The sequence below is a fragment of the Brachycentrus maculatus genome, unplaced genomic scaffold (genome assembly GCF_059751285.1).
Source record: "Brachycentrus maculatus isolate JH-2025_06_01 unplaced genomic scaffold, ASM5975128v1 h1tg000086l, whole genome shotgun sequence".
Classification (NCBI taxonomy): Eukaryota; Metazoa; Arthropoda; class Insecta; order Trichoptera; family Brachycentridae; genus Brachycentrus; species Brachycentrus maculatus.
In genome coordinates, this window is record NW_028280840.1 from 1918720 (window position 1) to 1979667 (window position 60948).

At 34.1% G+C, this 60948-nt stretch overlaps 5 protein-coding genes across 14 annotated transcripts; 3 read left to right on the plus strand and 2 right to left on the minus strand.

The window, feature by feature from the left end:
- The first annotated feature begins 3689 nt into the window (after positions 1 to 3689).
- Positions 3690 to 19073, plus strand: salm (spalt major). Of its 6 annotated transcripts, none has more exons than XM_088257675.1 (9): positions 3690 to 4173; positions 9617 to 11449; positions 12389 to 12679; positions 14020 to 14153; positions 17415 to 17531; positions 17615 to 17750; positions 17879 to 18114; positions 18275 to 18454; positions 18535 to 19073. In XM_088257675.1, exons 1-9 carry the CDS (start codon positions 4098 to 4100, stop codon positions 18862 to 18864), a joined length of 3333 nt encoding a protein of 1110 aa, XP_088113801.1. In that variant the 5' UTR covers positions 3690 to 4097; the 3' UTR covers positions 18865 to 19073. The 6 variants fall into 6 exon arrangements, with proteins under 6 accessions (XP_088113801.1, XP_088113803.1, XP_088113798.1 ...); XM_088257677.1 differs by having other exon boundaries at positions 9617 to 10789; XM_088257672.1 differs by having other exon boundaries at positions 9617 to 12679.
- A 3717-nt stretch (positions 19074 to 22790) lies between these two features.
- Positions 22791 to 28654, minus strand: Rpn7 (regulatory particle non-ATPase 7). Its single transcript, XM_088257682.1, has 6 exons — positions 28290 to 28654; positions 27947 to 28121; positions 26757 to 26916; positions 25019 to 25203; positions 24139 to 24314; positions 22791 to 23073 (listed from the first exon to the last, which is right to left on the minus strand). The coding sequence occupies exons 1-6, from the start codon at positions 28565 to 28567 to the stop codon at positions 22863 to 22865; spliced, it is 1185 nt and encodes a 394-aa protein (XP_088113808.1). The 5' UTR covers positions 28568 to 28654; the 3' UTR covers positions 22791 to 22862.
- Positions 28655 to 30181: 1527 nt separating this feature from the next.
- LOC148310870 (peptidyl-prolyl cis-trans isomerase, rhodopsin-specific isozyme-like) lies at positions 30182 to 32235 on the plus strand. The gene is made up of 5 exons (XM_088257621.1): positions 30182 to 30199; positions 30977 to 31181; positions 31273 to 31392; positions 31479 to 31561; positions 31970 to 32235. The coding sequence occupies exons 1-5, from the start codon at positions 30182 to 30184 to the stop codon at positions 32114 to 32116; spliced, it is 573 nt and encodes a 190-aa protein (XP_088113747.1). The 3' UTR covers positions 32117 to 32235.
- A 200-nt stretch (positions 32236 to 32435) lies between these two features.
- RtGEF (Rho-type guanine nucleotide exchange factor) lies at positions 32436 to 53554 on the plus strand. 4 transcript variants are annotated; one of them, XM_088257680.1, is made up of 10 exons: positions 32462 to 32617; positions 35291 to 35533; positions 36402 to 36564; positions 37191 to 37409; positions 38100 to 38298; positions 39349 to 39564; positions 40291 to 40506; positions 44234 to 44516; positions 45028 to 45225; positions 52258 to 53554. In XM_088257680.1, exons 2-10 carry the CDS (start codon positions 35347 to 35349, stop codon positions 52482 to 52484), a joined length of 1908 nt encoding a protein of 635 aa, XP_088113806.1. In that variant the 5' UTR covers positions 32462 to 32617; positions 35291 to 35346; the 3' UTR covers positions 52485 to 53554. The 4 variants fall into 4 exon arrangements, with proteins under 4 accessions (XP_088113804.1, XP_088113806.1, XP_088113807.1 ...); XM_088257681.1 differs by lacking the exon at positions 52258 to 53554 and adding an exon at positions 49331 to 51129 and having other exon boundaries at positions 32463 to 32617; XM_088257679.1 differs by lacking the exon at positions 52258 to 53554 and adding an exon at positions 49655 to 51129 and having other exon boundaries at positions 32463 to 32617.
- Positions 53555 to 55700: 2146 nt separating this feature from the next.
- Positions 55701 to 60716, minus strand: LOC148310872 (betaine-homocysteine S-methyltransferase-like). 2 transcript variants are annotated; one of them, XM_088257683.1, is made up of 6 exons: positions 60358 to 60716; positions 60119 to 60274; positions 59928 to 60028; positions 57617 to 57778; positions 56116 to 56330; positions 55701 to 55929 (listed from the first exon to the last, which is right to left on the minus strand). In XM_088257683.1, exons 1-6 carry the CDS (start codon positions 60509 to 60511, stop codon positions 55773 to 55775), a joined length of 945 nt encoding a protein of 314 aa, XP_088113809.1. In that variant the 5' UTR covers positions 60512 to 60716; the 3' UTR covers positions 55701 to 55772. The 2 variants fall into 2 exon arrangements, 1 of the variants encoding a protein (XP_088113809.1); XR_015837341.1 differs by having other exon boundaries at positions 55712 to 55929; positions 57613 to 57778.
- Positions 60717 to 60948: the final 232 nt, after the last annotated feature.

Sequence of the window (60948 nt, forward strand, 5' to 3'; positions counted from 1 at the left end):
GTACGTACTTAGGTACCTACCCACATTTATTTAAGAATCTCTCTATGTTTTCTTTATTATTTATACTCAAAAAAATATTAAGTTGATACAATTTTAAAACCATTTATGTATTTTTTGTTTACAACATTTTAAGTATATCCAAATACTTGTTCACAAATCTGGATTTTCTCTGCTAAGAAGTTATTTTTAAATTTTTACATTTTTACATATAAATAATTTAAAAGTCTGCGTATTTACAGGTCTTATGTCCTGCCATAGGCTGGTTAAGCGATCACTTAACACACGTACAACATTCACCATTCTACTCATGATTGACGATTATCAATTTTTTGGAACTCCGAGGTATATTGATCAATTTCACGACACAGTACCTACATATCGCTCACTCCTTTCAAGAACGTCATAAATCAAAATACTTGATTTTTCAGGAGAACGTTTTTAAAGTTTAAAAATATAACACAATGTGTTAAAAATAAATATCAAGCCACTTACTGAACTTTTTACCGTGCAACAGATCTTTTTAGGTAAAACCTGATGGTTTTTTCTCCATTTGAAAAATATATGGTTTATTTAAAAAAATAATTAAGCAATACCTTTTCTTCAAAATGCAAAAACAACACTTTTTGCCCTGGAGTGGGTAAATATTAAGTTAAAAATATGCCTCTTTTGCTGGGATATAGTACATTTTCTGGGCATTCCGAAAACATGCACAACTGAAAATTGACGAATTTTGATTTATGACGTTCTTGAAAGGAGTGAGCGATATGAGTTCACAACAGCCATCTATGTTAGATTAAGGAAAGCTTTTATTTGGCAAAGACCCTTATGTATGCAAGATACGAACGCTAAAAGAAGATATACTTTTATGGAAATTTGTCGCTCCATTGCAGTGCCTTTTGCACCATTTGGTGCAGATAAGCGAAAGAAAAGTGTAGTTAGGTAGGTGGCGTTAGGGAGGCCCTTGACAATGTTACTGAAATAGGCATTTAGTTGAAGAATGGTGCAAGCCGCACCCGCCGCGGGCATTAAAGTAAAAATAGAGGAAATTTGTGTTCTTGTAACATTAAACCCTAAATACACATCAATAAATATGTCAAAATGTTTCTCGGCGTCTATTTGCTGTTGCACGTCGCTTCGCCCGGAAAAATCTTAACAGTCTAAATATTTTGTTTCCTTTCTTAATATTTGGAAACGTGATAATTAGAGAGAAAAATAAAATTAGGTACCTATGCACCTATTTATACAAGAATGGTTACTTTCATTTACTGATTCGGCAGTCACTTTGTGGTGAATATTCATCCATTTTTATCTTACGTTTAACATGGTAAATACCACTATTTCATAAAATCTATTATGACACGTGTCTCGATACATTTCCCATAATTTTCGTATGTTTCGGTGTTTGAAAATGATCCGGAATGCATCGAAACACATGACACTATAGATTTTAAGAAATAGTGGTATTTACCAAGTAAAACTTGAATAAAATAAAATAAATAATGTTTAACCCTAGATTACCTTGAGGATATTTTTTTCTACTTGTAGCCGGAACGCAATACCTTTCCTCCATATAATTAACAATCACTGTGTCAATATGATGCAGTACCCTATGCACTATTGAGTGCGAATGAGGGTTAAAAGACGGTAACCGAGCCAAAATTATTTACTTATTTTGAATATTTGTAGGAATACTTAAGGAAACAATTATGCCTAGATAAGTCAATTGCACCTGTGGCATTTTTTTGTGGTTTTGTCTTTTTGAATGGAAAAGGTATATCGTGATAAAATATCAGAAACTTTTTTAATTTTCTCACATACCTAAGTAGATACCTCCGTACTTTTTTAAAATGAATTTAACGGAAGGGTTATTTCAAGTCTTTCACATCTATCTATGAGAATTATAAAATGAGTACTTGTACTGTTCTAATCACAAAATAACACATTTGCAATTTTTTAAAATACCTGGAACAGGACGGTATGGAAGAAAAGGGCTAATCTATGTATGTTAAGACTGATGGATTTTCTTATGGTTGTATCAACATATTTTATACATAAATTTATCAATCACGAATGTCGTTCAAAAAATATATTTCGGCCGATACCAGTAAGAAAATAGATTATGTAATTAAAACTACTAATCACCGTAAATTTGTTTGAATCTCGCGGTCAAATTCACAAGATTGAACCTAAATTTTCCGGCGCTGTGACAAAAGTGAACCCTTGAAGTGTTTGCCCTCCTTAACAACTCCAAAGTTGGGTTTAGTTGAGTTTTAAGGGTGTCTGGTAATGAAAGCTTTCAATTCGCCACCGCCGCGCGGTCCTATTATCCGTTTAGGTAATGGGAACAGCTAAATGGGCCCGTGGCCCGTGGCCCGTGCTACGAACATGTTACTCCACTACACGAACAATTCCCTTCAAGATAATCTACAATTAAAGCAATTGAGGAAATCAGTGGTTATTTATATATTTTGTGAAAAAAAATTATTTAAATAGATAAAAAAAGTCTTTTAATCGTTTCAGTGCTGAGAGATTTTCTTATATAATATATATGTACGTGCTAAAATTTCTGAAGACTTTTTTTTAAATGGTCCTATTTATTAGCTGTGTTCGAAATCAGTTTTTTTTCTCAAATATTTATTCATTTTAGCATTTCTTTCTCGATTGGTGGAAAACATATCAAAGAACTCAAATATAGTAGATTTTTTTAATAAACATATTTTTATATATTTAGAAATAAACGCAATTTGATAAAAAAAAAATCATTCACAGAATGTGTAAGGTTGTGTGAAACGGACTCGTCCTCGGAGTTTTCACTATGGATTCATATCATCCACGATTAATAAACATTCTTATTTCATCGTCACTATCACTTCTTTGAGTATAACAAAAAAAATTGGTGAAAATAATGGTTTTTACAAAAAAAATATATATTTTTCACCACAACAAAAAAAATAGTTTTTCAGTCAGTTATGTGCTTCAGATTATTGGATATGGAAGTCTTGTGGGATACAGATGACACAAATGAAGAAGATGATGGAGGAGAAAAAATAGCTAGGAAAATAGAGATACTGGTAATGACTAAGGCATTCGAGGTTGCATACCCATACTCGTACCAGCTTATGTGACATAGACACAGGTGATTGTACGAGTACTATGAAGATTTTCGTGTAACGTATACCTATGCTGATTTCTTTATATTACAATTATTGATCAGTCATCTAGCTATGTAAGTAGATGTGTAGGTAGGTTTGTACGAGTGTAACCGAGTAGGCAGGTCGGTAGGTGCCTACCGAACTCGGAACATAATATCAGTCGACAATATTAATTTGATTTGTCACAGACCCATAAATAATCAGCCTGTACCATAAAGCAATCACAGAGTGAAATTTATTACGAGCGATAAATTTGAAATTGGAACCGTCGCGCACGCCGGCGGCGCAGGGTTAATATGAAAGGGGGCGACGCTTATTAATGCCGCGGTTATGAAAATGTAAATATGCTCCGCCCCGAATATGGAAAGGGGCGGGGGTTATGATTGGCGGGCGAGTGGAATGGACAATGTTTGATTTATGATTGGTCGAGGCCCCGCCCGCTGTCATAACCGGCGCGGGGGCGGGTGGGGTGCAGGGCGGCGGGCGGCGGCGCGGCGCGGGGGCGGCTGCGCGGGCCCCTTCAGTCGCGGCGCGGAGACCAACGCGGCCGGCCGCTGTTCCCTGCTCGACGCCGTGCGGACAGGACGTATCCCTATTGTCATACGACACAAACAATTCCTAACGCGAGATAAAAATATACTCTACCTGTACGATATACGACACACGACAGGCGAACAAAACATCAGTTACGAACGAATGTATCTCAATCATTCTATACGACCGCGATTTTAAAAACAATTTTTCACATTTTATTTCGCTCGTTTTGTACCGATGCATTTTTTGGCGAAAAAGTTTAGTGCTTCTTAGAACTTATTCGTATTTTTATTTGTTCGTCTAGTCTCGTCGGCATGGACTTAGTGAGTTTTGAAGTATGCGGAGAGTGGTATTTTAATGTTGATATGTGTTGAACGTTTCCATGTTGTAAATATTGAATTGTAGTTCAAAATGATACAATTCGGGACAATAAAGTATGGAATACAGTTTAGAGCCAGCAGTAAAGATAAACCCAAACATCACAGGGGTAAGTCTACTATAAATTACATCATTCCGACACATTCATTACATTCCAGTGATTTATTTATGTGTTAGACAATAATAATAAAAAATTAAAAACATAAATATATAATTTATAACTACTTATCAGGTATATTCAATTTATAGACAGCGAAAATTTATAAATTATTTCTGCCATTGTAAAAAAGCATTATTAAATTTCTTCTTAATTTTTATCAAGGATTCTCGCACCTACATAAAAAAAATAATCGTCTCTGTAAAAAGTTTATTGTTTTCTCATAGTATTTATTTTACGATGCCACTTTTCTATTTTTAAAAATAAAATACGATTTTAAATTGATTTTTTTTAAATGACTTACGATTTCGTATACAATTAATATCGCAAAACGTTTTTTTTACATTTGAACCAAGGAACTAGATAAAAGTAATTTTATTACATCCTTACCTGTGTAATATGACGATAATTCAACAATTTACTTTTAAAGAATGCAATGTAACATGATTTTTTTAATAATAGAAATATGTACTCGAACTACTAGAAAATAAAATAAAATAAAGGCAATACAACATAGTTAAAATAGTTTTTTTTTATTTTAATTTGATAATAACTGTACCTACTCATAAAAATACACTATAAATAATCCACAAAATAAACACAGATACCAATCACCTGTTTATTTCGAAATTAGATAAATCTATTTTATTTAAATACAATCAAATTCGTTTAAAAATTGATTTTAACAGTTATAAACATCAAAAATAGCTAAACTAAAATTTTATGATCTTTTAGTAGAAATCTAATTTTAAATAAGTGCATCATATATTGTTAAATTTATAAGCGTGATTTCTATGAAAATTGCAGCATTAGAAATTCACTGTAATTCCCGGAAAACGTATTGATAAAAAAATCTAAACGCAACCTTATAATGTGAGATGGATCGTAAAATAAAATAATTTGTATGTCAGTCCAGTAAAACAGATTTTTTATTACATCTTTCGTGCAAACTATAAAGTTTCCTTATTATAAGAACATAAACATTTTATTATTCGCGTGTAAAATAATCGAACTACACTGCTTACAATATATTTTTTAATTGAATTCACGTCGCCAATACTGGGGTATTTTAAACTAATTTAAATGCAATAAATTGCAAATTTATCTTCATCTCAATGTGTATTTAAGAAGACATCTCGTAAAGGACTATGGTGAATTTTGTATTGCTTTAGAGTTGTTTTATAAAAATATGTTTTAATAATCATTGCAAAAAAATCATGTTAAAATAAAGCAGGTGTAAAATAGTATACAAATTTCATGTTTTTTTTCAATCTTGAATTAAACTGATAGATACATATATGATTTTATTATATAAATAAAATATTAACTGCAAATTTTATTGGTTAATTTTTTAATCAGTATAAAAATCTGTAATCCAAAATACCTAACTTCGATTTTATGTTTTTACTGTAATATTTAAAATAATATTATTAAACTTTTGTAATTAAATCATTTACGAAATTGTTAGTGCTTATTAAGTTAATTGATCGCTCATTTGTTTTTAATGTTTTTTTTAACCTGGCGGTTATAATTTATAATTTTTAGTTGGGACAATGTATCAAAGAATAAGTTAAAATAATATTTGATAAATGAGTCATTCTCCATGCCAGCGAAAAATATCTTTAAATTAGATGGCAAGAAATTTATTTTACTCAATTTGCATCAAAATTCATCAAAATTATCGTAAAATTTTTATTGAAAAATACCCATAATTTATTTAAATGGTGTGTGTATGTTTGGACTAAACTGCAGTAACTTTCCGCGAAATATCAATATTATATTAAAATGTTGCATTCGATAATTATCGTAAAATTTGCCCTCATACATGCAAATATTCAAATGCTATTTTTATTTCTGTGCCATATCCATTATCCACACGTTATATTATTTTATCGATCGGCCATAAAGTGAATTTTAGCATCTTCATACGCGACCGTAGTAAATATTATGACTGCGATAGCTATTCTGATTAAAATAAACAATTTTTGTAAACCGGTGCATTTTAATACGTTTTTTAATATTGAATTGAGTGGGTTCATGATAACCCACATACCTATTTGCAATTAAACTTATATTAAATAATTTGTGTAGGTATTATACATACAATATTAAACATACCCACATACCTATTTAATTAATTATTTGATAGAAATGAATCTAATTAAGATAATACATAAATTGTGTAGGTACCCTAGAAGGATTATGTTGGCCGCTGTTACCAGTAGTGTCAAAATAAAGTGCCGAAAAATCTCCAATTCTTTTCTTTATGTTGAAACTGTAAGGTTTTGGGGGATTTTTGTCAAAAAGTTACCATCGCAGTATTTTTGAAGAATACGTTTCACTAGGAGTATCCACCGTTATATGTATTTAATATAAACTAGGTATATTTATTTTCAAATTTAAAATCTACATAGATGTAATTTTCATAACAGGAACTGCAGTATACTAAAGCTCATTTTTCACAAATACTTATATTAAAAAAAAAAGTAATTTTATAAAATGAAATTCCAGTGAAACCTTTAGATATTGAAATATAGTGGATATAATTGGTATTTAATTCATTCAAAAATCTAGAATCAGGTTATAATAATGCTAAATGATTTTTGAAGTAATTTAATAGATGAATACCTATTATGTAATAATAGTTAGATAAGACACATAAATAAAATAACATATGTCCATTTCATTGACTCTTTACCATAGGTAACTTATGAATTACGGATTGATTGGTTTTATTTTTATAATTTCTATTTCTATGTAGATATATTTTTTTGTAAAATCAGTCAGCCATAACAATTTATTATTAATTTGGTTATGCTTACCTACCTATCCACACCTAACAGTTTAAGGTCATTTTTTAAGGTTTTTTATATCTATTTATTTCTATCGCTTCCGTAACGCCGTGTAAAGCGTATTTTATTAGGTACCATTCAAGACATCTCTGATTCGAATCCCGGCTGTAACTTTAGAACTTACTTTAAATAAAACTAGATAATTAATTATTAATAATGTACTCTAAAACCTTTAATGATACCTAAAGCTCCAGATTCGCATACGTTTAGATAGTTTTTTTTTATAAGATAGCAAATCATCACCGTTATTATATAAATGTCGATACGGAAAAGATAATTTGCAAAAAAATGAAAACCTTAATCAGCTACTGATCTAACTTATTTGCCTCCCTCTTTTACCCTTAATATTTAATTTCTTTTATCTGTCGAATTAATGATATTTTTCAATTTTTTAAACTAAAAATAAAATTGTAACATTAGAATAATTAAAAATATATTTTTACCATTTTAATAAAAACAAAAACAATTAAGTAATAAATGGTAAATAATGAAATGCGTGTCAAATTATTATAAATATAAGGAAGATATCTAACCGTATATTATAAAACCTACATCATTTTGTGAACAGAAGAACATGATTTTGTATTATACTAGGTACTTCAAATAGTAAGTACATATATTTTTCATATTATTTTACTTAAATTATTATTTACTTAAAAAAATACAAAATATTAATAGTTATCGAATACCTATCTTATTAAGAACCATTTGGATTCACTGAAATTATTGAGACTTCATTTTGTCTGAATGATATTTTTCCTTTCTCAAACGTAAGATCCTTTATTTTAATTAATTTTCAAATTCAAAATCAGTCACAAAGCTTGCTTTTAAACAATAAAAGAAATATTAATTGATTTCAAACACTTAAAAGAAAATAAATGAACGATTTCTGTGTTTTATTCAATTGAAATATTACGAAAATTTTCTATCAATCAATGTGACACCGAAACCTTTTTTTTCTGTGCATAATTTGAAACTCGCCGTTTCTATCATCTACCGTCTATCATCTAGTAAATTGAATAATTAAATGGTAACTTAATTAATTCACTAAACACTCGTTAGGTACCTAATTACTGTATTATTTTCACAATTTATTAGAATATTGATTGTTATACACTCTTGAAAAAATACAAAACAGGAAAACACGTGCTGTAAACATTTAATTAATTTATCTCCACGAGGAAAATTTTTGACCGTTGAACGATTATTACTATAATCATAATGCTTGCTTCAAAAAATTTGCACAACTGGTTTGAAAATATATATTATTGAATAGGCAGTAATATGATAATGACATTTTGTATTATTTGATAACTACGACTAGTTTTAAACTTTTATTTAAATGTTACGTTCGGCTAAGTTTTGGGTATTATGCGTTTCCGTCTCCTTAGTGAAGCCTAGAATTGTACACTACAGTTATTACCAAAGGGATTGCTATCGTAGAAATATTAAATTTACTATAACTTTTAATATTGCTTTAATATTAAGCTTAATTAATTGTTAATAAATATTTGAATCTACTTATTGTTTTTATATGATCACTTTACGATGCCAATTTTAGCTGATTCAGTTTATTCGTCTGGATTTTTTTTTTTAATTTTAAAACTACGAAACTGAATTACGCAATTTATATCTTAAATTTTCCTCATAATCCTACCATACATAGACTACTTTGCATCTATATATGAATTACTTTACATATGGTATTAAATATTGGGTTCCATCTATTTTATAAATATTTTATATTCATAAATCGCGTTTAAATAAAACGGATTCATATTTTAAAACATCATTTTACCCGAATAAGAGGTTTTACCCGCTTTTAGCGAGAGATCGTACGGAGATTTCGATAATAAGTTCCCGTCGGCAGACGAAAATGACGACTAGCGCCATCTGTGATCGAGTAGCGCAAACTAGCATTTTCGAGAACTTTATTTAGTGCTTCCGATTTTTTTTATCCTTTAAATTCAAGTAAACTATAATTATTACTTTTTTGTATTTGAGTAAATAATTATCTTTAATTTTTTTACTTCACCTTTATAAGGAAAATTATTTTATTGTGAAGAAATATTACTTGAATATTTTTTTTTTATTATTAAATCATTTCCTTTTAAAAATACAGGTTTTTATTTATTTCATACCTACTCAGCTTCGCTCTTATACGTTGAATTAATAACAAAATAGTTTAAATACAAACATGTCCTGGCAAGTATTTTTTTTCATTGGACTTAAGATATTAATGGACAATAGGTACCTACTTAGATAATAATTTATTTATTTACGTATTTATTTTTCGAATTTTATATTTATTATTTTTCTGTTTTTCCACAACGTTGAAAAGAATTTCATCAACAACAGAATTTGGAGATTACTTACTTATCTTAAGAATTACGATTTTCCTGTAAGATATAAATTAAAAACTTAATATACTTAGTATATCTATTTTATTTTTTTTATAAATGTGTTTTTATATTTATTAATAATATTACTCTTGTATTCATGTATGTAGACGTCTTTACTAATTCCGTGTGTTTTTTTTTCAGGTGAAAGCTCCGGATCGGGCTCTGAAGAAGAAAGTATAAGAACTAGTGGAGACCTCCCCGCATACATGCAGCAACAGGTGGGGAGACCCGAGTGCGAGGAGCTCCCCGGGGGAGCGGCGGAGTCCCGCGGCGGGAGTGCGCCCCCCGAGGAGCCGGAGGAGATCATGCCCTCGGACCCCGAGGACATGCTGGTGTCAGGGGACGAGGACATGGAGCCCGAGCCCGACATGGACGAGGAGGAGGGTGACGGGGAAGGAGGGAAGCGCCTGGAGCAGGTCCGCCGCCACCGGCAGGACGCCGAGAACAACAACAGCTTGGAAGACGGCGAGGGCGACGCGCCCAACCCGGCCGTGCCCTTTCCTTTCCCCGCCGCCAGCCACGTGACCCTGGAAGCCCTCCAGAATACTAAAGTAGCTGTGGCCCAATTCGCCGCCACCACCATGGCCAATAATGCGGACAACGAAGCGGCTCTCCAAGAATTGGCGGTTCTTCAAAGTACCTTATTTACCCTGCAACACCAACAAGTGTTCCAATTGCAACTGATTCAGCAATTACAGAATCAGCTCTCACTAACGAGGCCCAAAGACGATAGATCGATCACTCCTCCCCCCAGCGAGGCACTCACCCCCGTTCCAGTGACGGTACCGCGCCCTCCACCTCCCAGATTACCGACCCCTTCGCCTCCGAAGACGCTAATACCGACGCGAGAACCGACTCCCGTCCGAATAGATACGCCAGTTTCCTTTCCGACTTCTCAAGCCGTCCCCCCCTCGCACCCTCAGCCGCCGGTGCTGAAGCAAGAACTGCTCACTATCCCGAAGCCCCCGACGCCCTCGCCGCCAGTAATGTCCGCCCATCCGCCGTACAGTTCGATCTCCGCCTCTTTGGCGTCGACGATAATTACGAATAACGATCCCATTCCTTCGCTAAACGAGCCGAATACTCTCGAGATGCTCCAGAGGCGAGCGCAGGAAGTCTTAGATAACGCTTCTCAAGGACTCCTCGCGAACAATCTCGCGGACGAGCTTGCTTTTCGGAAGTCGGGGAAGATGTCGCCGTACGATGGGAAATCTGGTGGCAGAAACGAGCCGTTCTTCAAACACAGATGCCGCTACTGTGGGAAGGTGTTTGGCAGCGATTCCGCGTTGCAGATCCACATTCGCTCCCACACAGGTGAACGCCCCTTTAAATGTAATGTGTGCGGCTCCCGCTTTACTACCAAGGGCAACCTAAAAGTGCACTTCCAGCGCCACACGGCCAAGTTCCCGCACGTTAAAATGAACCCTAACCCGATCCCGGAACATTTAGATAAATACCATCCCCCGTTACTGGCTCAACTGTCCCCGGGCCCCATGCCCGGGATGCCCCCTCACCCGATGCCCTTCCCGCCCGGTGGGTCTCCGTTTCCGCCAGGCCTGCCGCTGTATCGCCCGCCTCCGCGAGATATAATGCCTCCGCGACCACTCTCCGATAAACCTTCGCCCCTGCACCCGTTGTTCGCCTTGAGGGACGAACAAGAGATCCCCGCTGACCTCAGTAAACCGGCACCTCAAAGTCCCCACGACGTGCTGGATGAAGACCGCTTTAAAATGGAGCCTCAGGATGACGACCAACCGAGAGATCGAAGTTTTGACGAACATGACCGCGTTACACCGAAAAGAGAGCCAGACATCGATCGAGAGTCACCGGAGGCCGATCGGGAACCGGATAGATTTCCATCGCCTTCGCCTTACGACGAGTGCAGTATGGACTCCAAGTACAGCAGCGAGGACATGCAAGGGCGCGACAGTCCCGACGAGAAGCGCGACCCCGACCAACCGGAAAACCTTTCAAGTAAGACATCGTCGATAGCGGGTTCCCTTTCGATACCCATGGGACGACGAATACCCTCGTCTTTTCCTTTCCCTTATAATGCCTCCCCTCCCAGTAGCGCTTCCTCCGGGAGCTTATCCATGTTTCACGCTTCAGGCCTGCCCGGTATGATGATGGACGCCGATCCTACTAAAGATCCTATAGTATATAATTCTCTACTTCCGAGACCCGGGAGTAATGATAATTCTTGGGAAAGCTTAATCGAGGTCACCAAAGCTTCGGAAACGAGCAAACTTCAACAGTTAGTCGATAACATAGAAAACAAAATGACCGATCCGAATCAATGCGTTATTTGCCAACGAGTTTTATCGTGTAAAAGTGCATTACAAATGCATTACAGAACGCATACGGGCGAGAGACCGTTCAGATGCCGAATATGCGGAAGGGCTTTCACTACTAAAGGTAACTTAAAAACTCACATGGGGGTCCACAGGATGAAACCCCCGATGAGAGTTTTACACCAGTGTCCGGTATGTCACAAAAAGTTTAGCAATACACTCGTACTGCAGCAGCACATCAGATTGCATACGGGAGAACCGACAGATCTCACGCCAGAGCAAATACAGGCGGCTGAAATCAAGGAGTTGCCAAATATGGGTGGGTTTCCGGGACCGGGTCATTTTTTCCCCCAGGGTTTCCCTGGCATGCCGGGGAGACCTCTATCGGGGTTTTCCGACCTCCGAGACACTAGCCAAGACTTTAAAGACGAGTACCTGAGTGATGACGGTACAATGGATAGAGACGATTACGACGACGATTCGAGTCAAAGGGGGTCTATAGAGCCGAGAGTACCAGAAACCCCATCATTTTCCGCATCATTAGCCGCCCTTGAAAACCAAGTAAAAACAATAACGACTATGGTGTCTCACCCGTCAGTACCCGAAATGAATTCTCCCACAGAAAGGCATCAGCAAAGTCAGCCGAGGACGTCGACCCCGACCCCCAGCCGCGCGACCACGCCGGACATACAGAGGTCTCCCGCTCCGTCGCCGCAGTTGACCACCCCTTCGCCGCCACCGACCCCGCTTCAGGGCGCCATGGACTTGACCCCGCGGCCGCCCTTCGCCAATCTGTACAATTTCGCTCTACAAGATTCGGGAGCCGCGGGCGGTGGCGCGCTGTCGTCCCTGGCGAGCTCGATGCTGGGCGGCACCCCGTTCAGCCCCCTCGGCCTGGCGCTGGGCCCCGCAGGTAGGCGGATAGCGGAGCGCCTGCCCGACCCGACCGACCTCTTCGGGGTCTGCGGGGTCCCAGCCGCTCCGGCCTCGGTACCCGACGGGGTCGGTTGTGCGCCACTTCACTCCGGGCAGGCCTCACTCGCAGCCTCCTTACCTCTTCCCTCTTCCTCTCGCATTTTATATTATTTTAGTCGTCGTCGTAATTAGATTTTATCATTGGCTCATATGAGCTGGAACGTTGTAAAAATTACCGAAGAACTCAAATGGCTTACTTAATTAATCTGCATACATTTTTTTTATAAAATATATTTGTGACTCTGGCTCGAAATCTACGATACTAATCACGAGACCACAAACTGATAATTAAAAAAAGCGTAATTGAAATCGTCATCGTAAAATACAATCGTGTGTAAATTCTCCGAGGAAATTGGTAGGTATACATACAATACAACATAACTGGACAGTGAATAAGTTACCTACTAGACGAGCTCTATTCTTGGCGCAAACCCAAATTTGTCGTCAATCGTTGATGTCGATATTTCTATATTAAAACACAAAAGTCAAAATTTGATTCAAGACAATACTACCCCATAGCGCCATAGACGCGGGAGGTAAGATAAAGCCATCATATCTCATATAGGTATACACATGTAATATAAAATAACCACTTGACAATATAAATATTACAGAGTAACAATGAAAAGGTAGAATGAATAAGATGAAATCTTTCACAACATAATTTTTTTATGTTATTAATTTTTATAATCAAATATAATATTTATATTTTTGTGATGCGAATATAACTATTTCTAAACAAACAATATCGGGCGACGGACAATCAATCGTGCGAAAATCCGAAGTGAATCGATGAATCGGTTGCAATGTTCTCGGTAATTTTTACAGCGGAAAAAAAATCATTTTATAACTTCTTTTCTTACTCAAGAGTTGTCTAGGCGGTGTTCAGTCAACACATCTGGAGCATTTTTGCAATATTAATTACAATACCAAAATCGCAATAAAAATACTTTTCTCTATAATAAAATGCCGCCTGACACCATCTTAATGCAACTTTCGTTGTTTTTGTTTAATTATATAATACAATGATAAATCAAATTGCGTTATACTGTACAATGTTTGAGAAATAAATTTCTGTGACTTTTGTAATATTCTTTACAAATATAATCCAATAATTTCATTTTTTGAGATAATTTTTTTAGTGTGAGATTAATACTGCATATCTCGAACTTATTCATTAAATTTTTATTACAAGTAAATGAACAAAAATACTAAATAAATAAAGTAATTGTGTTTGCAAATTGCACGTATAACAAAGATTGTTTGTATTGTTAATAGTGCGAGGGAACACGACATGCAACATCTGCTATAAAACCTTCGCCTGTCATTCCGCTCTGGAGATCCATTATAGAAGTCACACTAAAGAGCGGCCCTTCAAGTGCAACGTCTGCGACCGCGGCTTCTCGACTAAGGTAAATATTTATTCTTATAATTAGGATGGATCGTGTTGTGACGAAGATGCTCCCAAATCCGATTGAAGAGGATCATAGACGGACAGTGTTCATATTCATTAACCCTTTGCGCTATAATGACGTGTGACAGTCGTGTTTGTCACTTTGGGGGGCTATTCTAGACTCATTCGTCTTCTGATCGAATGCGACATTCGCGAATCGATCTATGAAATTAAACGAACTGGAGAAAATCGTGAGTTGTTATTACTTACTTTTTTCTAAAGAATTTGAGAAATTAATAATTAAGCATAATTCCGCTAACCTCCGTCGTAACTCATTGAATTTCTCTATTTTTTTAAATCAATTTTTAACTTCTTCTTTTAAATTTGATTTGAATAATTCAGAGGTTCAATTTAGTTATACTAAAAAAGTGCTTCCGTAGTAGGTTTGTTTACCATACTGGAGGTCCCGGGCTCGATTCCCGGAGAGGTCCAAATAAATACAAGCGATTTTTCATTGTAATATTTATTTAACACCATCCAAGACTAGTACCTGAGGCGAAGAACTGATTTACCTTAGCTTAGCATAATTAACCATCAATATAACACCGCGTCAATGCGATGCAGTGTTCAATGTACCATTGGGTGTATATGAGTATCGGAAGAATAAAAGTGTTAACCTTTAGCTACTGAGGTGGATTTAATTTCACGTAACCACAGACGTGGGGGCTTCAGAGTCCCGCATATATATTTGATTATATTTAAAAATCTTAACGTTTTTTTAGGGTTTAGTGTTTTATAATAAGCTTTAGCGGATATATTTAAATTAAATTAAGTAATTTTTGTATAATTTATTTATTTAATATTAACTATTATTTCAAAGTTATCAAAAGTATCATTCACAAATTACAATAGTCGTTATCGTAATAAGTATATGTTAAATTTACAGAGAAAAAAATTCTTCAATATTTTTTCAATTGATTTATTCGTTATTGTTTAGTAAGATTTTTTTCTCAAAAACCAAATTATTTTTACATTCAGTAACACCTTAACCAGCCATTTTTTTCTTCTGGCCTTCCAACAAAGGTAATCTGAAGTAACAAAGTTCAATCCTTTTGCGATTTTGAAATATAATAATTTAAATACTTAATACGAAATAAACATGTCTTTGAACGTTTTCTGAAATACAAGCCGCATAAATAAAATTCAAACGCCCGTTTAATATTATCTGAATTGTGGCATCCCTGCCTTATTGAGTTCGATGATTGAAAGGCAGTGGCGACGATAATCGGGATTGCTGTTTGTTAATTATTGTGATAAACTAAAAATAAACATTGTCTTGGGTTGTTTTCTGTGACTGGCTGCCGTCCAGTAATTCCGTTCTATTGTACCGAACACAAATAGTAACACTTTATTCCTAGCCGTCTGACTAATACGTCTGCACAAATCTTACTAAACTTTTGATGCGACAGGGTTGCCAATTTCTAAAAAAAATAAAAACGCATTTCACTCGATAAAACAAAAATCGTACATAATTTAGTGTAAAAGGAATTTTGGCAAAAGAAGGATGAAAGTAGACTGAATGCAGTCGAAATGCGATCTCTCAGAAGAATGTGCGACAAAACGATGTATGATAGATGTGCGAATAGTGAAATAAGGAAGGAATGCAAAGCTGAGATAAGCATTGTCGATAAAATTAAGAAAGGTGTGTTGAGATAGTTTGGACATGTGGAACGAATGAGTGAGGAAAGAACGGTAAAACAAATTTATGAGGCGAATGTTAGTGGGAAAAGAAGCAGAGGAAGACCGAGAAAAACATGGCACGATCAGGTATGCCAAATACTTGAAAGTGGTCAGGTTAGGAGTCGTAACGATCGGCGGGTATGTATGAGGAGATGCATGAACGTGGAAGAGGCGAAGAATGTTTGCAAGGACAGAGTGGTGTGGCGCTCTATTCTCTCTGCATACAACGCATCTAAACTTTTGAATAAATAAATCTACTAGTTTTTTTCTTAATTTATATATTATAAAAATATCTTCTTACCCTTACCCGCGCCCAATAATCCGTAGGGCGTTATCGTATATAAGTGTTATCTTGGTCGTAATATCAAATAAATATTATACATGAAGGAAAGGTTCTCAGCCCTGCGTTTAAGGGTAGGGGGATGTGTATCATTTTGTTTTAACTATCTGGAATACATAAAAAAAAAAAAATGAATGCTTAATATGCACATCAAACGACAAAATATATTTTATACCTAAAGATTTGACGTATTTTTTGTGGTAGAAAATTCTTTAACTCAAATCAAATATTTAATATCAGTCGTAAATGTACTTACCTACCTCAGATTTCAAGAGTGAAATGTTCCAAGATTGGCGTAGAAATTTAAAGTTTTACTTTATTATGACAAACAATTTATCGAAAAAGCTTTATGTTTCATAATACATTTAAACCAACCACTGAAATTGCATTTATGTACTGATTAAATCAAAGAATATTGGTTTCACTTAATTTAACAAGGGGCTCGCCGGCCCAAGTCAAATTTAACTAGGGGCTCGCGCGAGCCTCTCCGAGCCCCCTGCCTGCTCACCGCCGCCTTTGATTAATTAATAAAACATATCCAAAGTTAAAGCTTTCACTGAGTGAGGTGTAAATCGATGATAACAATTTGATAATCAAGTATAAATTGCATTGTTTGACCATCGATTTTTTTATAATCGAACAGGAATGGATTTCATTTACTCGTACCTATGTATAATCCGGCACAGTGGGTATTATTTCGATATTGTACATATTATTCTATGACTTTGGTACCTACATTACGATAAAAAATATGGAAATCATCAAATATTTACTTAAATTTTAAAATGACATTATTTAACATCAAGCGTTACATTTTTTTATGAAAATTTTCCGAAATAAAGGCACAATTATTTTCCTGGCAATAATATTCTACATGAATCATAACACCAATCAACCCGTAACGTGCTCTCAATAGCACGACAAACGCACCCCTAGCGCCAAGATTTTAATCGCCTGTTAACCGTGGACGCCTTAGTACGTCGTCAAACGGTGGGGACTTTTTCTTTGAAACGCGTAAATGTGTCATATGGACGCATATGGCTAACAATCATACCTACTAAAATTATGTATGATTTTAGCATTTTTCGCGAGTAATTCGAGCGATGATTTCGCTTTAAAATTGATACGCTTTACTGCATTACGCGATGACACCTAAGATTGATGTCATTCTAAACATTTGTTATGATTTCCTCGTTTCAGAGCAGTGGCGGCCGCTGCTTGTGCCAGGGGCGAAGCGTTGTCCCCGGTGCCCCCAGGCGCCCCCCCAAGCCGCAGTTCGCCACTGCTTTGAACCATTGGAGCCCCTTCTCATTCCCGGTAAGGGTCAGTCCTTACCGACCGCACATTACTTAGTAGACGTAGTACTCCGGGGCGAGACTGACGGGCGCCTTCTGTTGCAGGGAAACATGAAGCAGCACATGCTGACGCACAAGATCCGGGAAGCGGGAGCGGGTCCCGAGCAGGAGGAGCCGCCGGAGCCGCCGCCGAAGAGGGCGCCCCCCGACCCGGAGCTGCCGCAGCCCAAGAGACCTTCGAGTGAGCACCTTTTCCCTACCGCGCCTAACCTTCTCGCGCTTCATTAACCCCTCATCCGGCTGAACGCTTTCCGTGTAACCGGCTAATAACACTGGCTGCTGACTAAACCGCCTGTGTGTGCATTGCAGACGGGCCTCCCCCGGGAGCGGCCCCTCCCGCGCCCGCGCCCCCGGGCCCCCTGCAGCACGCGCAGATGCACGCGGCCGGCCCGCCGCCGCTCTCCAACAAGCACCTGTGCGGGGTGTGCCGCAAGAACTTCTCCTCCAGCTCCGCGCTGCAGATCCACATGCGCACCCACACCGGCGACAAGCCCTTCCGCTGCTCCGTGTGCCAGAAGGCCTTCACTACCAAGGGCAACCTCAAGGTGAGCATGCCGGCTAGCGAGCAGCCAGGCGGCCGCGCGACCATTAACTACTCGTACTTCTCTTAACGCTTCGCCATTTCGCTTTACTCACACGATTCCCCTAATAATCTAACGTTAGGTATCGACAACCGAGCGCGTACTGATACAAGTCTCCTTTCAGGTACATATGGGAACCCACATGTGGTCGAACGGAGCGTCCCGACGAGGACGTCGCATGTCCCTGGAGCTCCCTCCGCGCCCCCTGCCTCTGAGTCCTCAGGACTCCGACTTCCTGCAGCGCCGCCCCGATCTCTTCTACCCCTACCTGCCGGCACCCTTCCTTAATGGCATGCAACAAAAGGTGAGAATACCGATATTCGGACACGAGTACGTTCGCTATATTTTGTAAAGTATCAATCTGATCGAACAAATTTGTTTCAGCTGAACGAAATATCGGTGATCCAACAGAACGCCGCCGGCCAGAACGGGTTGTCGTCGCCGGGAGCCAAGTTCCCCGGGCTGCTGGGCTTCAGTCCGTTCGGGCCCCCGCCGCCCGCCCTGTCGGGGCCCGGCTCGCCCATGAGCGACAAGCCGCCCTCGTCGCTCAGCTCGCCGCCGCCCGAGCGCGAGGAGGAGGAGCGGCGGCGCGAGCTGGAGGAGCGGCGCAACCAGGTGTGGGAGCTGCACTACGAGCGCTCCGGCGCCCCCGAGGGCGAGGGCCCGCTGCCGCTGCTCGGGCCCCCCTCCCGCGGAGAGGGGCTGGCCGCGTGACTGCCCGCGCATCTCTCCGCCTTCCCCACATATCGCAAGTTCGGTGAAGTGACATTCAGGAACGACTAGTCGTTCGCGCTTCAGTGATATTCCGCGCGTGTCCCGTCGGAAGGTATGACAGATGTACTCCATACCTGATGAACCGTATGAGGCGAGCGGAAGTGCGTCCCCGTTCGTACTGTTTTCTAGGAACTTAATCATACCAAAAAGATATAAAGTAAAATTGTAACATTAGTCCTCGTTTAAGAAATACATCTCTGCTGTCCAAGCTCGGTGTAACTGACCATCGGTGTTGTAAAAATAATTATGAATCTCTTATTTTGGCATTTACTACGGTGAATTGTACGAAACATTTTAACGTGTAGACATATTGTAAATCTCTACCATAAGCGCATCCATCATTGTATAGAAGTAATGTTTAAGTAATATTAATAGACTATTACGAAACAACACCATTAGCGGCTATCATCTCCTCTGACATTTTGCGAGTGTACAGACTGGCTATTACAGACGTGGATGTAATGTTCCTATTTTAAAACTAGTCTGTAAAATACATACCTTAATAAAAATATGTTAATAGATATGTATTTGGAATTGCCACACGGGGCTATTAATAACATTAAAATAAATTATTGATTATTTACATTTACGGTCTGTATCCGATGCAACTTGTCTCCATCTTATAACTTAAAACCTGTTTCAAAGTTATTATTCTTTTCGGTCGATACTCTAAATCCTGTACTTAAAATAATATCAAACCTAGATTTACTAGCGAGATGATAGAATATAAACAGTTTTGTAAATCTTAGGATGTTAAATTAACTCGCAACTTGTAGGTTTATTTTACTCGAGTAAAATACCACACGAATCCAACGTATAGAGAAATATCAGTGTTAGTTAGTTGAGATAAAGGGGAATAGAATCTTGGAGGAGTCTGCGTGACTGCCGAACGGCTTCGTTCCGAGAGTTCATCTCGAGTCTGATGAGCATTTTGTGCTTGCGGCACACGGTCTATAGGTTTAAGTTTAGTATAGGCGCTATCGGGCCCGAGGCAATGATCTGTGAATCTGTGATACACAACTGAGGGCTGCTCCCTAATTATTTATTCAGTTATAGTACGATTGACAAAGCTCTCATATCATATAACATCTAGGTCAATCTTAATGCGATCATTTTAACGCGATAAATTCCAAATGTTTTAAACACACGCATTTAAAAACAGTTTAATGTTTCTTGGTCCTTTTGACGCGCTTCATATTGGTAACAGTTAAAAGCATTTAATACTGGAAAATTTAAATATCCTTTCCTAAAAATCTAGATTTTAAAATAATAGCTCTCGTCGTAAGATGAAGAGTATATTTTTATAAATTGCATGCGCTTTATTAATAATTCTTTTCAAAGTGGATAATTTCCGTTGAAATATATAATCAATTTTAGATCAAATCAATATCATCGATAAAATCCTTCTAGAAATAAATGTATAATAGAAAAATATATTTTATAAAACCTATCCAACAGTATACTTATTTTATAATTTTAAAAAATTAAGAAAGCGTTAATTTTACATTCACATAACTTTTTGCATGAGCGATTATTTATGAACTATTTTGTATATATATTTTAAATATGTTCAGCATTTGTCTACAAAGCGCAAAAGGATGAAAGTTTTCCATAATTATACTGTAAATTAATCGGTACATAATAATCATGTTTGTATTCTCACCATTGCATTATACATGTATATGTATTCACATGATCGACTTATTGAGAATCCAGTAAACATTATCAAATATCACAATCCTTAATATTTAATCCAACACTTTAAAATAAGTAATTATAAATCCTTATCATCTAAAAGTGACTGTAATACATACATAGACATCAGTGTAAATTATATGTTTTCTAAGTGTTAATACGAATTATTTACAAGTTGATTAAATCAAAAGAACTGTGAATTTTAGATTTGATACCTTATACTTAAGTTTGAGATTATACGAGTATAATTTAATTTGACTTGTTTCCGGCAAAACCCCTATTTTAGTTAAATTAAATTTGTTTTCTTTATATAAAAATTATTATTGTTACCTTTAAAGCGAGACTTTTATTAATTTGCATCAACACTCACGTGTATGTGTGGCATTATATTATCATATTTGTACATAAGTATTATTAGATATGTAATATTATAGAAATATTTTAACTATTATTGTATTGTATTATCAGTGACTGCCTAAATGATATTGTAACCGGATGAAAATATCAACAGAGAGGATGATGAATAAATAAATGTGTGCTTAATTTACTTCACACTTTTTACTGTCCCAAAATTTCCTACAAATAATTCTGCATCGGAAAAAAAGATAATCAAAGTAAGTATAGATATCGCAATTAAACCGATAGTATTCATATTAGTCCGCCTCCGTAGTGTAATGGTTAGCGCATTTAGCTACCGTGCTGGAGGTCCCGGATTCAATTCCCACCGGGGGTTGTAAATTAATATTGCCCTGGACTGGTCCCTGAAGCACAGGAGTGATCACCTTGCCTTCATATAAATAACGATCAAGATAACACTGCGTCAGTATAATGCAGTGCCCTATGCACCATTGGGTGCGGAAAATAGGTAATGTTAACAACAACAAATAATTAGGTATTTTTTTTTATTTATAAAATGTGTATTTTTTGACATACAAATTAAATTGGTAATGGACCGATAGAAAAGCATCATAGACCAAATAGGCGATCAGTCAACTTATAAAATACCGCTTTTTTTCCTAAAGTTCCTATCATACCAATTGTCTATGAAAATTTTGTTAATAAAAAGAGCTATCAGCTTACGCAATTAAATAAGGGAAGGATACACTGGTGGAAGAATTGTTCAATTAATTTTTATGTACAGATTTTAACACGTTGACTGGCAAATACGAGATAACTAGTATTGCATTGGATTGCATTCTTTGCTAGGATGCCGACTACGAGTTATCTCGTACTGTATTTACTTGCCATATTTGTGCAGCTAAAATAAAATTTCTAGCATATCAGTGCTAATATGGATAGATGGCTTCTGAGAAGAAAACAAAAAATCAATGCTGGCTTACATGAACAGAAAATTTATTAATAAATGAACAGAAAATATAAAAACTTTATTATTATATTATTATTACAATTATAAAACTTTATTCAAAATCAAGAAGTAAAAGAATATTTTTAAAGAATTGGCTTTTTAGATCGGAATTCTGAAAATTGCCGTTGCAGTCAACATGTTAATTAAACTGGTCAAACTTTGATTTGTTTCGGTACAGAAATAATTTCGAATACAGCTAAAATTGTAAAGAGAACTCTTTATAACTCCTTGGTGCGAAGTAGACTCGAGAGTGGTTCGATGATTTAGGGGCCACACGAGCTCAATTAATCGTAGAGAAAGTCCAAAAGAAGTTTCTGAGGTATCTCTACATGAGAGAGTACGGCTATTATCCTTGGCTCTACCCGACCGAGTTTCTCCAGGGTATGCTTGGCTACAATAGTTTAGAGACTAGAAGGAATGTGTATTTGATTAAGCATTTTTATCGATTGTTACGTGGTATGATCGATAATCCTGAAATTATCCGTAACATTGGTCTGTATGTTCCCGATAGTTACCTAAGACAGCGTCGACATAGATTGTTTCGCATTCCCTTACACAGAACCAACCTGCCGATGGTTACGCCTGTAGGAAGAGCTACCGCTATGTTGAACAATATCTCATTGGATATTGATCTATTCCATGTGTCTGAAGGAGTTTTCCGAAGCGGAATTCTTCTACACCTTTAGCAATAGTTCCTGCATATATTTAATTTTAATGTATACGGTTAAAAAAATTATAGTTTGTAATGTATATATTAATTAAAATAAATAAATTGAATTGAATTGAATAAAATAAGAAGATTGAGTAGTTTTATTATAAATTTTATTTAAGCACAATACATTTAGAAATACGGATGTAGAAGGATTTGATTACTTGATTAAAAGTTAATGACGCTGGCTAGCTTCTTGACCCTGTTGAGCAGAAGGTCACCCTCGCGGATGGTGGCCTGGTATAAGGCCCCTCTGTCTGCGGCCCCCAAGGCGCTGCTCCCCGCAGCTCCGATAATGGCCCCCCCACTACCAGCCCCCGTCACGACGCACCCATTCACGGCGTCAATACGACACTGCAAACGACCAGCTGCCGTAAATCTAAAAGATTAAAAAATATCGATATTAATCCTCATGAAATTGTTTATGGCTATAGACAGGCACACTAATATTATTGCCTTGTAATTTGTATGTTACAACCCAATAGTTTTGTATTTAACACATTGTTGTCCGGCGATTTTTTCATCACTCCGACACTAATTATACTCAAGACAGTCTGCCGCCGGACCCTCAGAATACTAATTGCAAGTAACCGCTAACCGAATTCCGACCTGTACAAGGTTTTTTGGCGTATCTCGCATTTTACCAAAAGTAGGCAGATAGAACACTTATAAACATCTCTCGCTCTCTACCAGCAGTGTGTAAAAGATGCTTTTAAGCGTTTCCCGCAAACAGTGTGTTAGCTGTGTCATGCTTTAGAACAGGCTTCACTAGCAAAATAATGAGTGAAATTATATGCTATAAGGTGTAGTTGGTACTAAAATGTTTTTTTTTAAATAACATCTTTAGTAATATTTGTCTTAGATCAAATAATAAGAAATTTGATATTTTTATTTTGAAGAAAAATACTTGCCACTAACCTTTCTCATAAGTATAATATTTTTTTTTAAAAAGCAACACCACAAAAACTCAACAAAGGATTTGATATAATGATAAGTAACAGAAAGACTAAACAAAGGGGCCACTTTAGCGTACCGCAAGATACTAATTTAAAGTTCATGAAGGAATAGATGATAGAAACTGTAGTGCGAGAGAAATGCATACAAGGCCTGCATTACTGCGAAATATGACAATTTTAAACAAATGATGGCTTTATGAGGATTTGACATTATGAGGAACGAAGAAATAAGGCTACGGACACAGCAACACATGGTCACAATTGTCATCAAGAAAAGACAATTTAAATGGGTAGGCACGCCTTCTGAGACTCGTATTAGCCAACAGAAGAACTTGGAGGCTGCTTGTGAACCCCACATACTCCATTAAGGGAGCGAATATAGAAAAGAAATGATAATAAACTGCATAATAATCCAGAAAACCCCTGATAGGTTGCGAAAATTTATAAAACGTTATCAAGATTGTAAACATATAAACAACAAAGCATACCTTGAGATTTCATCTTCAATGTAGTCTCTGGTGAGACCAAATGTAGTAGCGATATTGTTCAAACTGAGACTGCGGTAAGCTCTCAAGAGTTGCACGTAAGCCTTAATCCGCATCTCGCGTACATAGTGATGATAATGGGGATAGAATACTGGATCGGTGCAGATTTGAGTTTCAACCTATAAATAATGCACAATATACCTTAACATGAATCTTTACATTGAAAAAAAAAATGCATAATTAAAATACCTTAGAATAAAAATATATACAAGACAGTTACAACAAACTGAATGTCACAAGATTCAGTTTTTTGCATCTTTAATATAAGTAGATATTGATAGTTTTGGTTCACGGAATTTTTAGGTGCGTCAACATAAAAAGAAGTTATTAATTCCTTAACTATTTTTATGTGTTAACAATATCACCATTATTTTACTCATTTCAAATATTATATGTGAAATTATATACATATACATATATCGCCAATGTGTACCACATATAAACACATTTGTCATTTTATTTTAAACAAAAATCATTCAATTTCATACTATGTATTTACGTGAGCCTAAGCAGCTCATGAATAAAAATAGGTATTGTGATAGAGAGGGTTTTTTCCCAGAATCTCTGACTCAGAGTCTGCGACACTAACCATGTGGCCAAAGCCCGATAATTAAAAAAATCCTATCATTGTCACAATCATGGTCAAAATTACAAGAACCATTTATTTTTGTAGGCTTAAAAATACTTAATCAAAATAATGAATCAAGGCATCAGTGGCATAAACATTAAAAAGATCCTCAGTTCTTAAATAAAAATTCATGGAAATTAATTATACTTCAGAACATTTATTTGAGGTGAACAAAAAAGACAAGCATATCTTTACCCAAGCTAAACTTTTCATGAAGTCGGCATATCTGCACTCGTGCAAAGCTTCCACAAACTCCCGCAGTTCCGGAAACTGGCAGCGAAGAGCTTGAACGGTGGCTCCTTGCTTCTGAAGAGTGGTCTGCAGCTCGTGTCTAGCCAGTGCAATCATACAAGCCAACACGCAGTACTGCACAATGGTACCTGCAATTTGAAGAATCCACATCAAAACTGTGATACAGAGACATGAGAAATTATCATCTTTTAAAGTAGTACTCATGCCGGGGTAACACAATGATTGACTATTCTAACAAATTTCCATCGTTACCTAGATTCTGTAGTACTGAGAGTATCCTTTTGGACACCAAGCTTACATAAATAGATTTATCATCGTGATATAATTTACTTACTTATTGTTTTGGCATTCACTTTGTGTTAAGAAAAAATTAAATTAATATTCAATTCCAAAACTAGTCATAACAATGTAATACTCAAGTGGTAAAAAAACAAGTGTTTTATTAATAATAAAATTCACTAGTTTCATGTGAAAAAATTAAAGATAACGCACATACAATGATCAAGCTGTATTCCTACAACTGGTTGTTAAGAGAGGAGCTTAATCTTTTTTATTTATTCTGAATAGGGATACATAAAAATACAAAAATACCGGCAATTTAAAAATATATATATTTAACGAATAAGGCACGCATATCTACATAAATGATTCTGTCGATTCATTGCTATTACATGTCTACAATAAAATACAAACAAATAAAGTACACACCTTTGGAGATTGAAGTATAACTGAATACACATTTGCGAGAGATCCAGTCATATATGTAAATTTGATACATTCAAATTGATTGCAAAGTATATTGATACTACACACACCAAATGTTGTACAACACAAATGTACAAAGTGAAATTAGCTGCAGGTGTATCAGATTTATGTAGCCGGATCACACAAACTTCAAATATAGTGTTTGATTATGTTAAGCTACAAGCTACATTTGAATTGAGCATTTTGATTTTGTGCACATTCTTTTATTCTTAACCGGATCCACGCTGCTCGCATAATCGTATGTGTTTTCACGAAACATGCCCCATACACGGCTGACATAAGCGTATGTGTTTTCACTTTGCTCCAAGTTTCGAACCTCAGTTCACCTTGGAGGGATTTTTTCATGGTGTGGAACTTTGGATAAAATAATACGTCAATCCTTGGCCTTATGACATCTGATGAAATATCTGACTAATAATTTATAACATCACAAGGATAAATAAAAGAACAGATCCCTGATTTTTCTTGAGGTCGATAATTAGTCCGCGCCATAATCATGCCCTATATCTGTGTCACTCCCGACGCTATGCATCGCCAGTGGGTAAGAGTGACACACCGTGCTTTGATTTATTTATGTTACGATCTAATTTGTTTATATTACGATATATTTCAAGAATAATGTGACACACGTGTATTATAGAGTACCAAAAGGGCATAATGAATCCCATTGAACGTTTTTGTTTAGGACAATAAATCGTTTCTTAACTAAATACATGATAAAAGTAATTATTTAAAAAACGGCGAAATACTGCCGCGTACGGGCGTCTCTTAGGAACAAAGTTAACGCGGTTAAAAGGTTAAAAGGATTATAAGATTAAAAATCCATAATATTTTAACAATTTCATATGTTAATAATCATTTAATAAAATACCAAAAACATATTTATGACTTTGATTAAATATGTCTTGTTACTTACCAAAGTCTACAAGTTCGTAGGACTCAAATGTGGATACGCAATCAATGAACAGTTCCGCAGCATGCGTGTAATCTCTCACAGAGAGACAATAAAGGGCTTCATACGCCTTGAGCTTGTTACGAGACCTCCAATCTCCACCACGGTCTACCAATTCATGGGCCTGAAAATAAGTTGTTATAGATATTAAGCTTCGCAACATAATATTTTTTTTTTTGACCTCTCATCAAAGATGAAGAAGAATATGGAAGTCTGGGCATTTACGGGGCTGACGACCGTCATAGGCTGGTTTAAGTGGTTTTTTACATATAGAACTTCCAAGAATTTGAGTAGTGTGGTTGTCAATAATGGGTAGAATTGGTGAATGTTACAAGTGTGTAAAGTGATCACTTAAACCAGCCTATGACGGTCGTCAGCCCCGTAAATGCCCAGACTTCCATATTCTTCTTCATCTTTGATGAGATGTCAAAAAATAATTTGAAAATAACTCCTGTAATTGGTGATAATCCAGATTTTGTGAACAAGTATTTGGACACACTCAAGATGTTGTTAATAATATTAAGACATTGCTTGCAGGAAAAGCTTTACATAAAATTCTGTATATATAGATTAGACCTTAACCTTCCCCTCCCGGTGATATGTATTTACTACAACTCAACTTTAAAAGTGAGAATATCAATGTAAAATATAAAACCTACGGGGTCACAATTTTTGTATTCCTCCGTAGTATAATAACGTCTAACATAAAAGTATTATAGTACAAAGTTATTCTTTTGCAGCGATGGATATAAATAATTTGTGAAAAAATTGGAGATAAAATCACCAATTTAAAGTTACCGATTTTTTTTATCCTATCTATTTAATAATATTTCCGCCTCCGTAGTGTAATGGTCAGCACGCTCGGCTACCGTTTTGGAGGTCCCGGGGTCGATTCCCAGGGGGGGGTCAAATAAATATAAGTGATTTTTTCACTCTAATATTTATTCAATATAACCCTGGACTGGTACCTGAAGCGGAGGGCTGATCACCTTTCCTTCGTGTTAACGATCAAGAAAAAACTGTGTTTATTATTATTATTATTATTAATTCAGTGCCCTATGCACCATTGGGGTGCGGATAAGGGTTTGAATAGAATAGAAAGTAATAATATGGAATTGACAAGTGATTTAAAAGATGCTAAAATTTAAACGAACCTTGTGAATAGCTTTACCCATTTCTTTGACATTGCACCCATGGAAATATGCAATCCTGAATAGAGCAAAGATAGCCTCCAAGCGTCTATTGGTGGTGAGGGTTGTGTCTTCGTGCTTACTCACTGCGAGAGCAGTGGCTTCTTTCTGGTCTCCGATGGAACAAAGGTAGTCCAACCTGAAATAAATTCAATGAAAACATTAAGGTTAGGATGACTCTTCAAAAATTATATGTATATTAAACGTTCAGTTCGTTGCCATATCTTTACTTACACGAAAATAAGTAGCAACGGGAGTTTGAAACTTATTAACAAGAAATAAACTAAGTAAGATTAAATTAACTAACCTGTCTTGCCAAACGGGAGTCTCTGAATCATCCTCCACAAACTTCGAGAGCCGGCTTTCATTTTCTTTAGCCATTTCGTCGTATAACTTCTGGCTGAATTCCCAATTTAACTCGTTACAGACTTCTTTATAATAAGGTGCCATGTTATTGTCTTTTATGCCTTGCATTAAACGATCTTTAAGTTCCTTGTCATTTTTAAACTTAGGGAGACGTAGCTTAAATTTAATGGACGCCACAGCCATATAATCGGGTGTCGTTCCTTCGGCGTTTAACTCCATTTTGGTTTTAAATATGAAAAATACTCAAATAAAGAAAATAAAACCCGTATCGGAAACTGTTGAAAAACCAAGCGAGAACACAGACCCACAGACTAACTATTTTATATAAAGACCGCCAACTACCTCGATTTTTTATGGCTGGAAGCGATATTCGCCAGTGGCCGGAAGTGACGTAAACGGCTAGAAGTACTAAGCTCCCGGCTGGGCGTGACTTCGCCGCGGCTGAATGTCAAATCCACCCGCCGAAATATTTATCATTCATTTTTCAGGTTAAATGGTATTTATATTGAAATTTGTTGTATAACATATTTTCAAAATTATAATATTAATATTACAAAGAAGATATTTCACTATCTAAATTTATTTATTTCAGTGTAAACAAAAATAGAAAGGTCACGGCTAAAACGCGACATTTATAAAAAGAGTTCAGGCGATTAATAATGGTTACTCAACTCAGCCTTACAATGGTAAATGGTAATGGTAACTTTTTTGAAATTATTATCCCAAACTATGTATAAATATAAGGCTTTTCAACAAAAGCAAAAACGATAGAATTTTCAAATTACTATATTTTATTTAAAATTCTAGAAAATACAATATTTTAAAAGGGCGAAGGAGTGCCCACCACTTTCTGAAGTTATGTTTCTTAACGGGGGTGCCAGCGCCCCTTTGTGGGCGTTTTGGAAGTCTGGCTAGGCGTTTTTAAATTTTTTGCATTTGGGGGGTGCTGCAGAAGTTCAAGAGAGCGTTGTGTTAAGTAAGAAAAACTACACTTTCATACGCAAAATTTAACTTTAACTTTGGCATAATACTCAATATTATGAAGTTCTTCATAGACGGATTTCTATTTTTCTATCGATAATTGTCTATAACCATAGTCTGTCTATATTTATTTGAAATATTTGAACAACTTGTTGGTATCTCGTATTTTTCGTTCCCGTTTTGGTGTTTTTGTTAGTGTATTAGTGTGTCTCGTCATTTTCTGGTCGTTTTTTGAACAATCTGACGTTTACGAGTCGACCCCCCCTGCACAGACCGAAGACGTTTTGACAACTTGTCACTCTGTTCGCAACTCACGCTGTTCGTAAAAGATCCATTTATTAGGAACTTGCAAATCATTGTTGCATTGCAAATCATTGTTGCAAACTTCATTTCAGTCCAATATTGTAATGTTTTTTTTTTACTTTAAAGTACTTACCTTATATTACTACCTACTGAAATGAAATTGGACACCTCCAAGTAATTGTTTTACTTTTTTTTATTTTATTTTTGCCCTCAGCGGAATTTCACAATATTTAATATACACACACGCTCACACACACGCGAGATTTAATATTTATTTTACTTTAAAGCTCTCCACAATACTTTGTCAGTAATTATTGTAATTTATTTTTTAAACTCAAATTCAGATACGCATTTGATTCGAATGATAATAAATAATAATATATGAATAGCTGTTGATTAGTTTCTGGCATATTATAATCCACGTCACACTAGTAAGGTTTCATATAATTCTATCTAGTTTGCGTATTATTTCCTTGTAATATGTACTTTTCATTCCGTCAGTATTCTTTTGGGCTTCACCGTTGAAGGATATGTAAAATGAAATTAGTTATGAATTACTCTTTGTTTGTAATATTTTTAATTCCCATTATTAACCGGCCATTACAATGTTCTGTAAGTTTTGAATTTAGTTTATTGTATGTGTAAACAATATATACATGTACACACACAAACATACATATGAATATATATATATATATATATATGTATATATATATATATATATATATATATATATATATATATATATATATATATATATATATATATATATATATATAAATATATATATATTTATATATATATATATATATTTATATATATATATATATATATATATATATATATATATATATATATATATATATATATATATATATATATATATATATATATATATATATATATATATATATATATATATATATATATATATATATATATATATATATATATATATATATATATATATATATATATATATATATATATATATATATATATATATATATATATATATAAATATATATACATATATATATATATATATATATATATATATATATATATATATATATATATATATATATATATATATATATATATATATATATATATATATATATATATATATATATATATATATATATATATAAATATATATATACATATATATATATATATATATATATATATATATATATATATATATATATATATATATATATATATATATATATATATATATATATATATATATATATATATATTTATATATATAAAAATATATATATATGTGCGTATATAAAAACATATTTATATCGTAAACAAATACTTTTTTTATAGGCAGGACAATTCAAAGTAACCGATCAAATATTTTTGGATGTATCGAAAGATTATGAACCACTTGGAAGAATAGTAATAGGTTTATTTGGCGAACTTGCTCCGAAAACTGTAGAAAATTTTAAACAAATTGCATCAGTAGGGATTAATGGAAAATCATACGCTGGAACTAGATTTCATCGAGTTATCAAAAGATTTATGATTCAAGGTAGTATTATATTTCATTTTATTGAATACGTTATGATCCAGAGCTTTTGCCTACGATTCCGAAATGATTTTAATTGATATTTTTGTTTCAGGGGGTGATATAGTGAAAAACAATGGATCTGGATCATTAAGCATATATGGGGCCAGATTTGAAGACGAAAATTTGATGACAGAATTTAAAGTATCGGGACTGGTGGCAATGGCTAACATAGGTATATATCATATTAATTGTCAGTTAATGATTTCTTGATAAAACCTATCACAATGTTTTGAAAAATATTAATGCACTGGTTTTCAGGCACGGATACAAATGGATGTCAATTTTTTATTACTACAATACCAACACCGTGGTTAAATGGGCTTCATACTGTGTTCGGAAAGGTAATAAACAGACACAATTCTTTGATATAGAAAAGGTTTCTTAAATCTCATCTTATTAAAAATATACAAACGCAGAAACAAACTATTTTTGGTACGCTTTTTTTTGGCAATTATTTAGTGTAAAAATAATGATTATTTAGGTCCGAAAAATAAAATTTATTGCCAAATATTAAAGAATAAAGTAGGAAAATTCAAAACGATCATGATAAAACTGATAAGTAAACATATGATAGAAATAATAAATAAAAGTGGCAAAGATTCAGATTCACAATATTGTCTAATATTTTTTATTCAGAGCAAATGAAATTGTTATATTCAGAATGCATATATATAAATTTAGAAATATAATACTTAGGTTAAAGTGTTATTTATTGTGTTGTTTTAACAAGTATTCAATATTTTTTTTAGGTTATTGAAGGCCAAGATTTCGTTCATATTATTGAACATGTACAAACAGACATTGATGACCATCCAACGCGTGAAATAATTATTAATAATTGTGGTTTGATAAAGACTCCAAAGCCATTTTTCATCTCTGATGAACCATACGAGTAATTTTTTTTTATCAAAATTATTTCTCTAATGTAAATATCATGTTAGAATATAATTTTAAAACATTTTTTTTAGTTTGTGGGCGTGGGTGCGTGCATCAGCTGTTCCATTGACGATGTCGTTTTCCATATTAGGACTATTTCACTGGATGATTAAGAAAATGGAAGTCTAAGAAGCGCACACCAGAACATGAAATTTTAAATAAGCATGTAATAATATACAATGTAAAACTAGTAAAAATTATATTAACGATTCTATTTTTTAAAAATTGAAGCAATAAAAATATCGATCGAATTTGTACATCCTTATTCGTGTTGTCAATGCTGCCAACGGGACAAAAGTTTCATTGTGTTTATTTTTGGAATTGTACCATAGAAAAATGGACGTAGAGTATAGCAAACGCGTGCCTTTAGAATTAAATTTATAAAAAAATATATTAAAAATGTTGTTTGGAGTGAAATAAAGAAGTGGTAAAAGAAATTATGGAACTGTGATGATTTTCTTGTGAGTAATGCTTCATTTTAACATTTCTAAGTATGTTATTGGCGTGTCAAAAATGTCTGAAGGTGGGATGGTTTTGGAAAATAATTATTAAAACTACTTCAATGATAAGAAAATGATAGATTTTTTCTACAATTTCTCTTGATTCTTATTTCTACGACCCAAATAACAGTTAACTTACTTTTTCTTGTATTTTTGACCCGCGTCCTCAGACATCTGTCAATTCTGACAATGTTATTTTTTTTATGAATTTCAATCAATATACTTCAATTGAATTTATTATGATGTTTTTTTGATACTCTATATTATTTTATTGTTTTCGTTGATTGTTTTTAAAACGTTTTGTTGTTCATCCGGAGATTAGATGTGGTTTTCTGGGGTGTCCTATTATTGGAACAGTGAATAGGAGGAAGGTTATTTATGGGCGGAACTGTACGTGTTTTCAATGTAAATTAATTAATGAAATACATATACAGAATGAGTAGATTCATGTACAACTGCCATACATATTTAAATTTTTAAATGTACATATTCTTCATAGAAAATAAAAATAAAAATATATTTTAATCACCCAAAATCTAATCATAAATGAAACGAATTCCCCTTATTGTACAATATAGAGCATATTATTTGAATTACATTCATAGTTATTGGTACTTCATTTTAAATAATGAATCATCTTTGCATAAATTTATACCCTTCAGGGCTTCAGTACATTTATTCCATATGAAATTATGATCAACATCTACTAAGAAAATATAAACCTGAATAAGTAACATAATTCAATTCATAAAATGAGAATTTATGAAATGATTGAATTTTTGCATCGCCTTGTATTATATACTAAGTATGTAATTACTATGATAAAATTACTAAATCTGTTTTTGAGTGATTAATTGTCAACAGAAAGCTGCCAAGTATTAATATAATAATATTAATAAGGAATTAATGAAGTAACTTTGAACTCCTGTGTAATATTGAACAACAATAAAATGAAATTCACAATTCAGGCTCAACAAAATTGTTATGCTCAAATTAATGTAAATGTTCAATGTAACCCAGTTAAGATGTATTTTTCTTAATTTAATGTTTTATTTACATGAAACTCAAATTCCCTGCTTAAATAAATTAAAAACAACAATGGGATTTTTCATATAATGTTTTCGTCAAACAAACAACAGTTCTGAGAGGTAGTGAATACAGATGAGGAAATGTTAAATAACAATATGTATATTAAAAAAAAAATATATGCTAAACAATAATGTTGTTTGATTTTTATTTATTGTAAATCCTGGATTTAATTTTTTTTTGTGTTTTTTATTATTTACACAAATATTTTAATTTCATACTATTTCTGTGAGCCTAAGCGGCTCATTATTAGAAATAGGTATAAAATTGTGGTAGAGTGTGTTCGAACCGAGAAACTCTGACTTAAGAGTCCGTGACACTAACCACGGGACCACAACCCGACACTTAGACATTTGGATTGAGTATGGTCATATTCATTTAATTTTATATTAAGTACCGTAATTATAAAATTCAAACAGGCCTCCTATCAAGAAGTTACATTCATCTAAATTCTTGGCAAACTGTGATTCAGAAACACATCTTTCTTGGAATAATGCCAAGAAACTATTGAAAAAGTATTCATGTTTGCTCTGAGCAAAATATTAAATACAAAATTCGCATATAATCTGTGATATTTTCATGAAATCAAGAATGTTTTTTTTTAATGGTATGCTAAAATGTGCAAAACATCTTTGTGATTCGGTAAAGAAATAATTTTCGTCACTGTGTGTGTCATTCTATTTTATTTTTTCATTTCTTTCACATGTGTTTGACGTGTCACTGGCTAATAGACATGTTAATGTATGTTTGGATTTTGGTAATGATGAAAAAGATCTATATTGGGAAAGCATTTCCTGTTCCAAGTCGTTCACATGTTTCTCTATATGTATCTGTTTGAATTTGGATATGTATTTTTTATTTTCTCATTCAACGAACAAATAAAAAACACTTTGGGTAGATTGTGCTTATTATTTGTCAATCTTATTACAATGATTTACACAGTTTCTTGTGTAAATCGTTCAAATCTTTTATTTACCTAATAAGGTCGATTTAATGTTATTAAATCTAAGCCATGGCTTATATTTGGACTAGAAGGCACTGAGTAGAATTTCACAAACAATGCTTCTATTTACTACTATCATTATTATTATTATTTATTATGGGGATCTAGAAAGTACCTACTGGAACGCTATGTTGAAACACCAATTCAAATTTTATTTAAATTCAGTGCTGCCAACCAGATACAATCGTACCAGTTAAAATCGGCCTATATCTTAATGTACTAGAAAGAGACAGAGGCATAATAAAAAGATTTTAAAATCCCTTCACAGGGACAAAGTTCAGTGCTGCCAACTAGATAAAGTAAAAATCTGCATATATCTTAATGTTCTAGAAAAAGGTATAATAGAGAGCTCAAAAATTCTCCTCCCATATTTATTATTTGGTTTCACTTTATTGTTGAATTAACATATTCCAATTTCAAATGGAACTCACTACTCTACTATTATCACCATTGAAAAGCTTCAGTTTTTAAACATTTTTATTCAGCTAGTTTTAAAATGGATATTGCAAAACAATAATGAAATATTTTGAAAACTTTTGTTCCAGATTAATGTATTAAAAACTATAAACCACCTACACTTCTAATTATATATGCAATAAAGATGGCCAGTGATTCGAATAACCTAGTTCAGGCAATTTATACATTTAAAGGCAAGAACAATGACGAATTGTGTTTTAAGAAGGGTGATATTATAACTGTGTCACAGAGGGAGGAAGGGGGGTGGTGGGAGGGCACATTAGGAGATGTCACGGGATGGTTTCCTAGCAATTATGTTAAGGAATATAAGGGTAAGTTGATCTGGTTTCCATTTTTATATGTCAATTTTCTGCTATTAAAAAAGTAGATTTTTTTAATACTTTTTACATGCAATGTCCGCCACCGTAGTGTAATGGTCAGCACACTCGGCTACCGTTTTGGAGGTCAGGTTCGATTCCCAGGGGGGGGGGGGGTCAAATAAATATAAGTGATTTTTTTCACTCTAATATTTATTCAATATTACCCTGGACTGGTACCTGAAGCAGAGGGCTGATCACCTTTCCTTTATGTGTTAACAATCAAGATAACACTGCGTTTATATGTTGCAGTGCCCTATGTACCTTTGGGGTGCGTATAAGGGTTTGAAGAAGAGGAAGCAATGTTTATTGCTTAGTTTCACATAGTTAGATTAAGGCAACACTGCATTAATCTCTTTGCTTAATTTGAAGAATTTTCTGAATTGTAATTCATATATAACCTTAACACATTTCGGACGGGTATTTTTTTCACCTGCGGACCGCCGTCGAGTTAAAACATTAATAAAGAGATTGATACATAATATTCATATAAAAACATTAAATATGTAATTCTTTTTTTACTGACTTTGAAATGAGGCCAGCGCAGGAGGTAAATATACCCTTCTTGTCCTTAAGCATCAATTGACCGAACGGGTAGAAATACCTTTCCCGTCCGAAGTGAGTTAATAAAATGTGGATATTTGTTCAAATATATTTCCATTTTTCTAATTGGATTAGTGCTATAAGCCTGAGTTACGTACGTATTAAGAATATCGCATTTCCAAGGTTTCCCTCAGCATTTATCTCTTTGCAAGTTGATGTATTTTAATTTTTTGTTTTGTTTTATGGATTAAAATGATACTATTTTTAAATATGCTTTCAGAATCTAGTGGTTCTGTGGCAACTTCTCCCGTAAGGGCACCTTCAGAAGTACAAGCGTTTAGAAATGTGGTATTAAAAGATATCGTTGATTCTGAAAAAGCCCATGTTGCTGAATTACAAGGCCTCGTGAATAACTTCCTACTGCCGCTAGAAAAGAGTGACATGTAAGTTACCAATTATGGTAGTAAATATGTAACGAATAATTTTTTTTATAGGTGAATATTTTCTAAAATTTCAAAGATCATTCATCTTTGATATAGTGGCTGTCAATAATTAAATTGACAGCCACTATATCAACTTTATCTTATAAAAAAAAATTTACACATTGTTGTCGGGCGGTTTTTTCATCAACGCCTACCCTAATTAGTATACTAATTAGGGTCTTATACTAATCACAAGTAACCGCAAACCTAATTTGGATCTGTACAAAGATTTTTGGCGTCTCGCTCTCTACCAACAGTATGTAAAAACGCTTTTTAGCGTAAATGTGTTAATATCATTTAGGTAAAGATCATTTTGTTTTAATAAATCTACCAAAATTAAATATAAGCATGATCCGTGACACTTTGAACCAATTCAAGGACACTTCAAAGTTGGTAAGACTTAAGTTTATATAACCCTAACACTCTCCTTATCATTCATCGTTTACTTTGTTTAATACCACTTTTATAAAAGTGGTATTACACAAAGTAAACGATGAATGATAAGGAGAGTGTTATATTACCATACCAAAAAGTTATCAATGCTTTTAATATACAAAATATTACACAACCCTCTTAATTTTTTTCAGCCTGACCCGTGATGAATACAGACAGCTTACAAGTAACATATTAGACATCTTAAAAGTTCACGAAGAACTTTTAGAATTGATAGAAGAATGTGGATCAAGAACCGGACCGGACCAGAGGGTTGGTGGACTGTTCCTGCAATGGGCCCCGAAAATAAAGGCGGTCCATGAAACCTACTGCGCAGCTCATCCCAGGGCTGTTTGTATTTTGGATAAATTCAAGTGAGTCTTTATTTTCCACATACAGTGAAGCTAGAATATAGCAAAACAACTGTTTGCCATTTTGGAAGATATCCAGAGTAATCTGCGTTCTCCTGGGAATGAATACAGTAGCGGTGAAAAACTCTAAATGCATATTATGTATAAAGACACCTACAGTAATTTGGGTATATAGATGTTTTGAAAATTGAGTAGTATGAAAGTATTATTTATAGGTAGAATAGTGAATGTTGCACCTTCTATATAGTGATTAACTTAATCGTCTAATGACAATAAACCCTAGAAATGTCCAAAAAGACTTCCATAAAAAAAATCTGTTGAAATATCAATAAATGAGTTAAAAAAAAACTTTTACAGTTAGTAAATTAATCCATGGTCCATTAAAGGTGTTCGCCTCCGTGGTGTAATGGTTAGCGTGTTCAGCTACCGTGCTGGAGGTCTTGGGTTCTATTTTCAGAGGGGGGGTGCAAAATAAATATTAGTGATTTTACACTCTAATATTTATTTAATATTACCCTAGACTCGTCCCTGAAGCGTGTGTGATCACCTTGCCTTCATTTGTTAACGATCAAGATAGCTATGCGTCAATACGATGCAGTGCCCTGTGCACCATTGGGTGCGGATAAGGATTAGAAGAAGAAAAAGAAAAGTCCTTTGTTATTATTACGAAATAAAGGCTTTAAACACTTCCAGAGATGAGTTGAACTCCTTCATGGAACGATGCGGTGCCGTTTGCCCAGGGATTCTAGTATTGACAACGGGCTTGAGTAAACCCTTTCGGCGCCTTCACAAGTACGCCGCCATGCTGCAGGAGTTGGGACGCCATGTGGTGGAGTCACATCCCGATCGGGGAGATACGCATCGTGCTGTTGCCGTCTATAAAGATATTGCCGTGAGTTTAAACAATATTTTCGTGGTGTTTAGTTTTGCCATCGATAAAGTTTAGTTTGTCCACTCTAATGTTTTTAATGTTACCTTGGATTAAGGCCTGAAATATAAAATTGATCACCTTCCCTTTTATCTTATTTAGAATTCATGCATCATTGCGTGTAGATATGGGATAAATGAGGAAAAGAAGAGGAGTAGCCACCGTGGCGCTTTTAGGCAAATGCTCGATTCTAAAAATGGTTGCGGTTTGTCTCCTTCATTATATGCCCTTTGGCTGTCAAGCACTGCTTTCTGATATTATTGCCGAAATTATCTGCTCATCATCCTAGTTGATGCATCCGGTTCTCGGTCGCCACTCGAGAACTTTTCTTTTCCACCTGCCGTTCTCCCATCTGGATATATGACCCGACCACTTCCATGTTTAACGCATTGTCAGGCGAGTGTTTTTTCATAAATTCCAACCCTAATTAGTATGCTAATTAAGGTTGTATACTAATCACAAGTAACTGCAAACGCAATGATCTGTACAATGTTTTTGGCATCTCTTGTGCTACCAAAAGTATGCAAATAGAACACTTATAAGTGTCTCCCGCTCTCTACAAACAATATCTAGAAGACGCTTTTAAGCATTTCCCGCACACAATGTGTTAAGATACATATATTTTCAATTGATCTTGTTAGTTATATATTTCAATTGATGGTCCCTTTAATATATATATATTTTTAAATATACACTTTTAGTTATTTAAAATAACGGTTTGTCTGAAATAAAAAGATTGTTTTTCAACACTAAAAAATCAATTTAAATTAGTAATTTCATTCACTAGTATATTTTGTCAACAGAAATGCAAAAACGGCGCACAGTACATATTTTGTTTTGTTTTTCTCATATCTCCCTTTTCCATTGTTTCGTTCCTACTTTCTGTAGAAGCTTTACTGATTAAATTAAATTATTACATAAACGAATGTCTTGAATCATGTGAAGGTCCGTAAGCTGTCTACATCAAAATGGGTAATAGACCCCTGAAATAATTATTCATTGTTTTGATCCCAGTCGAGTTGCGCGGCGACCCGGCGCCAGAAGGAGCTGGAGCTGCAGGTGGTGACAGGAGCGGTGCGCGGGTGGCGTTGCCCGGCGGGGCTCGGCGAGGTGCTGCACATGGGAGGGGTGGCCCTCGGCGCGCGCCATCACGACCGCTACCTCGTGCTCTTCCCGCAGACACTGCTCGTTCTTTCTGTCAGCCGAAGGATGAGCGCATTTGTCTATGAGGTAACCTGCTCTGTCTATGGGATAATTTACTTTTTAACCCTCCGTTCACATGTAAAGTTTAACTGTATGGCTTATTAACACACTTCGCAGGGGAAGGGTATTTCTACCCGTTCGGTCATTTGATGCTTAAGGACGGAAATAGTATTTCTACATGTTCGGTTGATTGATGCTTAAGGACGGAAAGGGTATTTCTACCCGTTCGGTTGTCAGATGCTTAAGGATGGAAAGGGTATTTCTACCCGCTTGGTCGATTGATGCTTAAGGACGGAAAGGGCATTTTTTTCTTCTGCTCTGGCCTCATTTCAAAGGCAGAAAAGAAGGAATAATCCATTTTTTTAAAAATATGAATATTACATATCAATCTCTTTGTTAAGGTTTTAACTATATGTACATAATTATCAAATACCGTCGCTAGCGGTCTGCAAGCATTAAAAATACCAATCCGATATATGTTAATAGACATTTAGATAGATAAGTACATTTTATTAAGGCACTAGTGGAATTTATATTATGTGTCCAGCTTACATGTGTAGTACGATAATCATGTGTTCATAGGTGACATGCGACACTCGCTTGTCATGTATAGGAGAGGGGGTGAGGATTTAAATATGTAGTTCGTAGTACATAATTGAACAAGGATTTAACAATAGATAGCAAACTAATAAAAAATATTTTATTTGTGAATGATCAGTGGATATCAGTGACATACGATTTATTTATTTTTAGGGTTCATTGCCACTAACTGGTATAACTGTGTCGAAGCTAGAGGATACGGATACAAGAAAAAATGCGTTTGAAATTTCTGGTCCATTGATTGAAACAATAGTGGCCGTGTGTCAGACAAGTTCAGAAGCGGAGAAATGGGTCACGCTGCTGCAGCAGCATTCTAATCCGGGACAGACCATTCCTTCTGGTGGCAGTCAACCCCAGTCACCAACGCACGTAAGTCTTCATGGCAAATCTGATTACATTGAAATCTGATTAAAGTGGAAGTACTTTTATAGTTATTAATTGATTGCCACCAGCTATTCCGCCATCCACAGCAAGAGTCTTTGCTCCAAGCAGTCAATACATATTGGACAAAGTGAACAAAAGTTTTTTTTTTAAACCACAGTATTATAACCCTTTTTTGTTGATAGATATTGTATGATTTGTTAAATGTAGTTAACAATTTTATTTTAGTTTGTGAATTATATTTAAAAAAAAATCTCTATGGACTTTTATCATAATTAATATAACTTCAGTAAGCAATAAAAAAATGTTATAAATATGTTCGTGACATCACTACATAAGGGTTTTATGCACATACAAAAATATTGCACATATTATATCGCCTCTGCTTATAAATTCTCTTCAGTAATATGCACCTGAATGTTTTATGTTATTTTTCTCAAGTTCGTTAAATTATAACCAATGAAAAAAATCAAATACTTTAAAAAATTGCATTATCATTATATGTTTTAGAAAAAAGTAAATTTATAATGCCGCTTTAATCAGATTTCTTTTCTTTATTCCTATTTTGTTTATATTATATCATGTATATATATTTATTTTGTGTGGGTTTTGAACAGGAATCAGCCTGTTCATCTAATCATCACAATTTAAGTATGACAAAGCCACGCAATCCACGAGAAAGCCTTTATCACGTGACTCTGCCACCTTCGACATATCCTTCGGCCGCTCCTTACGCCGCTCTGTCCAAATATTTTGCCAAACTGGTTAGACTGCGGGTCATCACTCGTGCCATACTCAAGCAACTCTTGTACGTGCAGTCCGGTATCCCACCTCCAGACTTGTCCAATGTCAAATATCGTCGTCACCACACTAGTCACGTCACGTTGCGCCTTAACGATCAAGGACTGGTGGAAAGCGATTTCACAGACAGCGACAGCGAGACCGAGAGCACTAGTTCCTTTACGAGTAGGCATTGTCTGTCTGAACCTGACCTTTCCGGTAATGGAAAAATTGCCCGACAGGATGCTTTGGATCTCAGCAGCCATAAAAGTGTATCCTCTGTCGGAAGCAGTTCTGCCAGTAGCCCTTTTGGCTACATCCGCTATTACAATACGTCTTCTAAATCGGATGAAAATACCAGCGATAATACATTGCCTGGAAGTATACAAGTAGCCGACCGTACTTACGAAGTATTCACACAGCTCGGTGACTCCGAAGAGGAACTTCCTCCCATTATGTCAACAGATCAATGCCCCGTGATCAGGATTATGCCAGATGTATCAGCAGATACTGATGAAAATGCCTCAACAAAAATGCCCCTGGCTTTCGTAAATCAATATTCGGAAGGGTCCGATAATTCCAGTTTTGACTGTAATACGAAGCCATACATGGCCTGTGAAGATCTCGTCAATTTAGACCAAAATTTGGAAATTGAAACATTAGGATCGAATATCTTCTCCCAAATTAAACCCACGAGGCAAAGTTGTCCGACAAAGTTTGTCGCTAATAGATTTAATGATTCCTCCTTAACATCAGTTTGCACACCCGGCTGGCAATCCTGTAATGATAATTCTATTTCAAATAAGGATAACCAATCTGACTCGGAAATTGATGATAATTCTATAACTAAATGTTTAAATCGTTCAAATAACCTCAACGCAAATGAAAAGAAAGATGAATCTTTGTTAAACGTATTCCAAAGCCTCGATCCCCCGAATTCATCACTTAATGAACTATCTCCATCCGATTCAAACTGTAGCGATATGAGCCAAGAAACAGTTAAGATGATTTTAGAGCCACCTCCGATGTTTCAAAATGTAATCGAGATTGAGAAAGCTACAGTTCATTTAAGAAAATCTGGATTTGAAAACCACTCCATTAATTCCGATAAGAAGATACGACGTTCTACTTCTAAATATACTGATGTTTCACAATATACCGATAGTTCGGTCCCGACTGTTATTATGCGACCTAAGAAAAAGGAAAACGATCCGAGACAATGTGTCAGCTGCCATTTTGCTAGTAATTCTGTGACCGATGTGGAGAGTGTGTCGAATTGCGCTTGCTGCAACGGATCACGTTGTCACAGTCCCAGATCGTCAGATTCGGGAGTTGCGGGCAGTTGTAACATGGCTTCTCCAGAAATTCACCACCGGGGTGATTCTTTATATTCACCGGGTGAAACGAGATCATTAAATGAAGCGTCATATCCTAAAAGGCTGTATCATGACTATAGTATGTCAACTGGAGAAATCAGCAAACTCGATTATTCGAGGAAAAAACTCACTCTCTCAGAACTCGAGGCTGCAAACTTTGAAGCCCAATGTCCTTGCACTTCTCCCTTCTCCACTCCGCGAACTTCGTGCCAACCCAGCGCAACTTCGGAGAATGTGACCATCGGATGTATAGAAGCGGCTGATACTTCAGTAACAACTAGCGTAAACGATAGTATTCCGTACCCTTCAAACATTCGGAAAATAAAAATGCAGCAACAGAAAATTTGTGGTAATATTGAGAAACCGCAATTGTATAGAAAACCCAGTAAACATAACGAAGACCCGAAGAACGTGAGACAAGCGGCGGTACACCACGGGTGGAGTACTCCCGACGTGAGTGTCTTACACGGAGCTAAACCCAGTGCTCACTATCATATGAGAATATTTAGAGAAAATTCCGAACCGAAATGCGAACACAGAAAAGAAAGACAAAGTAGGGTCGCGAGTACCCGTCAAAAAAGTTCCCACAATGTTAACGATCCAAAGGAATCCTGTACATCGGCTCACTGCGAGAGGAGAATCCGATCCAGAAGTGAGGACTTAGCTAAGAAATGGGCAGTCTCTAGTACTGCCCAATCTGGACACGTAGTGTACCGCTCAGATCTGTATGCCCACTGGTGGATGAAAGCCAAGTTGCCCATTACTGTCATCACCTCAGGCAAGGATAACTTTTCACAAGCACTGTGTTGATTTTTCTTTTACTTACATACTTATGTTAATCACAGATTGCGAGTGTTTGTTCATGTTATTTGTGATATACTTAAACAGTAATGGTTGGCATCGTGACTTCAGTGCTTCCGTATGTTTGATCATCCTTGCCTGTGACGAATACATGTGCCCTACTAACTGACTTGTTTCCTCCCGATCTAACCATTTGCTTTATGCAAAAATGGCAAATATGTACAGTTTTTCTAAAAGCTTCTCTAAGGTATAAACTTGAGAATTACAGTTATCAATAACTAATATACCTCATATGGCAGATGGCAAGTAGTGAGCACGGGCTTTCCAATTCCAATGGTTTCAGATTCTGACATTTGTAATTCTCTGAAATAGTTTCTTTTTGTATGTTCATCATGTTTTACTCTTTAAAATGATCAATGTGTGATCAGATACGCTTCCATATAATATATACCATGCTTTTAAGCGATGTTTTTGAGTTTCAGATGTATAAATTTTTTCCAAAATCCACGCTTTCATACCACCTTTGACGAAGTTCATCTAAACATAATAAAAACCAAAGCTTTTACATCTTCATCTTGCATGGACGTGAAAATTGCACTTTTTAAATGTACAGAATTATATATTAAATATTATATTATATTACTTAAGTGAATACTTAAATGAGGTTACATGTGATATAAAATTGTCTCAATCAAATAAAAGTTTTTCTGTAAAGAATAGTTTTGACAAGTGATATTAATGGGCTTTTCTTGCGGCAGATTTCGTCGATGGAACTGGGAAGCGTGGGCAGCGCGGCGGGCACAAACCATAAACGATCTCATTCCTTCAACAATCACCACAGCTACTCGCAATATGTGCAACAACAACCGCAAAACAATCAGCAAAATGAAATTAACAACTGGCTGCAGTCTTCGTCCGATGCGTTTTCTACTCGCGGTTCCTCTGCCGGCAACTCTTCCAGACTCACATCGGCCGCAACATCTCAGAAGATTACAGCTTTCGAGTTTGCGGAGAAACTTGAAAACTGCAGTAACTTCCAAGGTTTGTAAATTCCGTAAATCACACGTTAAGGACCATTTAACGTAACTGCCAAATATATAGTCAAATTGCCTGTGCGTGAATTTGATGTCATAGATTATGTCGATGGCCTGTCTTATTAAAGTGGCTTAGTAAAACGTTTTGCGGAATGGACTTGAAATAATGCTTAAAATTCACATAGGTAGTTCTGAAGTATCTTAATCACTTTGTTGATATGCAGATCTATAACTGGTTGATTTTCAAACAATTATTAAAGACATAATACAGTTTTAAAAAAAAAGTATCTCGTCCATAATAATTAATTAATTTTAATGAATTTTAACTTTAATACAATTGACTGTTCTTTAGATATCCTTAATTTTGCCAATTTAACTTATATTTTAAATATGATTCTTATTGTCCCTTTCCAGTTTCTTGAGATTTACAATGAATGCCAAAGGAATAAGATTTTTTATATGTTACGTCAGAAAATATTGAATCAGTTGATATATTATTCATTTTGGCTCGGTTCCAGGTTGGACAGTCAAGAACCTTCGTCCGGCCGCCCCCCTGCGACCTTTGTTGGCACCCGAGGAGGGTGCCGGCGGGGGCGCTGTGCACCCCTACGCGCCCTCCCTCCGCAAGGTCAATTCCTACGAAGAGGACGGCCTCATCCTCCGCGTCATCGAGGCTTACTGCACCTCCACCAGGTCCCGACACACCATCAACTCTGGTGAGTGTAGAGCTTAACGTCAATCCCGAAATCAAGTCCCCAATCGAATCTTATTATTTTTCAAGTCGTGCTATCGATAACCTATTGCTCCTTCCTTGGAAATATTTCTTTTAATGCAACCCAAATACATTTTCGGTTACTCCATTTATTAGAGATGCTAATACGTAATCACTTCAATTGACAAAAACAACTTTAACCACCCTACACATACAAACGTACGTGATACGCGCGGTTTTTCTTCACCATTCCGCGCTAACCATTATGACCTACGCGAAAAGATATCTGTTCCAAAAATATTTAATGCGTACGGGATACGCTGACAAATTTTTGACAGGTTTTATACCTGACAATATTTTGTGACAACAAATGTTGTGATTTTTTTGCTTGTTTATAAAAAATATGCCTGAAAATAACCCGAAGGTAGGGTGGTTAAAGTGTCCCAGGGATGATCGATAAAATTATCGATGTTTCTGTAGATGATGCTCATTGATACCATAAATTGATTGAGGTGATGGAAGTAATTGACATTTGCGTTTTCTCATCGTCGGCAGGTTATTTTAATTTTTAATTCGAGTGTGATTGTTGCTCCTGTCCATATTTTGTCAATATATATCTGTATTATCGAGAGTATTTTCTTCTTTCTTTAAATCTTGCTTTCAATGCATTGATTATTGTGCTAGTGTTCTAAAATTGAATGGAAACACAAACCCTAGTTTTGATTTATTTATCTTAAATAATAGCTGTTACGGGGGTGCATTGATTTTCCAGCATTATGAATATTGAAATCGTAAGATTATATGAGCACAATCAGAAGAAGTCTAGTTTTAAAAATAGTTTGTCTAGGTTTGTTTCTGCAGACATTCACAAGGCGACTGGGGCAAAAATATTGACACATTTATATTGAATTCAAGTTCCGCAATCGCGCTTCAATTAAAACCATTCCCGGGTAGCTTCTTACGATCTGATAATTTTCTCTATTTACTGGATAGACCCCCTTTTTTTTCAAATAGTTTTTAAAAAGTTGGAATTTTTTGATCAGTAGTTTAAAATTATTAAGCAGTCAATTATTATAAAATCATTTCACACAGTTCCAAACAACAACAGAAAACTTCAATCAATCCTACTGACCAATTTAAAAACCATTATTGTATTGTTTTGTGTATGTGTTCTTATATAAAAATTATATTCATATGAATATATAACTTATACTGTACTTTTCTTAATTAATGCGCTTGAAAATTAAGATTGATTTGGGATCGATTTCTCAGTTAGGGACGTAGGGATAAGGCTTTAACATTACATAATAATATACATATATCCATTAAATTTTACCATTAACTAATAATGTAGTTTGTAAATTCATCTAAAACATACATTGTTAACACGATTAATTAAAATATTCAGATTTAGAGTTTTTTTTTAAAATAAAAAATACAAGTAGTTTTAGCTTTCATTTACTAAATAAACCAGTTATACATTTGATTGATTCCCTCTTTGGATGCAGCGAGTGGTTAAAAAGTAATTATGTATGTTCCTTGATAAGTAACTTAGTTACGACGCAGGGTATTGGTTAGAATACGGGGCATGCAACTTATTTAGACTGGTTCAAATACATAGACACAACCAGTCTTGATGTACTATTAAAATAATCTTATTCTGTTCACCCTATTCTTTCTTGTTCATCCTATTTATCATGTTGTTCTATTACTTTACCATTTCTTTTACTCTGAGAGATTGGTAGCACTCTATGTAAAGTAATGATGATTAATTTCTTCCATAGATAAACTTCTTTTAAGTCATTTTCCATTCAAGTTATCACGTCATGCAATTAGAAAATTGGTTTTCTCTCATGTATAGAGCTATATAAGATATAAAATTTAGCATTTGAACTCCACTTCTTATATTTTGATAAAATAGTGTATAAAAATCTTTAATAATGTATAATAGAAGGTACTTAAATGGATCTTTAGATTAGCATGAATGTTTTGCACTAAATGATATAATAATGTAATGAAAACATTTATGCATTATATGTATAGCTTGTACTTAGAGATTTATTTTGTAATCATTAGAAAGAAAATTTTGTCCTTAGATGAACTCTTTATATATGAACTCATATGGTGGTGTTTGTATTTATATGTAGTATTTTGTGTGCTGTTAATACACAATAATTAAATGGGTGATGGTACATTACATATATGTATACATACTCTTTTTACATCATCTACATAAAAACGCAAGAAAACCAATTTACTACAATGTTTATACTATTGTGAATATATGTTTTTTTTTATACTATGGTCAGAAATATATGGGATCTCATCAAGAAATGGGTGGTGGTACATTACATACACACAGACCCTTTTCACATAGTAAAAAAAACAAGAAAAATAATTTACCTTAATGTTTAGTATCGTTAAATTATGTTTTTATACCATGGTCAGAAATATACAGGATTTCATCAAGAGAATTGGTGGTTTGCATTCCTGATTTGGAATAAACATAAAATAGTCTAAGAGTTTATATTGGACCACATAGATACGTGAAAAACAATCTACAGCATTTTCTTCTTTTTCTATCTGTCTATATATAAAAAAAAGTTCTTTCAAAATATAAAATCACAACTTATAGTTTATGAGCACTTACAATACATGTCATGTATTTTGCAATATCAATCTTTTCAAATATATCGTGAATATAATACCTTAAATGGAAATGTATATTGTACATGTAGTAAATAAAACAATAGGATGTGTTATCATAACATATACATAGTCAATTATTATACTAATATGTATATATTTAAAAAAAAATTGTCATTTACACAAGTTAAAGTTATAACAATCACATAGAATATACAGAACTATTTATAAATTATTAAAATACAATAACAAATTATTGATGTATTGTGTTTGCTGTTATACTATATATGCAAAAAAATATATAGAAATAAGAACAACACTTTATTTTCCCATTTATGATCAAATTTTAAAACTAATATACTTTATTTAAAACAATACTGTCTAATCAGCATGCATTTGCTTTCGTAATACATATTTCATTAAAAATAATAATAATTAAGTGGAAAATATTAGCATACCATACTAATTAATATTAATGTATCATGGGATGGATAAAACTAATTTTAATAACACATTTTGCGCAAAGTGATTAACTCGTATTGCATCATGCGTAAATAATGTATTAAAATGCCAATGAAACAATATTAAAGTACATATATTTTTATTACTATATGATTCAGCAATTATTGTCCGCCTCCGTTGTGTAATGGTCAGCGCGCTTGGCTACCGTTCTGGAGGTCCCGGGTTCGATTCCCAGAGGGGGGTCAAATAAATATAAGTGATTTTATCACTGTAATATTTATTCAATATTACCCTGGACTGGTACCTGAAGCGGAGGGATGATCACCTTTCCTTCGTGTGTTAACGATCAAGATAACACTGCGTTTATATGATGCAGTGCCCTATGCACCATTGGGGTGCGGTTAAGGGTTAAAAAAAATGATTCAGCAAAAAAAAACAAACTTTTCAATAAAAAAACAATATAGTTTTTTCCACTTTTGTTTTATTTGACCGGTGACCGGGTTTCGTCATTACCAATATATCAGACTGATAATATCGGTAACGATGAAACGTCTGCCTACTGTAGAACCGTAGATAATTCGGTTCAATCAAGTCATCACTAAAAGTTGAAAAACAATTGTGTAAATTTTAATACAATTAATTTGATAATATAAATACAATTCATGATCCCAAGTGTTGCACCCAACATTATAACAAAGTTACCTCTCATTATTTTATGTATCTATGAAGTATTTTTTTTTTTTGCTGCATTATTTTAATGAAGGGTTGTAGAAAGTAATACAACAACTATTATTTTTAATTTACATTCATTGGCATTTCGAAATAGATTTATTTACCCATGATGCGACCCGTGCACTCCGGTTTGCACGGATATGTTGGTAGTACTTGATTTATTTTTACTTGCACTCAAATATTTTCTACGAGTATCGTTAGTACATATTGCTAATTTAAGATACTTTTGCTTCGATACTAACCTATTTTTCATCACATGATTCACGAAGTCCCAAATATACCACTGGAGATATTCAAGTCCACCAAGCGGCGCCAGAGCAAAGCAAGAAGAGGAGTTTTCAGTTGGTTTCTTTAGTGATCTGACAATACTTCATTTTCCTTTCGCATGCCATAAAACAAAAAGACATAAAATTATTTTAAGTATTTAAGAATAAATGTAAGCAATATAGCAACCTTTAGAAGGTTCACTGTGTTTATTATTATTAAAAGCTGCGAAAAGAGAAATCACTAACAGATTTTGAATAAGTTAAAACGAGGAGATGTTCAAGTGTCAATTGTTTTTTCCATGCGGCCGCTTGTGGCGTCTTCCGCAGTGGACCTGGCCCATTTGTCGCGCGGTAATGTACACACACACGCACACTCGACTAATCAATCTCACGCTAATTCTAATTCCCCGCACATCTCCGAGTTCGACGTGTGCTACAATTTGAAACCGCTGAATGTGAAGGCGGAGCGCAGTCCGGGCTCCAAAGTGAGGAGGAATAACAGCGCGCAACCCGCGGACTACAAGTCTCGCGCCCACGTGGTTCCCGACACTAAAAAGCTTCTAACGGAGCGTAAATTCAAACTTAACCGCTCTAATCCTTCCATCGCGGAGCTCGGTCGCTGCAGTAGCGACAGTCCCCTGCGGCGGTCGGCTCCCGTTCTGGACATCAACCCTCGCCGGGTGTCCAGCCCCCTGCTGGCGGGCGGGCGCGGGGGGCGGGGGGCCGTGCTGCTTCCCGCGCGTGCCCCCTCCCTCCCCCTGGCCTCAGCTTGGTGTTGCGGATCTTTTGTTAAACAACTGAGAAAAACTCACCATTTTGATTAACCCTTGACCCTGTATGTGTGTGCGTGTCCTTTGTTGGTTTTGGATAATTTTATTTAGCTGATTCGCTAATCGATGTTGGCTCATGCGTGTAATGCTGTGGTGTTGCCTTTCATTTTACTTGTCGTTGGTAATTATTGCCAAACGCGCGTTTGGTAGATACTCCATTCGGTGGTTTTATTTATTTTACTAACCGTATAGGAAGCATGATAGTACTATGTTGTGATTATACTGAGATTTATTCTGATGGTGATGAGTTACATAAAATAACTAACATATAACCTTATTATTATTTTTTAAATATTATAGAACGTTTTTATTTTCTTATATACTTTCTCTACGTTAATCTGAAATAACGTATTTACATGAATTGCGCCTAAAATATTTTGTTAATGATTATTTTTGTAAAAACTCATAGTATTCTCTTACAACTGAAGTTAAGAACTCAGTCAAATAATGTGCCAAAAAGTAAGCCTTATTTACTATTAGTAAGTATTTCTGTGATGGATAGTACATATTATATTTTTTCATGATAATAACGCTATTTAGAATTAGCAGGTTTATTTTTATTGAAATTTGTCTGAGATTACTTATTTTGTAAGCGTAGTTTTCATTTTGTGAACACTTTAGTCGCACTCGTTGATTTTTTGTCGCTAAATGTTGTGATAATATTATCATTGTATGTACATATATAATTCACAATACTCTCTTAATATTGATGAAAGTTATTTCTTATCGTATTGTTAAGTTTATAGCTTTACTCGTAAAAAGTCTAATGAATCCTTATCAAATGATATTGTAATCTTATATCGGATATTTAAAGTTCATCTATTATATTAAATTATCTACTGTAGAAACTGTTTTATCTTCTAGGAGAAATGCAAATTTATATCGAGTTATTCTTGTTCTATTTCTTGTGTATGAAATATATTACAGAGTAATGTAGAAACATTAACTTTCAATAAAATATTGTTATAACTACACAGACTTTATATTTTGCATGCGCTTCTGTCCTATCCTTGTTGCTTCGGGGCTTGGTAAATGTTTGTATTGGAAGGAATCGTATGGAACTAAAGAAAACACACTAGCGGAGATAAAAATACTCTACTTTACATGAAATAACAGCTTTCCGTGTTATGCTCTGTTCGGTAATAATATCAACTACCCAAACAATTGGAGAAAAATATCAATTTTATTATAAAGTTCCATTAAAACAAAACATTATCAAGTTCAAGAACTGCACTATATTGCATTGTTGCATTCCTGACGGAAATATATACTCATCCACAACTGAGTAAAAACTACATGTGCATGGAAAAACATAAAATTTCCATTTTGTATACCAACTGAAATAAAAAAAATACAAAAGAACAAAACATTTCATCACATTTTTCCTACTATCAAATGGAAATTATTTATCTGGATTTTTCCTAAATGTGAAAGATAGTGATCATCCAGCCAAATTAAATTATGGTGCATATATTCAAACAATTCTGGTGGAGGGAGAATTATGATGTAGGTATTAACAATTTGATAAAAAAATATTGTAATTTATTTAAATTGTAATGTGCAAAATGTTCATTATACAATATTAATCAGAAGGCTTTCTTACATGCAGAATCTGGAATGCGCAGACATGTGAATATTAGTAATATTATAATTACATTCAATATTTTATCCCATTTTGGATCATCATTTGTGACAAGAACCAGTTTCTGTCATAAATAGGCTAATTCAAACATATAATTTATATTTGAAGCAATAACTTTGTGATTTTCCATTTTAAAATTAAAATATAACTTTGTTTTAAAATCACAAAAAATATTTTATTATAGCCAATTATAATGGTTAAACCGGTAGACATTATAATTAAGTTATAATAAAATATTTATAGTGATTTTAAAAGAAAGTTATGGTTTAATTATAATTCAAACGTATATTTGTGTTATAATTTACCTGTTCCACTTTGGAGCAAGATCCGTTACAGCTGACTTAATTTATTAAAAAAATATTGCATAGTTTGTAGCGATCCATTTATTAATATATATTGGTAATAATATCCTTATTGTGTCTAACAACATTAACCCTTGTGTACACTACACGTGTTAGACTGTGGAGAGGACAATGTGTCGTGCGACTGGCTGGTCCGCTCCCCTTCTCTGCCCCTGACGGGCACTAAAGGGGCTCCGTCTCCGTGGCCCAGTCTGCTGCAGCTCCAGAGGGAAGTAAGGCATCTCCAGGAGCAGTTGGAGCAAGAGAGGCACGAGCGAATGCTGGCCATTGCTGCGCTGCAACCAAACGCGGCTCTGCGAGACGCTAAGGAGAGCAACTGCTGACTGTAGCATTCCCATTGTCAATAATAACAATTAACATTTTAGGTTATTTAAAAAATAACCTCCATTTGCATGAACAAGCGGTAATATCAGTGATTTGAAAGATGTATCATACCTTAAATTTATTTATATTAAACCCCCTTAACACATTTCGGACAGGTTTTTTTTTACGCCTGCAGGCTGCTGTCGACGGGATTTGATAATTGTGTGTATATAGATTAGACCTTAACAAAGATATTGATTTAAAAAGATTAAATGATTCCTTCTTTTCTGACTTTAAAATGAGGCCAGCGCAGAAAGTAAAAATACTTTTCCCGTCATAAAGCATCAATCGACCGAACGGTTAGAAATACGTTTCTCGTCCTAAGTGTGTTAAGTTTCAGGTATTTATTTCTAACTGGATTTAAAAGGCTTTTTTTTTTTAATTAAGTGGAATTTTACATCAAATAAATTAAAAGTAAAATTTGTAACTGATGAAGCTATCATAATTGTTTATTTATTCTTTAAAAAGAAATTGAAACATAACTTATTTATTAAATGACATAATCCAATGTTTGTTTGTGATTTTTTTGTAAGTAAAAATCCGAAAAATTGAAAAAAGTAAACCTTGAGAAGTTATAATAATGATAATGAAATTACGTCCATCACATTGCATTTTGCAACAAAAAATTAATGTACTTAATTTTTCTAATGCCAATATATTATGGAAATAAGTCCCATTATATATTTTTATGAATCAACTATGAATAATCATAAAAAAACTGTTAGATGTACATATGTAGTTGCAATCACATTAGTAATTACTTTTGAAATACTTTAGACCTGTTGACCTTAACTATTTACTTCTATTGAGATAGTGGCTTTTGCGTCAATCGAAAACAAAGTTGATATTTTTATAAGATAAATAATTGAACTTTTGGATCCATCCAGATATGTTGAAAATAATAAAGTCATCACATTTTGCTTATTTATTTATTTTATTATTATTTTTTCGTACTTAATAATAGCTCTTGCTGGTTTGTCTTGCCACATTGACAAAATATACAATTTAAAATGATATACTAGTACATAGTTGGTTAAAAATCAAAATTCATCATATACAGTACATACAATTTAAAACGATGAGTTTCACCTTTATACCTATGATACATGTAATAAAGCTATGATGTAAATATATCCGCAATATGGCTTATGTGTGCATGCACATGTATATCATGCTGTGATAATTCAACGTTTTTTGGCCTAGCAAGAATATATTTTCATAAGTATTTCATTTACCATAAACTTTTCACTTACAAATGTTTTCTGAGCATATTGTAAAATGTAAGCAAGTCAATGTATGTAATACATATGACATGAGCTCATTTAAGCAGTTGAAAATGCATATTAAAAAAAATATATATGTATTTTTCAAATTCTGTTATAATATTGCATAAATGTTTACCTTAATGTTTTTAAATTGTTTTTTTTTTTTTAATTAAAACTATGATTTAGAAATAATTAAATATTTAGTAACTGTAACTCATACATAGTTTTTTGTCTTGGTCTATTTTTGCAGTCTACTCACAATATTTATAAAATAAGATCCAAAAAAATTAGATTGTCGTACTGTTTTGAAAAACATTTTTATTTCAATGTTTATGTTTATTATATTTATAACTTTGAATGTAAAAATGATGTTTTTTTTAACAGAAATATATTGCTCACTCCTTTCAAGAACGTCATAAATCAAAAAACTTGATTTTTCAGGAGAACGTTTTTAATTTTTAAAAATATAATACAATGTATTAAAAATAAATATCAAGCCACTTATTGAACTTTTCACTGTGCTATAGATCTTTTTAGGTAAAACCTGAAGGTTTTTTCTCCATTTGAAAAATATTAAAGAAAATAATTAAACAATACCTTTTCTTCAAAATGCAAAAACAACACTTTCTGTCCTGTAGCGGGTAAATATTAAGTTAAAAATATGCCTCGTTTGCTGGGATATAGTACATTTTCTGGGCATTCCGAAAACATGCACAACTGAAAATTGACGATTTTTGATTTATGACGTTCTTGAAAGGAGTGAGCGATATATGTATGAGTATTTTAATGAAATTTGATTCATGATAATTTTGTGTACATTTTCAAATCTAATTTTATCAATGTATCGTAATGTTGATGTTAGCATGATGACAATAGTACATTTAGAGCACATAAATTTTACTTTTTTGTATCATATTACTATGGCATTTTTTTATTTATTATGTGTCATTGAAGAATATAGTAAAAAAATCATTTTGTAAATATTTTAGATACCATGAATATATTTAAAAAAAATACCAAAGTACATAATAATAGGAATATAAAAATTAAACTGATATTTTTAGAAGTGTCTTATTGAGTGAAACCAAATTATCGTTAATAAAATTATGTATTGATTAACAAAATGACACAGTTACAAAATGTACATAATAATGTTTTGTATGTAATAAATAAATGATTTTCACCTCTACAGTATAGTGGTTAGTGTGTTTAGCTACTATGCCGTGTTGGGGGCATAGTAGCTAAACACACTAACCACTAATATTTATTTGTTTCATATCTGAAGTGCAAGACTGACCGCCTTGCCTTCTTGTAATTAATAATAAAGATAACGTTGCGTTAATACCATTCGGCGAACTATGGATGTGGATGAGGGAGAGTTAAAGAAATAAATGAATAAAATATTGTCTAATGGAAGGTTGATAATAAATATTATGTATTTTTTTACAGACTGTTAAATATAATATTTTACTTATTTACATATTGTGCCCTGAATAAATATTGAACATTTTAATAATTCCGCATTTTTCATTTTTACTTATTCCCCTATTAGTCTTATTCCCTTATAATGTTAAATTTAACATGAATTCATTTTATGATTTAAGAAACACATGCTTAAAAAACTATTTCAAAGGATCATTAATAAGAGTCTTGCTAAAAGTCAGTTTTTATTCATCATCTGTAAAAATAGTATTTCAAATATTTAAAAAATCTAAAATGTCTTAAGTCTCTATAATATTTTCATATTTCCTTGTTTAAAAGTTTATACTCACTTATTGTTTTATTAATTTGTGCCATAACTTTTCAGAACATCTTTAGTACGCCAACACAATTTTTAAAATCAGATTACATAACCTGTTTACTATAAAACAAATTGAATCTATAGACAAGGAAGTTTTGGAAAAAAAAAAAACAAAATTATATATCAATATTTGTATTTATAAAATAGAGATTTTACTCCATCATTCAGAAATATTGTAAAAATTACTTGGAATGTTTTTCTTCCCATTCTGTGACTTTCTTTTTGATCTCGGATATGTTTTTATCATAAGTTCTGCAACACCCTCCAATGTAACGGACTCCTAGATTCAACCAATCATCAACAAATGTTGCGATGGATTCACAATTTTGGCCTATCCACCTGTAAGTTGAAAAAACATATCACCAAAAGACATTGATTGTATTGTAATCATAGTTAATTTCATATATTAAGAATAAGATAATAAATTCATAAATAATAATAAGATAATTTATATTAGTAGTAGAATACAATATATATTTATAGATATATTTTTGCACGGTTATAAACTGAAAAAAAGACTAGTACCCCTCTTGTTCTGAAATATATTTTTCTCCACTGTTCGGATACACAATTAATGGGATCTCATTATCTTTATTGCTATTAATTCCATCAAACAACTTATGTATGAACATTGGATTGATACAGTTAACTCCAACAGCTAATATTTGGCGTGGGTTTAAGTTATAACAATGCACAGCGACATCTTGAAATTTTTCACCATGTACTAATGACACATCATCCTGAAACATATAAATTACTCGATGTTTAAAAACAAAAAAAAATGTTTAGCAATAATTTCATTACAAGCATAATATGAAAATCGAGGTTGAATAATGAGTTATGCCTTTTTCCTCATAAATAGGCTCCACTAATTTCAAACATGAATATTATCTGTTATTAGACATTAAAATGAGAATCTCATTTGATGTTACGAAAATACTATCGTTTTAGCAACAATGATTTTATTAAAATCTTTCTGCTAGTGGAGAAAAGTTTCTTCTTCTTCAAATCCTTATCCGCACCCCAATGGTGCATAGGGCATTGCATCATATAAACGCAGTGTTACCTTGATCGTTAACACATAAAGGAAAGGTGATCAGCCCTCCGTTTCAGGTACCAGTCCAGGGTAATATTGAATAAACATTAGAGAAGAAAAAATCACTTATATTTATTTAACCTCCCCTGGGAATCGAACCCCAGACCTCCAGAACGGTAGCCAAGCGTGCTGACCATTACACTACAGAGGTAAACCAACCAAGGAAAGTTTACCAAAACTTTACTTATCTCCATAGATATAGCGTTCAGGTTGATCCACGAGTTTTTTTACACATATCGGTCACTCCTTTCAAGAATGTCATAAATCAAAAATTGTCAATTTTCAGTTGTGCATGTGAAAACATATATATTCCGAAAGGAATACCCAGAAAATGTACTGTATCCCAGCAAAAGAGGCATATTTTTAACTTAATATTTACCCGCTCCGCTACAGGGCAGAAAGTGTTGTTTTCGCATTTTGAAGAAAAGGTATTGTTTAATTATTTTTTTAAATATACTAAATATTTTTCAAATGGAGAAAAAACCTTCAGGTTTTACCTAAAAAGATCTGTTGCACGGTAAAAAGTTCAGTAAGTGGCTTGATATTTATTTTTAATACATTGTATTACATTTTTAAACATTAAAAACATTCTCCTGAAAAATCAAGTTTTTTGATTTATGACGTTCTTGAAAGGAATGAGCGATATGTAACTGAATAAATATGTTTAAATTAGCATATCAAACTGACAAATGTGGATAATTTTACTAGGGGGCCAACAATTATTTTTGTGAATAAACATTAAGTAAACCTTTGCAAATAAGAAATGGTTTAAAATGGATAGAATATTGATTTACAAAACTAAAATAAAATTTTATTCTTATGATGAATGTTTTTGTTATAAATCGATATTGACTGAACTAACATGCTTAAATGGCTATAACTAGCCTATTTTCCCTACTCCGATAAAAATAAATATTAGTACACACTTACTTTGCAGCTGAATGAAAACCAGGCTTTGATATCAGGATTTTCTTCTAAAATTGATACTAGGACTTCAGCTTCCTTCTGACAAGGAATCGTTTCGAAGGCGAAAATTTCAATCCCAGCTTTCATTAATTCCTCAATGCGGGGCTTGTGCCATTCTTTTAATGTCTGTTTAAAGTTTATATTAATTTCATAAACTAAACAAAGTTATAGATAAGAAACGGAATAACATGTTTTTGTATTAAAGTATTGATTAGTTAAATATGTAAGTATTGATAAAAGTGGAAACAACTTAAGACACACAAGTTAGATTACAAAAGTCGAATGAACTTATTATCTATTTTACAAAAATGTTAATAAAATTAGTATATAACCACTCACCGAGATTTTTACGTCTACCGGTTTCGAGACGTACCCGTCTCTTCGTCAGGACAATCACTAACACAGCATGCAAACAATACTACCCTTCACCACCATAGCACCATTTACACACTCAAAACTACACAAAATGTCTAACACATGCGATTTTTGGTCAACCCGAAGACCAACATGCACTATAGTTTTCAATACAGACATGCGTTACGAAGGTGAAGGGTAGTATTGTTTGCATGCTGTGTTAGTGATTGTCCTGACGAAGAGACGGGTACGTCTCGAAACCGGTAGACGTAAAAATCTCGGTGAGTGGTTATATACTAATTTTATTAACATTTTTGTAAAAAAATAAATAAGTAAAAATGACTAACCACAAAGTAAATGCTTTAAATATTAATAATATTGAGAATATTATTATCTGTATTCACAGAACTGTATTTAAACTTTGACATAGTTATTGATTAATGTTTCAAGTTAAAACAATGAACTGAAATGACTACAGATCTTATTTAAGATAAAAAACCACTTATATTACATTTAGAATAAAAGTACTTACATGTACAAAATAAAAATAAAATGTCACAATCTATCATTCAAAAATGGCCTAACTTATATTTGTTGACTTTACAGTAGCTTATATATATATTCATCATAAATGCATGATGGATTATTTACTAACTATAAGCATAGCTAAACCCAGAGACATATGACTGAACTGAAATAAGTTTGATACTATGTGTTTATATACAACATTTTGAGTGTGTCCAAATACTTGTTCACAAAATCTGGATTATCTCCAATTACAGGAGTTATTTTCATATTATTTTTTGACATCTCATCAAAGATGAAGAAGAACATGGAAGTCTGGGCATTTACGGGGCTGACGACCGTCATCGGCTGGTTTAAGTGATCACTTTACACACGTGTAACATTCACCAATTCTACCCATTATTGACAACCACACTACTCAAATTCTTGGAAGTTCTTTATATATGAACCAATTTAGAAACCTTGTTCTTGAATCAAGGTTTCTAAATTGGTTCATATATAAAGAACTTCCAAGAATTTGAGTAGTGTGGTTGTCAATAAAGGGTAGAATTGGTGAATGTTACACGTGTGTAAAGTGATCACTTAAACCAGCCGATGACGGTCGTCAGCCCCGTAAATGCCCAGACTTCCATGTTCTTCTTCATCTTTGATGAGATGTCAAAAAATAATATGTTTATATGTTTATATTATATACAGCGGGCTGTAAACACGAGCGTTGATTTAGAAATCCGAATCATATCTGAGGAAATTTCACATCAATAGGTGTTCCATCGTTGAGCCTATATTAGATGAATATATAATATACATGGCGCCGTGACGCAGTTGGGTAGATGCCCGAAACTGGCGTCTTGGGTTTGATTTCTGCCAAATGCAAAATAAATTTTTAAAAAAATATTTTTAATTGGTCTGTGTGTTTGCGATGTATTTTTCACATTTACCTTTCCTATCCTTACTATCCTACCTGCAGAAAAACCTCTCTAAGTAGAGGCTTTAAGAGTTATTCTCTTAAGAAAAAAATGTAAACAAACAAATACATAGAATGTTTGTATACTTCATACCATTCTTTAAACATAAGTTATTGTAAAGTTGGCAAACAAGTTATGCGGTTTTGAAAGATAGCGGACGATATATGTAAATGATTTTTTCCTTAAGAGATATAGGATGAGATTCTACATTTTCTGTGTGTTCCTCTTAAAAACAATTACACAAACGGATGCCATTTCACTAAAAAAATTCAATGTTGAGGCATCACAACATTACATTGATGTATTTTATCATCATACAAATGTATAAGGCAATATATGTGCACGATTTCAATTTTCTCACAAATTATCGAAACAAAAGATAACTTTAAATATAACTATATGTTATAATAGTATATAAAAAGGCAGATCACCTCTTTCGAAACAGTATCTGTATAATTTCCAGTGTATTCTGAACCATCATGTAAAGCTGCACCATAGGGACCGATGGACCCAACAATTTGAGGATTCTTGTCTGGGAAAGTATGGAAAAGCATTTATTAGTGCAATAACATTAACTTTACGGTAAGTATAATGAAAAAAAAAAACTTTGTTTTATTATTACCTGGAAATTCTTCGCGATACAGTTCCACAGCCTTCGAAGCGAGCACAGCAGCTTCTCTTATAAGAGCTAGAGCTCTTTCTTCAGACACATTTAAATATTTCACAAAACCAGCAACTGACGCCTGGTATGTGCAGGTTTCAATAAAGTCAGATCCAGCTAAATTTAGAAGGTGTCATCATGTGATTATTATTTGAAATAAAGTTTATTAAGTCAATAACAATAAATGACATAACATTTACCCCTCAAAAAGTCAAGATGAGTTTGGACGATTGCATCAGGATTTGTAGCTAAGAATCTGGCAGTCCACAGCGGATCTCCGTCCACTTTATCGGAAACATGGACAGATAATTGGGTCGAAAATCCACCGTCCAAAATTTTTATTTTAGGGGCCATAGTAGATTCGAGTTAAATCCAAAAAGAATAACACGTAAAACTTTGAATAAAAGTTAGTAAATAAACAGACAAAACAATATTTATGAAAAAAACTAGTGGATGTATTAATTTATCACTAAGCTATTTTAGTTTTACCAGGGATAACTAAGCCAAACTTGGTCTTATATTTTCACGAAACGTCACGTATTTGAATTTCCGTCACTTTGAAGAATTTGGATAGCGTTCTTTAACTCAGAATGCTCATCAGACGATCAGTAAGGCTGATAGCTCACGGGCGTATTCGAAATGTATGAAACACGTACAAACATTCGGAATATTTTCCGTCCAGGACAAAACCAATGTAAGCGTATTTTGTATGAGTCGTATTTTAATTCGAACTAGCAATCGTTTTCCATCAGCGTTTTCGGCTCGAATTTTCTTGTCGTTTTTTCCGAGCA

Excerpts from the sequence above, each read along its gene's own strand:
- salm (XM_088257672.1), top strand. The coding sequence starts at position 4,098 with ATGATACAATTCGGGACAATAAAGTATGGAATACAGTTTAGAGCCAGC. Across the intron at positions 12,680-14,019 it reads CCTGGCGCTGGGCCCCGCAG|TGCGAGGGAACACGACATGC; the intron begins GTAGGCGGATAG and ends TATTGTTAATAG. Across the intron at positions 18,455-18,534 it reads TTAATGGCATGCAACAAAAG|CTGAACGAAATATCGGTGAT; the intron begins GTGAGAATACCG and ends AATTTGTTTCAG.
- Rpn7 (XM_088257682.1), bottom strand. The coding sequence starts at position 28,567 with ATGGAGTTAAACGCCGAAGGAACGACACCCGATTATATGGCTGTGGCG. Across the intron at positions 28,122-28,289 it reads ACTCCCGTTTGGCAAGACAG|GTTGGACTACCTTTGTTCCA; the intron begins GTTAGTTAATTT and ends AATTTATTTCAG. Across the intron at positions 25,204-26,756 it reads CTACGAACTTGTAGACTTTG|GTACCATTGTGCAGTACTGC; the intron begins GTAAGTAACAAG and ends TTCAAATTGCAG.
- LOC148310870 (XM_088257621.1), top strand. Across the intron at positions 31,182-31,272 it reads CAAAAGATTTATGATTCAAG|GGGGTGATATAGTGAAAAAC; the intron begins GTAGTATTATAT and ends TTTTTGTTTCAG. Across the intron at positions 31,393-31,478 it reads GGTGGCAATGGCTAACATAG|GCACGGATACAAATGGATGT; the intron begins GTATATATCATA and ends ACTGGTTTTCAG.
- RtGEF (XM_088257678.1), top strand. The coding sequence starts at position 35,347 with ATGGCCAGTGATTCGAATAACCTAGTTCAGGCAATTTATACATTTAAA. Across the intron at positions 37,410-38,099 it reads TGTATTTTGGATAAATTCAA|AGATGAGTTGAACTCCTTCA; the intron begins GTGAGTCTTTAT and ends AAACACTTCCAG. Across the intron at positions 43,453-44,233 it reads CATTACTGTCATCACCTCAG|ATTTCGTCGATGGAACTGGG; the intron begins GCAAGGATAACT and ends TTCTTGCGGCAG.
- LOC148310872 (XM_088257683.1), bottom strand. The coding sequence starts at position 60,511 with ATGGCCCCTAAAATAAAAATTTTGGACGGTGGATTTTCGACCCAATTA. Across the intron at positions 60,029-60,118 it reads GTATCGCGAAGAATTTCCAG|ACAAGAATCCTCAAATTGTT; the intron begins GTAATAATAAAA and ends ATACTTTCCCAG. Across the intron at positions 57,779-59,927 it reads CAGATACTGTTTCGAAAGAG|ACATTAAAAGAATGGCACAA; the intron begins GTGATCTGCCTT and ends AACTTTAAACAG.